Here is a 72,089-nt window from a genome sequence, read left to right as displayed (position 1 = left end):
ATAACTCCCCTCACCTGGTTGTCTAGGCCTTAATTGAAATGAAAAAACTAAAACCAGCATATACTAGGCTGTCCATGGAATGAGATTGACACCACTGGACAATAGCCTCAAAACATGGTTTAAACTAGGGTTTGTCACGTTCTGACCATAGTTCTTGTGTGTTTTGCTTGTTTTAGTGTTGGTCAGGACGTGAGCTGGGTGGGCATTCTATGTTGTGTGTCTAGTTTGTCTGTTTCTATGTTTGGCCTAATATGGTTCTCAATCAGAGGCAGATGTTTTGTGTTGTCTCTGATTGGGAATCATATATAGGTGGCTTGTTTTGTTGGGATTTTGTGGGTGGTTGTTTCCTGTCTCTGTGTTTTCTCTGCACCAGATAGGGCTGTTTCGGTTTGCCACGTTTGTTATTTGTAAGTGTTCACAGTTTTGTCTTGTTTATTAAAAAACATGTTGAACACGAGCTACGCTGCGTCTTGGTCCGATCCCTGCTACACCTCCTCTTCAGATGAAGAGGAGGAAGGCTGCCGTTACAGAACCACCCACCAATCTCGGACCAAGCAGCGTAGCAACGGGCAGCAGCGGCAGCAGCAGCAGCAGCGGCCCATTACACAGGACTCCTGGACATGGGAGGAAATTCTGGAGGGTAAGGGACCCTGGGCTAAGGTTGGAGAATATCACCGCTCTCGTGAAGAGCTGGAGGCAGCTAAAGCCGAGGAGCGGTGGTATGAGGAGGCAGCACGGAAGCGTGGCTGGAAGCCCGAGAAGAAACCCCAAAAATTTCTTGGGGGGGGCAAAAGGGGAGTGTGGCGAAGTCAGGTAGGAGACCTGCGCCAACTTCCCGGGCTTACCGTGGAAAGCGAGAGTACGGGCAGACACCGTGTTGTGCGGAAGAGCGCACGGTGTCTCCTGTACGTATGCATAGCCCGGTGCGGTACATCCCAGCTCCACGTATCGGCCGGGCTAGAGTGGGCATCGAGCCAGGTGCCATGAAGCCGGCTCAACATATCTGGTCTCCAGTACGTCTCCTCGGGCCGGTGTACATGGCACCAGCCTTACGAATGGTGTCCCCGGTTCGCCAGCACAGCCCAGTGCGGGCTATTCCACCTCACCGCACTGGCCTCGCTACGGGGAGCATTAAACCAGGTAAGGTTGGGCAGGCTCGGTGCTTAAGAGCTCCTGTATGCCTTCACGGTCCGGTATATCCGGCGCCACCTCCTCGCCCCAGCCCAGTAACACCAGTGCCTACACCACGCACCAGGCTTACTGTGCGTATCCAGAGCCCTGTACGCACTGTTCCTTCTCCCCGCACTCGCCCTGAGGTGCGTGCCCTCAGCCCGGTACCACCAGTGCCGGTACCACACACCAGGTGTATAGTGCGCCTCGAGAGTCCAGTGTGCCCTGTTCCTGCTCCCCGCACTAGCCTTGAGGTGCGTGTCTACAAACCGGTACCACCAGTTCCGGCAACACGCACCAGGCCTACTGTGCGCCTCAGCAGGTCAGAGCCGCCCGCCTGCCCAGCGCCGTCTGAGCCGCCCGCCTGCCCAGCGCCGTCTGAGCCGCCCGCCTGCCCAGCGCCGTCTGAGCCGCCCGCCTGCCCAGCGCCGTCTGAGCCGCCCGCCTGCCCAGCGCCGTCTGAGCCGCCCGCCTGCCCAGCGCCGTCTGAGCCGCCCGCCTGCCCAGCGCCGTCTGAGTGGGACAAAACAATATTTAGTCAGCCACCAATTGTGCAAGTTCTCCCACTTAAAAAGATGAGAGAGGCCTGTAATTTTCATCATAGGTACACTTCAACTATGACAGACAAAATTAGAAAAAAAAATCCAGAAAATCACATTGTAGGATTTTTAATGAATTTATTTGCAAATTATGGTGGAAAATAAGTATTTGGTCAATAACAAAAGTTTATCTCAATACTTTGTTATATACCCTTTGTTGGCAATGACAGAGGTCAAACGTTTTCTGTAAGTCTTCACAAGGTATTCACACACTGTTGCTGGTATTTTGGCCCATTCCTCCATGCAGATCTCCTCTAGAGCAGTGATGTTTTTGGGCTGTTGCTGGGCAACACGGACTTTCAACTCCCTCCAAAGATTTTCTATGGGGTTGAGATCTGGAGACTGGCTAGGCCACTCCAGGACCTTGAAATGTTTCTTACGAAGCCACTTCTTCGTTGCCCGGGTGGTGTGTTTGGGATCATTGTCATGCTGAAAGACCCAACCACATTTCATCTTCAATGCCCTTGCTGATGGAAGGAGGTTTTCACTCAAAATCTCACGATACATGGCCCCATTCATTCTTTCCTTTACACGGATCAGTCGTCCTGGTTCCTTTGCAGAAAAACAGCCCCAAAGCATGATGTTTCCACCCCCATGCTTCACAGTAGGTATGGTGTTCTTTGGATGCAACTCAGCATTCTTTGTCCTCCAAACACGACGAGTTGAGTTTTTACCAAAAAGTTCTATTTTGGTTTCATCTGACCATATGACATTCTCCCAATCTTCTTCTGGATCATCCAAATGCTCTCTAGCAAACTTCAGACGGGCCTGGACATGCACTGGCTTAAGCAGGGGGACATGTCTGGCACTGCAGGATTTGAGTCCCTGGCGGCGTAGTGTGTTACTGATGGTAGGCTTTGTTACTTTGGTCCCAGCTCTCTGCAGGTCATTCACTAGGTCCCCCCGTGTGGTTCTGGGATTTTTGCTCACCGTTCTTGTGATCATTTTGACCCCACGGGGTGAGATCTTGCGTGGAGCCCCAGATCGAGGGAGATTATCAGTGGTCTTGTATGTCTTCCATTTCCTAATAATTGCTCCCACAGTTGATTTCTTCAAACCAAGCTGCTTACCTATTGCAGATTCAGGCTTCCCAGCCTGGTGCAGGTCTACAATTTTGTTTCTGGTGTCCTTTGACAGCTCTTTGGTCTTGGCCATAGTGGAGTTTGGAGTGTGACTGTTTGAGGTTGTGGACAGGTGTCTTTTATACTGATAACAAGTTCAAACAGGTGCCATTAATACAGGTAACGAGTGGAAGACAGAGGAGCCTCTTAAAGAAGGTCTGGTCTGTGAGAGCCAGAAATCTTGCTTGTTTGTAGGTGACCAAATACTTATTTTCCACCATAATTTGCAAATAAATTCATTAAAAATCCTACAATGTGATTTTCTGGATTTTTTTTTTCTCATTTTGTCTGTCATAGTTGAAGTGTACCTATGATGAAAATTACAGGCCTCTCTCATCTTTTTAAGTGGGAGAACTTGCACAATTGGTGGCTGACTAAATACTTTTTTGCCCCACTGTATATGAAGAATATCTAAATACATATTCTCATGGAAAACTGATTGAGACCAAATGGTTGGCATGCTGATGCGCCATGAATGTTTCAATGGTAAATCATGGTGAATTTGGCCAACCATTTATGATTGAAAGGGATACATGTGAAGGGAGTGAGGAATACATTTGTGCATAAAGTAGGTTAAACTGGAGAAACGTGGTCCTCGGCCTTGATTTTGTCATCATCCCATTTCTTGCCACTGTAAGACAAGAAAGAAAACATAAAAAGGAATGTCATGTTTTTAAGCAGAAATAGAAAATAAATCATTCAATATATAATCATGAGCAAGGGTTGCACCTATTCCTTTCAAAGGGTTTTATGATTTTTGGTTGCACCTAATCTCACATTGGTCAAGCACCTTCTTCTCCTCTCAAATATAATATTTCAACTACATAAAGTACCTTGCAAAAGTATTCATACCCCTTGGATTTCTTCACATTTTATTGTGTTACAACATTGGATTGAAATTGATTTAATTTAGATTTTTTTGTTAACAAGCAACTCAAAATGGTGTACTCATTTTTTTTTTATAAAGGCATGCCTAAATTAGTTCACGAGTTACATTTGGCTTAACAAATCACATAATATTTTATATGGACTCAATAGGGGTTGACATTATTTTTTAATAACTACCCATACCTCTGTACACCATACATAGAACATCTGTAAGGTCGGGTATTGAATTTCAAGGACAGATTCAACTTCAAAGGACCAGGGAGCTTTTCGAAAGCCTCATAAAGAAGGGCAGTGATTGGGAGATGGGTAACAATAACAAATCAGACATTGCATATCTCTTTTAGCATGATCAAGTTAATAATTATGGTGTGGATTATGTATTAAACTACCTAGACACAAAGATAGTCGTCCTTCTGAACTGAGCTGCAGGACATGAATGCAACTGCTCAGAGGTGTTACCATGAGGCCATTGGTGATTTAACAGTTACAGGCTGTCATGGTAGAAAAACTGAGGATGGATCAACATCATTGTAGTAACGCCACAATAATGACTTAAATTACAGTGAAAAGAAGAATACAAATATACAGAATAAAAAGAAAATATAATCATGCATCTTGTATGCAACAAGGCACTGAAGTTAATACTGAAACAAACTGCAAAGGAATATACTTTCTAGCCTAAATGCAGACTCACAGCTGTAATCACTGTCAAAGGCATTTCCAAGGGGTATGACTACTTTTGCAAGGCACTATAACGTCCAATAGCAAGGTACAGCCAAAACCATTGTATTTGGAGAGTGAAGCTAAAATGTGAAATTTGGATCCATACTCCAGAATTTAGTATTTTAAATAAAAGGTTTCATGTACTATAACTTTAATACACTTTAAGTGAATTTGTCCAAATACTTATGGCTTCTTCAATTTTGGGCTTCTTCAAATACTTATTTCCCTCATTAAAATGCAAATCATTTTATAACATTTTTGACGTGTTTTTCTGGATTTTTTTGTTGTTCTGTCTCTCACTGTTCAAATAAACCTACCATTAAAATTATAGACTGATCATTTCTTTGTCAGTGGGCAAACGTAGAAAATCAGCAGGGGATCAAATACTTTTTTCCCTCACTGTATGGTGTTGAGTGTTCAGTATATCCTCAATACATATGGTGTTGAGTGTTCAGTATATCCTCAATACATATGGTGTTGAGTGTACAGTATATCATCAATACATATGGTGTTGAGTGTACAGTATATCCTCAATACATTCTAGGAGATTAATTGAAGTAAACATACCAATCCAGAGCATGGCTTCCACCTCACTTTCTGCTCCTGACCCTTTATTATGAAACAAATAGAAATGTCTGTTTTATTTTAAAGCTGCACCATGCAGAAATCGCTCTGCAATGTCATGGTAGCTAATATCAGCTGTTTGAAGCTGTTGTACAAAACCAAAGTAAAAGACTCAACAACAAAACTTAAGAACGGGAAGCATAGAAATAGCGCACACTGTAGAACAGATCCACCGCTTCTTAGACTTGCTTTCAAGTAGAATGATGATCTGTAACTAACATTTCTATGTGAATTTGGTCAGGCCACCCAAAAAGTTACATATTGCCACTTTAACTACAAGGTCTATGCACTGCAAGTTACCGACAATTGGTGTTGCACTAGGATTAGCCTGTAAATACAGTCACAGGAATGTCAATGTTCTGCAGATTTACCTCCTTTGAAGTTCTATTGGCAAGAATCTTGAGAAAAAGGAAAATCGTTTGCACTGGACACTCAAACAATAAATCCATGTATTTATTTAATCACCACCCACCAGAACATGAATAGTGTTAGCGGGCCAGTCATTTGCATTATTAAGTTTACATCTATGCCTAGCCTTAGACCACACTCTTAGAAATGGTTATTTGGCTGTCACCATAGGAGAACCCTTTTTGGTTCCGGGTAGAACCCTTTTGGTTCCATGTAGAACCCTTGGGTGGCGGCCGCGGTGGCGGCTCTGGTGCGGGACGTGGACCCTCGCCGCCGACCTCAGACTGGAGACCCTTGCAGCGGGCACCGAATAGACGGGAGACTCCGGCAGCGCCGGAGTGAAGGGCGACTCCGACAGCTCCTGACAGACGGGCGGCTCCGGCAGCTCAGGACAGACGGGCGGCTCCGGCAGCTCAGGACAGACGGGCGGCTCCGGCAGCTCAGGACAGACGGGCGGCTCCGGCAGCTCAGGACAGACGGGCGGCTCCGGCAGCTCAGGACAGACGGGCGGCTCCGGCTGCTCCGGACAGGAGGGCGGCTCCGGCTGCTCCGGACAGGAGGGCGACTCCGGCTGCTCCGGACAGGAGGGCGACTCCGGCTGCTCCGGACAGGAGGGCGACTCCGGCTGCTCCGGACAGGAGGGCGTCGCTGGAGGCCCCGGACTGACGTCCTTCGTTGGAGGCCTCATGCCATGGATCCTCACTGGAGGCTTCGTGTCATGGATCATCACTGGAGGCTTCTTGCCATAGATTATCACTGGAGGCTTCGTGCCATGGATTATCACTGGAGGCTTCGTGCCATGGATTATCACTGGAGCCTTCTTGCCATGGATCATCACTGGAGGCTTCGTGCCATGGATCATCACTGGAGGCTTCGTGCCATGGATCATCACTGGAGGCTTCGTGCCATGGATCATCACTGGAGGCTTCGTGCCATGGATTATCACTGGAGGCTTCTTGCCATGGATCATCACTGGATTGGAGAGACACACAGGAGGCCTGGCTCTGGGAGAAGGCACAGGACTCACCAGGCTGGGGAGACATGCAGGAGAGTTAGTGCTTAGCACAGGCACAGAACTCACCAGGCTGGGGAGACATGCAGGAGGCCTTGTCCTTGGCCGAGGCACCGGATGCACTGGACCGTGGAGGCGCACTGGGGGTCTCGAGCGCAGAGCTAGCACCACTCGTCCTGGCTGGATCCCCCCTGTAGCCCGGCAAGTGCGGGGAGTTGGAACAGGCCGCACTGGGCTGTGCTGGCGAACCGGAGACACCGTGCGTAGGGCTGGTGCAGTATACCCCGGGCCGAGGTGACGCACTGGAGACCAGATGCGCTGAGCCGGCATCATCCCTCCTGACTCAATGCCCACTCTAGCCCGGCCGATTCGAGGAGCTGCGATATAGCACACCGGGCTATGCGTGCGCACTGGGGACACCTTGCGCTTCTCCGCATAACACGGTGCCTGCCCAGTCACTCTCTCGCCACGGTAGGCATGGGGAGTTGGCTCAGGTCTCCTACCTGAGTCCGCCAATCAACCCGTGTGGCCCCCCCCAAAAAAATTGTGGGGCTGCTCTCGTGCCCGTTACCTCGCGCCAATTCCTCGTAGTGGCGCCGCTCCGCTCTAGCTGCCTCCAGCTCCTCTTTCGGACGGCGATACTCCCCCGGCTGTGCCCAGGGTCCTTTGCCGTCCAAAATTTCCTCCCATGTCCAGGACTCAATGTCCCTCTGCTCCTGGTTACCACGCTGCTTGGTCCTTTTTTGGTGGGTGATTCTGTAACGGCTTTCGTCCTCTTCGTCTGAGGAGTAGGAAATATCGGACCAATGTGCAGCGTGGTAAGTGTCCATAATTAGATTTTTAATAAATCAAAATGAACACAGAACAAAATAACAAAACACGAACAAACAACCGAAAGAGTTCCGTATGGTGAAACACAGAAAATAGGAAACAATCACCCACAACACACAATGGAAAACAGGCTACCTAAATATGGCTCCCAATCAGAGACAACGATAAACAGCTGCCTCTGATTGGGAACCACACCAGGCCAAACACCTAGAAATATAACCCACAGAACAAAACATAGAATAACAACATAGAATGCCCACCCCAACTCACGCCCTGACCAAACTAAAATAAAGACATAAAAAAGGAACATAAAAAGGTCAGAATGTGACAACCACAGCTAAGGGCTGATCTCTGCATGACGCAATGCGGAGTGCCTGGACACAGCCCTTAGCCGTGGTATATTGACCATATACCACAAACCCCCGAGGTGCCTTGTTGCTATTATAAACTGTTTACCAATGTAATTAGAGCAGTAAAAATAAATGTTTTGTAACACGGTCTGATATACCAAGGCTTTCAGACCATCAGCATTCAGGGCTGGAACCACCCAGTTTATAAATACACTTCAACACAGGATATGTAAAAAGAATGTGTTGAAATGTTGCTTGCCTGAACTAACTCCTCTACTTTAATAATAACAATAATTCTGCATGAAACATACAGCTTTACAATTGTAGAAACTAACAAACAATCAATAATCTAACTAAACAACAGCAGACTAAACAAAAGGAAGAAAAAAATGAAACAAAATTATTTGGCACAAACTTTGTCCTGATCTTGTCCACATTCTGATTGTGCCCACATTTTTAGAAATGCGTCTACACATGGTCTTATCTGTCCACTGTGTCCGCATTGTGAACAGATTTACTGGTCCTGCCTTGTATGCTAATTCTTCGACAGATATTCTTTCAAAATAATACTTAATTCTTTTAAGACACATATATTCCATAAATCAATGGTGCCACCTGTCAATTATTTTAGATTATTTAGGCAGGATGATTTAAATGGTTTCACTGTCACCTCCAGACGTGGTCAGGAAGATCTGATCACAATGCTTCTTTTAATCGTCTACACCTGTCTGAAAATGTGGGCACAATCAGGCTGTGGACAAGATCAGGACATATAATGCATGTTAGAACCAGGTGTAAACGGGGCTAGATAGAGGTAAGAAGGGCTCAAGGAAAGGGTGTGATGTGTGAGTATGTGAGTGAGGTGAGTGAGCGAGCAGGTGTTGCGCATATGTGTGAGTGTGTGTGAGAATATGTGAAACATCAGAGGTGTGTGTGGGAATGGTGGAGGGGGAGGTAAGGGTAGGCCATGGTGAAGAGATGGGTTTTTAGGCCGGACTGAAAGATGATGATGGACTCAAGGGTCACAGATGGCTGGGGGGAGGGAGTTCCAGAGCCTAGGAGCAACCCTGGAGAAGGCCCTGTCACTGAAACTCTGCAGCTTGGACCTGGGGATGACAAGGTGGCCAACTGTGGTTGAGCGGAGAGAGCATGAGGGCTGGTAGGAGAGAAGAAGGTCAGAGAGGTAAGGGGTAGCAAGGTGGGGGAGAGCTTTTTAGGTCAGGAGGATCTTGTAATTAATGCGGTGGGAGAAAGGGAGCCAGTGGAGTTCACAGAGGATGGAGGTGATATGTTGCCAGGATTTAGTGTGGTTAGAAGATGGGCTGCTGAGTTTTGAACCATTTGGAGCTTATCGAGGGAGTCTGTGTCAGTGCCGGGGAGTAGTGAGTTGAAATAGTCGATAAAGGAGAGGGAGGGGCTGACTTTGGCGAATTTGCCTAAGTGGAATAATTTGTTTTTTTACAGTCTGACGGATATGGTGGTTGAGGGATAGGGTCTTAAGGTAGACAAACATGCATATTTCTATCCAAATACCTTTCACGATTGATTCATACAACCTTTGGATTTCTGCCATTGAGATCTGATTCATCATACCACTGTGAGGACACAGCGCAGTTGACGACTGCTCTCCTCTTGCTGAGGAGTAGCAGGGGGTGCACTCCAACCTTGTGGAACCTATGTACCTGGAATCGTTAATGACAAAATAACTTCCAGAAACACAACAAATATCAGTCAAATAATGACATTTAGATTTACAGTCTAAAATGACACAATGAGACAACAAATAAGTGCATAGGGCCTATCATTTCCCTAAGCTAGAAATGCAGAACTCTTTTTAGAGGAAAACATAAAAGCTTACCAGCTTGTTTGCTGCATTAACCAAGGTTGCATATCTTCCATGTTTCATTGTCTTATTTACCCATTCGGTCCTCATAAGAGCCAGTTTCATCATAGCGCTTGATGGTTTTTGCGACTGCACTTGAAGAAACTTTCAAAGTTCTTGAAATGTTCCGGATTGACTGACCTTCATGTCTTAAAGAAATTATGGACTGTCGTTTCTCTTTGCTTATTTGAGCTGTCGTTGCCAAAATACAGACTTGGTCTTTTACCAAATAGGGCTATATTCTGTATACCATCCCTACCTTGTCACAACACAACGGATTGGCTCAAATGCATTAAGAAGGAAAGAAATTCCACAAATTAACTTTTAATAAGGCACAACTGTTAATTGAAGCGCATTCCAGGTGACTACTTCATGAAGCTGGTTGAGGGAATGCCAAGAGTGTGCAAAGCTGTCATCAAGGCAAAGGGTGGCTACTTTGAAGAATCTCAAATATAACAGATGCCATTTCTGCCCTAATGAGTAAGTTCTGTTGATTTTGAATTGAACAATATACTAACACAACTCGACAACAGACAATTCATGGCTCCAATAGTGTCAACTGACAGTAATTCAACCAGTGGCGGTCGGTGGCGTTTAAGATGAGGGACAATAAAAAATGTTCATGAGCATTAGCTTATTTCTATTATATCATGTTGCAACACAGTCTCACATTCAATTTGTGCATATATGTACATAATGCATTTCAACATATTTCGTGTGTTTTTGTGTGGCTTAATTTGTGCGAATAGACACATTTAACCAGTAGGCTACATGTAACAGTATAACTTTAAACCGTCCCCTCGCCCCGACACGGGCGCGAACCAGGGACCTTCTGCACACATCAACAACTGACACCCACGAAGCGTCGTTACCCATCGCTCCACAAAAGCCGCGGCCCTTGCAGAGCAAGGGGCAACACTACTAATAGGTTTCAGAGCAAGTGACGTAACTGATTGAAACGCTACTAGCGCGTACCCGCTAACTAGCTAGCCATTTCACATCCGTTACACTCACCCCCCTTTCAACCTCCTCCTTTTCCGCAGCAACCAGTGATCCGGGCCAACAGCATCAATGTAACAGTTTAACTTTATACCGTCCCCTCGCCCCGACACGGGCGCGAACCAGGGACCCTCTGCACACATCAACAACTGACACCCACGAAGCGTCGTTACCCATCGCTCCACAAAAGCCGTGGCCCTTGCAGAGCAAGGGGCAACACTACTAATAGGTTTCAGAGCAAGTGACGTAACTGATTGAAACGCTACTAGCGCGTACCCGCTAACTAGCTAGCCATTTCACATCCGTTACACTCACCCCCCTTTCAACCTCCTCCTTTTCCGCAGCAACCAGTGATCCGGGCCAACAGCATCAATGTAACAGTTTAACTTTATACCGTCCCCTCGCCCCGACACGGGCGCGAACCAGGGACCCTCTGCACACATCAACAACTGACACCCACGAAGCGTCGTTACCCATCGCTCCACAAAAGCCGTGGCCCTTGCAGAGCAAGGGGCAACACTACTAATAGGTTTCAGAGCAAGTGACGTAACTGATTGAAACGCTACTAGCGCGTACCCGCTAACTAGCTAGCCATTTCACATCCGTTACATACACACAAGCCTTTGCAACAACCATAGACACGATAGCCTGTATTTTATTTGTTATTCTTTATGGATAATTCAACGTTATGAATATACAGAAATGTTGTCTTTGTTTAACCATGTTTTCAAATGTGTAGTTGTATGCCTATATGTACTGTTTTAGACTTGATTAACAGAATTGTTGAGAAAAGACACATTTACGTGCAACTTAATTTGTGGGAAAATTGTTTTATTAGTGCCAATGCTGTTTTCTATGCTTGATTTCACTTAATATTTTGGGATACTGGTGCACTTGTAATCAGAAAGGCCATTTTTTCATGTAGGCAACGATTTTCTTCATAACCCATTTCATATTTCGTGGAGCCTAAATTACACAATTTTCTTCAGAATGCATTTATTACATGTTAAACATGTTAATGTAAAATAATGAATTATGGTCATGTCAATCATGTTATATACTTAGAATACTGTTGACGACTGCTCTCCTCTTGCTGAGGAGTAGCAGGGGGTGCACTCCAACCTTGTGGAACCTATGTACCTGGAATCGTTAATGACAAAATAACTTCCAGAAACACAACAAATATCAGTCAAATAATGACATTTAGATTTACAGTCTAAAATGACACAATGAGACAACAACAAATAAGTGCATAGGGCCTATCATTTCCCTAAGCTAGAAATGCAGAACTCTTTTTAGAGGAAAACATAAAAGCTTACCAGCTTGTTTGCTGCATTAACCAAGGTTGCATATCTTCCATGTTTCATTGTCTTATTTGCTCATTCATCTGTAGCCTTCATTTTTTGGTCCTCTAACTTGACCTCTAACTTGACCTTTTAGCTGGATTGTTGTACCACAGAACTTGCACTTCTTTGATGCTCCTCCTATTGATGTGTTACAATTAGGACACAGCTTTCGGCTGGAGCCAGGAGCCATTCTGCATGAAAGGTGGATATGAAAGTGTCAGAAAGAATAGCCCTATACACATAGCTTTGACTGATGGAATGCACCAGGGAGGTCCACTCTGGCATGGGGTTTGAATGGACAAGGAGAACTACAGATTGTGAGATAACAATAGCAATTAATAAAGACAGTTTGGCCAACTAAGGAGCTGACGTTGAGTTCACATTAAACATCAAGCCCTGACCCTTCTCAAACCCACTAAAGAAGTGCTATGTGTGTGTTTGAAAGTGACATGGGTTTCAATGACTCAATCATATGGGTCAATATGACCTCGCCTGGTAGTAAAACTAAGCCTGAGGCTTTAACATTACCCCACATGCCACACTGCAAGTATTGTGTCATATTAACTGTTGACTACTATTATAACGTAGATATAGGCTACCTGCCATAGCCTCGGGTGCATAGTGCAATGAGTGTCGTTAGTTGACAGATGAAACAGTACCTGGGCCACCTGGATTTGGTTACTTATTTTAAGCTACAATTTTTGAATAATCTCCTCCAGTTGGTTTGCATTTTTAAACTACAACCTGGTTTGGTTTTTGAAAACACAAGAAATGGGAAGAAAGCTGAATTAAAAGAGAAAAAGTTTCCAATTACTTAAAATGCAGCCAGAGGATAGATCAAGAGATCTGTATCAAGAGGATGGATAGAAAGAGAGAGAGAGATAGAGAGACTAAAGGTGTCAGCCGTAGGTCTGAATAGAAGGGTGGTAGGTGTGAAGGGTCTTTATTTGGAGCTGCAAAGTAGAGAAAACAACAAGTTTAGAATTGTATTTCACCGCTGTATATGTAGGATACTTATTTTAATAAAACATTTTAACTGAGCATTAAGATGTACTTAATTTGTAAGTGGATTACACTACAAAAACTACAGGTGGTGTACAAAAATGTAAAGAATGTGAATGATGGATAACAAGATGACCATTGGATTGGACACATTCACTGTGGATGGGAGCATTGCTGTCTGGTGGTCCCAATTCATCCATTGTTTGGAATTGTTTTCTCCACAAGATCTAAAACTGTCTTTGGAAAGGCTTTGCAACGACAAATTGAACTAGCTCAATTAGGCAGGGGTGTCAAACTCATTCCACAGAGGGCCGAGTGTCAGCGGGTTTTTGGTCTTTCATTTCAATCAACACCTGGACAACCTAACCAGGTGAGGGGAGTTCCTTAGTCATTTGTGACCTTCATTTATCAATCAAGGGTGGAGCAAAAACCTGCAGACACTCAGACCTCCCATGGTAGGAGTTGACACATGTGGATAAAAGTAATTAACCACTCAAACTAGTTTAATCAGGTGTGTAGATGTTGCCCAGAACAAAACCATGCGTCCACCAAGAAACTCCATAGACTGTAGCCCTAGCTCGCTGCTAGCTAAAGCTAGCTAGCTAGCTGAAACTTTTGAGTAGGCCTATAGCTAAGATTTTCATTGAAAACCTTGACAGATCAGTGAAAATGCATAGTGGTTTGAGAAATGTCGTAAAAAAAAAATATAAATCTCCATAACATTACATACTAGCGATTACAACCACATTGTTTTATTGCATACTTCACCTACCGTGAAAGAGAATGATCGCTTGGGAGGATCGGGTACGTTCCATGTTGCCTTCTTTGTTGAAGTCATGATGCGCATTTGTGGTGTAGGTCAACATACAGACTTTGCACAGAATAAGAATATACATTCAAACTGCCTGGAAAAGCGTTTATTCGTTTAATTTAACTTGATATTCTTATATAAGCCAAACAACGCAGAAAGTAACCTCCCCTGCAGCCAACTGTGTTGACGAGGTGGAACGTGCTCTGCATTACATTGGGTTGAAGTTGCCTATGTACAGTGGTGATCTTGGGTCAGTTTTCCATTATTGTCTCGTATGACTTCGGAAGAGAAAGCAACATCAGCCGCATGGGTTTTGATCGGCCAACATATGTTTTCTGACTGCAATGAGCGCAACAACACCCACAAATATGAAGTGAAATCAAGTATAGGAAACAGTATTTGCCATTGGATGTAGGCTAAACATTGGAACCGCGCCAATATTATTTTGTAGACATGACTTATTAGTCTTAAAGCAAACAAACATTTGTTAATGTTATATTTTAGTTTATTATTACTTTATTTACTGTAGTTTCTTAATTCTATAGTTATATTGTTTGTTCTATAGAACCTTAATAATAATCACCATACTTACTTCACAAACAATAATTATACTAGTTGACTGAACGGACACATAAGATACTAACACTCACTCCTCGGTGGTCGTGAATGGGTATGGGGCTGGACACTAGGGAACTGACATTTCTGACTTGCTAACTGGTTGAACGCGTTACAGTATTCTAATTATATAACATGATTGACATGACCAGAATTCATTATTTTACATGAACATGTTTAACATGTAATAAATGCATTCTGAAGAAAATTGTGTAATTTAGGCTCCACGAAATATGAAATGGGTTATGAAGAAAATCGTTGCCTACATGAAAAAATGGCCTTTCTGATTACAAGTGCACCAGTATCCCAAAATATTAAGTGAAATCAAGCATAGAAAACAGCATTGGCACTAATAAAACAATTTTCCCACAAATTAAGTTGCACGTAAATGTGTCTTTTCTCAACAATTCTGTTAATCAAGTCTAAAACAGTACATATAGGCATACAACTACACATTTGAAAACACATTTCAAGAACTTTGAAAGTTTCTTCAAGTGCAGTCGCAAAAACCATCAAGCGCTATGATGAAACTGGCTCTCACGAGGACCGCCACAGGAAAGGAAGACCTAGAGTTAACTCTGCTGCAGAGGATAAGTTCATTAGAGTTACCAGCCTCTGAAATTGCAGGCCAAATAAATGCTTCAAATCAAATTTATTTATATAGCCCTTCTTACATCAGCTGATATCTCAAAGTGCTGTACAAAAACCCAGCCTAAAACCCCAAACAGCAAGCAATGCAGGTGTAGAAGCACGGTGGCTAGGAAAAACTCCCTAGAAAGGCCAAAACCTAGGAAGAAACCTAGAGGGGTGGCCAGTCCTCTTCTGGCTGTGCCGGGTGGAGATTATAACAGAACATGGCCAAGATGTTCAAATGTTCATAAATGACCAGCATGGTCAAATAATAATAATCACAGTAGTTGTCGAGGGTGCAGCAAGTGAGCACCTCAGGAGTAAATGTTAGTTGGCTTTTCATAGCCGATCATTAAGAGTATCTCTACCGCTCCTGCGGTATCTAGAGAGTTGAAAACAGCAGGTCTGGGACAGGTAGCACGTCCGGTGAACAGGTCAGGGTTCCATAGCCGCAGGCAGAACAGTTGAAACTGGAGCAGCAGCACGGCCAGGTGGACTGGGGACAGCAAGGAGTCATCATGCCAGGTAGTCCTGAGTCATGGTCCTAGGGCTCAGGTCCTCCGAGAGAAAGAGAGAATTAGAGAGAGCATACTTAAATTCACACAGAACAAGACAGCAGAAGTACTCCAGATATAACAGGCTGACCCTAGCCCCCCGACACATAAACTACTGCAGCATAAATACTGGAGGCTGAGACAGGAGGGGTCAGGAGACCCTGTGGCCCCATCCGATGATACCCCCGGACAGGGCCAAACAGGCAGGATATAACCCCACCCACTTTGCCAAAGCACAGCCCCCACACCACTAGAGGGATATCTTCAACCACCAACTTACCATCCTGAGACAAGGCTGAGTATAGCCCACAAAGATCTCTGCCACGGCACAACCCAAGGGGGGGCGCCAACCCAGACAGGAAGATCACGTCAGTGACTCAACCCGCTCAAGTGACGCACCCCTCCTAGGGATGGCATGGAAGAGCACCAGTAAGCCAGTGACTCAGCCCCTGTAATAGGGTTAGAGGCAGAGAATCCCAGTGGAGAGAGGGGAACCGGCCAGGCAGAGACAGCAAGGGCGGTTCGTTGCTCCAGAGCCTTTCCGTTCACCTTCACACTCCTGGGCCAGACTACACTCAATTATATGACCCACTGAAGAGATGAGTCTTCAGTAAAGACTTAAAGGTTGAGATCGAGTCTGCGTCTCTCACATGGGTAGGCAGACCATTCCATAAAAATGGAGCTCTATAGGAGAAAGCCCTGCCTCCAGCTGTTTGCTTAGAAATTCTAGGGACAATTAGGAGGCCTGCGTCTTGTGACCGTAGCGTACGTGTAGGTATGTACGGCAGGACCAAATCGGAAAGATAGGTAGGAGCAAGCCCATGTAATGCTTTGTAGGTTAGCAGTAAAACCTTGAAATCAGCCCTTGCCTTAACAGGAAGCCAGTGTAGGGAGGCATTTTTTGGTTCTAGTCAGGATTCTAGCAGCCGTATTTAGCACTAACTGAAGTTTATTTAGTGCTTTATCCGGGTAGCCGGATAGTAGAGCATTGCAGTAGTCCAACCTAGAAGTAACAAAAGTATGGATTCATTTTTCTGCATCATTTTTGGACAGAACGTTTCTGATTTTTTACATAGATGGAAAAAAGCTGTCCTTGAAACAGTCTTGATATGTTCATCAAAAGAGAGATCAGGGTCCAGAGTAACGCCGAGGTCCTTCACAGTTTTATTTGAGACGACTGTACAACCATCAAGATTAATTGTCAGATTCAACAGAAGATCTCTTTGTTTCTTGGGACCTAGAACAAGCATCTCTGTTTTGTTCTAGTTTAAAAGTAGAAAGTTCGCAGCCATCCACTTCCTTATGTCTGAAACACAGGCTTCTAGCGAGGGCAATTTTGGGGCTTCATCATGTTTCATTGAAATGTACAGCTGTGTGTCATCCGCATAGCAGTGAAAGTTAACATTATATTTTCGAATGACATCCCCAAGAGGTAAAATATATAGTGTAAACAATAGTGGTCCTAAAACGGAACCTTGAGGAACACCGAAATTTACAGTTGATTTGTCAGAGGACAAACCATTCACAGAGACAAACTGATATCTTTCCGACAGATAAGATCTAAACCAGGCCAGAACTTGTCCGTGTAGACCAATTTGGGCTTCCAATCTCTCCAAAAGAATGTGGTGATCGATGGTATCAAAAGCAGCACTAAGGTCTAGGAGCACGAGGACAGATGCAGAGCCTCGGTCTGACGCCATTAAAAGGTCATTTACCGGGCCTCCCGGGTGGTGCAGTGGTCTAGAGCACTGCATCGCAGTGCTAGCTGCGCCACCAGAGTCTCTGGGTTCGCGCCCAGGCTCTGTCGCAGCTGGCCGCGACCGGGAGGTCCGTGGGGCGACGCACAATTGGCTTAGCGTCGTCCGGGTTAGGGAGGGTTTGGCCGGTAGGGATATCCTTGTCTCATCGCGCTCCAGCGACTCCTGTGGCGGGCCGGGCGCAGTGCGCGCTAACCGAGGGGGGCGGGTGCACGGTGTTTCCTCCGACACATTGGTGCGGCTGGCTTCCGGGTTGGAGGCGCGCTGTGTTAAGAAGCAGTGCGGCTTGGTTGGGTTGTGCTTCGGAGGACGCATGTGTTACGGATACAAGTGTTCTTTGTGTATCCTGTGTGTATTTCTTTTCTCTCCTTCTCCCCTACTCACAGGTGACAATAATCATTCCCCAATCAGTCATCAATCAGTCGCTAATCGGAAGACACCTGCTCCTTTTCCCTTACCCAATCACAGTCCCTTTCCCTTGGTTTAAAACCCCTGTCAGTTGTTGTCTCCCCAGCTCAATCTCTTTGTAACATGCCTTCTGTCTGTAGATCGCTGGTGTGTTTTGCAGCTACATGTCTTTGTCCCCACCTGTGAGTATTGTTTTGGTTATGGTGTTTGAGTGTTTGTTTGATGGTGGGAAAAGGGGGTAACCAGACAAGTTGCCCTTGGGCTACACTACCCGTAGTTAAACATTGTTAAAAACACTAGTTAGAACTGGGCGGACCACCCCCTGTATTTTTGGTTGGTTAGTTAGCTGTTTGTGAAGTAGGCTAGTCTAGCTTAGGGGTGTTTTTGAATTATTATTCTTTCATTCCTTGGGTCCCGCTCAGCCCCTTTTCCTGCTTCCCCCCCCCATTTACCGTGTGTTTATAAATAAACATTTAGTGTTTGACGGTAATTAAGTTGTCTGTGTTATTTGTTCTCACTGTTACGTTTTCACTACTATAATTTGCATGAGTTGTGTTACGGGTCCCATTACCATTCCCCCCTAGACTGTTGGGCCAAAGGGATTCGTAACATAAGTGGGGGCTCATCCGGGATCTGTCATTACTGACACCCATACCGCTTGTGCAGATTGTTTTAGTGGTCTAGTTCAGTGTTGAACGTTATAGCTTAAGTAGAATTGGTGTTTGCTATTTGTTGGCTCTGTGTAGTATTTAAAAATGGCTACATTTGATTTGAAGTCCTTTTTGGCTAACCCTTCGTGGGAGGTTTTTGATAGGTGTCGTAGAATTGATTTAATGACCTTGGCTGACCATTATTCAGTATTGATTCCACAGAATGTAGTTAAAGCGGAGGTTAAACAATTAGTGTTGAATGTTTTGTTGGAAGAACAGGTGATTGTATTACCGCTGCCTGAGCCTACTACCCCTGTAGGGGATGTTGCTGCTCCTCTAAACCCAGTGGTGTCTGAGGGCGAGGCTAAAGCTCCAGCCACATTGCCCCGTTTTGATCCACTCTCCCCACAGTCAACTGGTGATACCAGGAGGGATGGCCGGTCAATACAGTTCCAACTGGAGGCGGAAGAGAGAGCCCAAATTAGGCGAGAGACTCTCCAGTTGGAGATGTGTAAAATTGAGGCAGAACAGCGGCAGATGGAGTTAAAAATGGAGATGTGTAAAATTGAGGCAGAAAAAGAACGAGAACAGCGGCAGATGGAGTTAAAAATGCGCCAGATGGAACTGGAGGCAGAGACAGCGAGGCTAGCCTTCGTTCCTGCAGTGACTGTTAGTGAGCCGTCCTCACCAACTAGAGATCCCAACACTTTTGACATTAGTAGGCAGATTGCCTTAGTACCTTTGTTCAGAGAGTCAGAGGTTGACTCCTATTTTTGTGTATTTGAACGTATAGCCGTAGCCTTGAAATGGCCTAAAGAGGTATGGTGCCTATTACTTCAGTGTAAATTAACTGGTAAAGCCCAAGAGGTTTTGTCAGCGCTACCTCTTGAAGACAGTTTAAATTATGAAGTGGTCAAAGCTACTGTTCTTCGCGCCTATGAGCTTGTGCCTGAGGCATACCGACAGAGATTTAGGTCTCATAAGAAGTCTTCTAGTAAGACTTATGTGGAATTTGCTAGAGAGAAGGGAAATCTGTTTGATAAATGGCATGCGGCTAGCAAGGTAACTGATTTTAACTCTCTCCGAGAGTTAATTTTGTTGGAAGAGTTTAAAAATTTCTTACCTGAACGCATTGTAGTGTACCTAAACGAACAGAAAGTATCCTCCCTGTCAGAAGCGTCTGTGTTGGCAGACGAGTTTGTGTTGACGCACAAGAGTGTGTTTTCGGCTCATACTGAGAGTAGAGTTACAGAATTGCCTACTTATAGCCCTAGTCGGCCAGCAGTATATCAAGCACGCCAGAAAAATGAGCGTCCCTGTTTCTATTGTCATAAGGTGGGACATATGATTAATGATTGCTTCCTGCTAAAACGTAAACAAGGGATGCCTCTTCGTGCCAAGCCACCAACAGGTGTTGGTCTAATTCGTACGGTTGTGAGGTCTGAAACGAAACAGGTGCCTAAGGGTAAATGTATTTTGAAAGACCCAGTTCCCGACCGTAGTTATGAACCGTTCATTTTCGAGGGGTTTGTGTCCCTAGCGAATGACGAAGCGTCTCAGCGTCCGGTTAAAATCCTTAGAGATACTGGTGCGGCGCAGTCGTTTATATTGTCTGATGTGTTGCCCTTATCCGACGATACATACTGTGGTTCCAGTGTGTTAGTTCAGGGTATAGAAATGGGTTTTGTCCCAGTGCCATTGCACTTTGTGAAAGTACACTCTGAGTTAATCAGTGGAATATTCAGAGTGGGGGTACGTCCTATGTTGCCAGTAAAAGGTGTGACCTTTATAATGGGTAACGATATTGCCGGAGGAAAGGTAGTACCCGTATTGGAAGTATTGGATAAAAGTGACCACTCTCTCTCCAATGAGCTGGCACAGAGTTATCCACATGTGTTCCCTGCTTGTGCTGTCACTCGTGCTCAGGCACGACAAGAGAGTGACGTGATAGATTTGTCGAACACTGTTCTGTTCAAAGAGGATGATCAAGAGGATGGGTTGTGTGCTACCTCTGGGAAGCTGATCACCTCTGACAAACAGCCCAGGAAAGAAGCGAAGAATGTTGAACTTATTGCTGATGCAATACAGTTACCAGTCACTCGTGAGCAGCTGGTTGCTAACCAAAAGGTTGACACCAAGCTTGCTAAATGTTTTTCTAGTGTTGTCTCATTGGAAGAGGTAAAGAAGAAAAACGTGGCTTACTTCATTGATGGTAATCTCCTCATGCGTAAATGGACATCCCATGATGACGCGGGCGGAGATTGGAATGCTGTTTACCAAATAGTGATTCCTACAGCCTTTCGACAAAATGTGTTATCCCTTGCTCATGATCACCAGTGGTCTGGTCATTTAGGAATCACAAAAACTTATGATCGGATTCTTCGCCATTTCTTTTGGCCAGGTTTAAAACAAGATGTGGCTCAGTACTGTCGTACATGCCACACATGTCAGATAACAGGAAAACCAAATCAGGTTATTCCTCCCGCTCCTCTTTGTCCAATACCTGTCATAGGTGAACCATTCGAACATGTGGTGGTTGATTGTGTTGGACCGTTACCGAAGACAAAATCGGGTAACCAGTTTCTGTTGACAATTATGTGTATGGCAACAAGATACCCCGAGGCCATTCCTCTGCGAAGGATTACAGCCCCGGTAGTGAGTAAAGCCTTAATTAAATTCTTCACGACATTCGGATTACCTAAGGTGGTACAAAGTGATCAAGGTACCAATTTCCTGTCCAAGCTTTTCAAGCAGGTGTTAAAATCCTTGTCAATTACGCACCATGTGTCAAGCGCCTATCACCCAGAGTCTCAGGGTGCGCTTGAACGTTGGCATCAGACATTGAAGTCTATGCTACGTAAATATTGTTTGGAATCTGAGAAAGATTGGGATGAGGGAGTTCCTCTAGTTTTGTTTGCTGCTCGTGAAACTGTACAGGAGTCCCTAGGTTTCAGCCCGGCTGAACTAGTGTTTGGTCACACAGTGAGAGGACCAATGAAAGTTCTTAAAGAACAGTTTTTGTCCCAAGAGTTGTGTACAGGAGATGAAAATGTGTTGGACTACGTTAGTCGCTTTCGGGAGCGCCTACACCAAGCCTGTGCTCTTGCAAAGGAAGCTCTGTCTTCCTCCCAAAGGAGCATGAAAAGACACTATGATAAAGAGGCTGTTTCTCGTCCACTACAGCCAGGTGACCAAGTACTGGTGTTATTGCCTGTTCCAGGATCTTCACTGTCAGCTCGTTTCTCTGGTCCTTATTTCATTGAGAAGAAATTAAGTGAAACTGATTATGTGCTTCAAACGCCTGATAGAAAACGCCAATCTCGTGTGTGCCACATTAACATGTTAAAAGCATACCACACCCGACCCATCACCCAAGTGGATAGTTCAAAAACAGAGGAAGGTGCGGCTGTCTCCGCTGCTTCTACTGCTATGATAGTGAACTGTCATGTTGATAATGTTGAGGGAGATGGATTAGAGTTGCGCAATACTCAGCAGCAGTGCGTTAGATTGCCCAACTCAGAAATGCTGTTGTCTATCCAGTCAGGTCTGGTTCATTTAACGGACGGACAGGCCGACGATGTTGTGAGGCTACTACACAGTTTTCCATGTCTCTTTAATGACGTTCCTACTCGCACAAACGTGTTGGAACATGACATTAATGTTGGAAATGCTACACCTATCAAGCAACACCCCTATCGTATCAACGCTTCCAAAAGGAAGATAATGAGGGATGAAGTGACATATTTGTTGGAGAATGACCTGGCTACGCCAAGTTCAAGCCCTTGGAGTTCTCCTTGCATTCTGGTTCCTAAACCTGATGGTACGTCCAGGTTATGTACGGATTATCGAAAGGTTAATTCTGTCACAATGCCAGATTCGTTCCCGTTACCCAGACTGGACGACTGTATCGACACTATTGGAGCTGCTAAGTATGTTACTAAGTTGGACCTCTTAAAAGGTTACTGGCAGGTTCCGTTAACTTCACGTGCTTCGGAGATTTCTGCCTTTGTAACCCCAGACAACTTCCTACAGTACTCAGTCATGGCTTTTGGGATGCGAAATGCACCAGCCACTTTCCAACGACTGGTTAACTCCGTATTAGCTGGAGTACCCAACTGTAGTGCTTATCTTGATGATCTGGTGATTTATTCGTCTGAGTGGGCAGATCATGTTGACTCTCTCAGGGTAGTATGTGAACGGTTGGCAGCTGCTTCGCTAACCCTGAACTTGGCAAAGTGCGAGTTTGGAAAAGCTACTGTTACTTATCTTGGCAAAGAGGTTGGCCATGGACAGGTGCGCCCTGTTGATGCCAAGGTCTTGGCTATAACTGCATTTCCCGCACCTACCACCAGACGACAGCTACGCCGCTTTTTAGGGATGGTTGGCTACTACCGTAGTTTCTGTCAAAATTTCTCTGCGGTAGTTGCTCCATTGACCGATTTGCTCAGTCCGGCTAAATCATTTGTGTGGTCTCCGGATTGTAAAATAGCTTTTGAATCTGCGAAAGCCCTCTTGTGTAATACCCCTGTACTTGCTGCTCCGGATTTTGAAAAAACGTTTCAACTTGAGGTAGATGCTAGTGCCAGAGGTGCTGGTGCTGTTCTACTGCAGCAGGACAAGAGTGGAGTGGATCATCCAGTGTGTTATTTTTCTCGGAAGTTTAACAAATGTCAAACAAACTATGCCACAATAGAACAGGAAGCTCTTGCTTTGTTGTTGGCTCTGCAGCACTTTGAGGTGTACATTGGTTCCAGTGCCCTGCCAGTGATTGTATATACGGACCACAACCCCTTAGTGTTTCTCCACCGTATGTACAATCAGAACCAGCGCCTAATGCGTTGGGCCCTGATTGTGCAAAATTATAATTTGGAGATCCGCCACAAAAAGGGTTCAGAAAATGTATTGGCAGATGCTTTGTCACGTGTGTAAAAATAATGATGTTTGTATGTTTTGTAAATGTGTTCGCAATCCCTAGGGTTGCGCTTTTAAGGGTGGGAGTGTTACGGATACAAGTGTTCTGTGTGTATCCTGTGTGTATTTCTTTTCTCTCCTTCTCCCCTACTCACAGGTGACAATAATCATTCCCCAATCAGTCATCAATCAGTCGCTAATCGGAAGACACCTGCTCCTTTTCCCTTACCCAATCACAGTCCCTTTCCCTTGGTTTAAAACCCCTGTCAGTTGTTGTCTCCCCAGCTCAATCTCTTTGTAACATGCCTTCTGTCTGTAGATCGCTTGTGTGTTTTGCAGCTACATGTCTTTGTCCCCACCTGTGAGTATTGTTTTGGTTATGGTGTTTGAGTGTTTGTTTGATGGTGGGAAAAGGGGGTAACCAGACAAGTTGCCCTTGGGCTACACTACCCGTAGTTAAACATTGTTAAAAACACTAGTTAGAACTGGGCGGACCACCCCCTGTATTTTTGGTTAGTTAGTTAGCTGTTTGTGAAGTAGGCTAGTCTAGCTTAGGGGTGTTTTTGAATTATTATTCTTTCATTCCTTGGGTCCCGCTCAGCCCCTTTTCCTGCTTCCCCCCCCCCATTTACCGTGTGTTTATAAATAAACATTTAGTGTTTGACGGTAATTAAGTTGTCTGTGTTATTTGTTCTCACTGTTACGTTTTCACTACTATAATTTGCATGAGTTGTGTTACGGGTCCCATTACCATTCCCCCCTAGACTGTTGGGCCAAAGGGATTCGTAACACATGGCTTTCGACCTTCGTCTCTCCCGAGCCCGTATGTCAGTTGTAGTGATGAGACAAGATAGTAATTACTAGCGATTGGATACCACGAGAAAAGGGGATACATTTTAATAAAAAGAGGAAAAAAAAGGTCATTTACCACCTTCACAAGTGCAGTCTCAGTGCTATGATGGGGTCTAAAATCAGACTGAAGCATTTCGTATACATTGTTTGTCTTCAGGAAGGCAGTGAGTTGCTGCGCAACAGCTTTTTCATTTTTTTTTTGAGAGGAATGGAAGATTCGATATTGGCCGATAGTTTTTTATATTTTCTGGGTCAAGGTTTGGCTTTTTCAAGAGAGGCTTTATTACTGCCACTTTTAGTGAGTTTGGTACACATCCGGTGGATAGAGAGCCGTTTATTATGTTCAACATAGGATGGCCAAGCACAGGAAGCAGCTCTTTCAGTAGTTTAGTTGGAATAGGGTCCAGTATGCAGCTTGAAGGTTTAGAGGCCATGATTATTTTCATCATTGTGTCAAGAGATATAGTACTAAAACACTTGAGTGTCTCTCTTGATCCTAGGTCCTGGCAGAGTTGTGCAGACTCAGGACAACTGAGCTTTGGAGCAATACGCAGATTTAAAGAGTTGTCCGTAATTTGCTTTCTAATGATCATGATCTTTTTCTCAAAGGAGTTCATGAATTTATTACTGCTGAAGTGAAAGCCATCCTCACTTGGGGAATGTTACTTTTTAGTTAGCTTTGCGACAGTATCAAAAATAAATTCCGGATTGTTCTTATTTTCCTCAATTAAGTTGGAAAAATAGGATGATCGAGCAACAGTGAGGGCTCTTCGATACTGCATGGTACTGTCTTTCCAAGCTAGTCGGAAGACTTCCAGTTTAGTGTGGCGCCATTTCCGTTCCAATTTTCTGGAAGCTTGCTTCAGAGCTCGGGTATTTTCTGTATACCAGGGAGCTAGTTTCTTATGACAAATGTTTTTACCTCTTAGGGGTGCAACTGCATCTAGGGTATTGCGCCAGGTTAAATTGAGTTCCTCAGTTAGGTGGTTAACTGATTTTTGTCCTCTGACATCCTTGGGTAGGCAGAAGGAGTCTAGAAGGGCATCAAGGAATCTTTGGGTTGTCTGAGAATTTATAGCACGACTTTTGATGCTCCTTGGTTGGGGTCTGAGCAAGGCTGAGTAAGGGCTATTTGACCAAGAATGAGAGTGATGGAGTGCTGCATCAGATGACCTGGCCTCCACAATCACCCGACCTCAATTCAGTTGAGATGGTTTGGGATGCGTTGGGATGAACGCAGAGTGAACGAAAAGCAGCCAACAAGTGCTCAGCATATGTGGGAACTTCAAGACTGTTGGAAAACCATTGCAGGTGAAGCTCGTTGAGAGAATGCCAAGAGTGTGCAAAGCTGTCATTAAGGCAAAGGGTGGCTACTTTGAAGAATCTAACATATAACATGATTCCATATGTGTTACTTCATAGTTTTGATGTCTTCACTATTATTCTACAATGTAGAAAATAGTCAAAATAAAGTAAAACCCTGGAATGAGTAGGTGTCTCCAAACTTTTGACTGGTACTGTAGGGTCCATGAATTAGGCAGGTGTGAAGGTATCAATGAAAACACTCTGTGTAGATCTTGCTTGCCTACTTACCTTCCAAGACAAACCACTGAATTCAACAAAACAAGTGTGGGTTATTTTTTACGAATTGGCGTATCTTCCCAGGCCTCTCTTTCTAGTTAAAGTCGAGTGTTTTTTTGTTTGTCATTTCTAATAAAACCCTGCTGTGGCTGGTCTCCCTGTCATGTTTCTGGTTGGTTTGCATAATTAGAAGTAGATCACCGGGCAATTATGTTTTACATCTTATGGCTCTTCAATGAAGATGCTCTAATATTATTTGAGGTTATGACAGAAGTCTACTGTGCTATCCAGTGGATAAATTGGAAATCTACTTTGCAGCAACTGTTGGCACCAATGTGCACATACTTACTTGGGTAAGAGCAGTGTATAGGCCTACTAACTTCAATGACAAAGTCTACTGTACTTCTTCATGCCATAGAGAAGAGTTGTTTGTGTAGTGAGGAACCATGCTAAACATAAGTCATCAGTCATTCATTGTTATTCAGCATGACATGACAGATGTAGGCTTATTACAGTTATTTCATTTTCTATGTGGTAAATTTTCAAAACTCCAAACTGGTGACACTTGTAATGCAGCCAGTCTTACATTCAAAACCTTTCATTGTGCATTAATTTAGCTTGTAGACATCTCACCAATTGTTTCTATTCAGTGTCCCTTGATTAGGCCTATTGCCCTAAATTAATAATACTATAGGCCTAGGCTTGGTGTCAGTTCTGACTTGTCATATTGTCTATGCAATAGCTAGGTTTAGGCTACAAATCCAGAGCCAATTTTACCAATAGTGTATTGTTTAATGTTCATAAGAAGCACACACTGTCAGTTGTAATTACTATTGAATGCTATAATTTCAGCTTCAGAGCCTAATGTGTAGGCCTAAGCTGGGCTACTATTTGGGCAGCCTATCATATAGTTCGCAAAATATACCCTACTACGGCTGACGCTTAGCCTTGCTACGAAAAAAGACGACAACATATGGCAGGACTTCGAAAAACAGTCAACAACGACCAGGATCGTGGTGTTACCCAATGATGGAGGAAGATCGGAAAGGAAATCCACCAACAGGTGCGACCAAGGACGTTGTGGAACGGGTAAGGGGTGTAGCTTACCTCTGGGCAGGTGCCTAGGAGCCTTACACTGGGCGCACAACGAGCAGGAGGAAACATAAACCCCCACGTCCTTAGCCAAAGTGGGCCACCAGTACTTCCCACTCAGACAGCGCACTGTCCGACCGATGCCTGGATGACCAGAGAAGGGTGACGTGTGGGCCCAATAGATCAGCCGGTCAAGGACAGCAGACGGAACGTACAGACGCCCAGCGGGACACTGGAGGGGAGTGGGCTTTGCACATAGCGCCTGGTCAATGTCTGAGTCCAGCTCCCACACTACCGGCGCCACCAGGCAGGAGGCCGGGAGTATGGGGGTGGGATCCATGGGCCGCTCCTCTGTGTCATACAGCTGGAGCAGTGCGTCTGCCTTCACGTTCTGGGAACCTGGTCTGTAAGAAAGGGTGAAAACAAAACGGGTGAAAAATATGGCCCACCTTGCCTGGCGAGGGTTCAGTCTCCTCGCTGCCCGGATGTACTCCAGATTGCGGAGGTCAGTCCAGATGAGAAAAGGGTGTTTAATCCCCTCAAGCCAATGTCTCCACGCCTTCAGAGCCTTGACGACAGCCAACAGCTCCCGGTCCCCCACGTCATAGTTTCGCTCCGCCGGGCTGAGCTTCTTCGAGAAGAAGGCACAGGGGCGGAGCTTCGGTGGCGTATCCGAGCGCTGAGAGAGCACGGCTCCTATCCCAGCCTCGGACGCGTCCACCTCCACTATGAATGCCAAAGAGGGATCCGGATGGGCCAGCACGGGAGCCGAGGTAAACTGAGCCCTCAGGTGACCAAAAGCCCTGTCCGCCTCAGCCGACCACTGCAAATGTACCGGTCCCCCCTTCAACAGTGAGGTAATGGGAGCCGCTACCTGACCAAAACCCCGGATAAACCTTCGGTAGTAATTGGCAAACCCTAGAAACAGCTGCACCTCCTTTACCGTAGTGGGAGTCGGCCAATTACGCACGGCTGAAATGCGGTCACTCTCCATCTCCACCCCTGAGGGGGAAATGCGGTACCCTAGGAAGGAGACGGACTGTTGGAAGAACAGGCATTTCTCAGCCTTGAAGTACAGGTCATGCTCCAACAGTCGACCAAGCACCCTGCGCACCAGGGACACATGCTCGGCGCGTGTAGCGGAGTATATCAGAATGTCATCAATATACACCACTACACCCTGCCCGTGCAGGTCCCTGAAAATCTTGTCGACAAAGGCTTGGAAGACTGATGGAGCATTCATCAACCCGTACGGCATGACGAGGTATTCATAATGCCCTGAGGTAGTCCTGAACTCCGTCTTCCACTCGTCTCCCTCCGGGTACGCACCAGGTTGTAAGCGCTCCTGAGATCTAGTTTGGTGAAGAAGCGCGCCCCCGTGCATTGACTCAATCGCTGTGGCTATAAGAGGTAGCGGGTAACTGTACCTCACAGTGATCGGAATTAGGCCTCCTTCTTCGTCACAAAGAAACTCGAGGTGGCGGGTGAAGTAGAGGACCAAAGGAACCACTGACGCAGGGATTCGGAGACATATGTTTCCATAGCCGCCGTCTCCGCCTGTGACGGGATACATGTGACTCCTGGGAAGTGTGGCGTCTACCAGGAGATTTATCGCACAATCTCCCCGACGATGAGGTGGTAATTGAGTCACCCTCTTTTTGGAGAAGGCGGGAGCCAAGTCGGAATATTCGGGGGGGATGCGCACGGTGGAGACCTGGTCTGGACTTTCCACCGTAGTAGCACCAACGGAAACCCCTAAACACCTCCCGAGCACTCTCTCGACCACCCCGTGAGAGCCCTCCGTTGCCATGAAACAGTGGGGTCATGACAAGCTAACCAGGGTAGGCCTAGCACCACGGGAAACGCACGAGAGTCAATGAGGAAGAGACTGATTCTCTCCTTGTGACCACCCTGCGTCACCATGCCCAGAGGAGCGGTGGCCTCCCTAATCAACCCTGACCCTAATGGTCGACTGTCTAAGGCGTGAACTGGGAAAGGCATTGCCACTGGAACAATAGGGATCCCTAAACTATGGGTGAATGATCTGTCTATTAAATTCCCAGCCGCGCCTGAATCGACGAGCGCCTTATGCTGGGAATGCGGGGATAACTCAGGAAAAGTAACATACAAAAACATGTGTGCAACAGAAGGCTCTGGGTGAGAATGGTGCCGGCTCACCTGGGGTGAAGCGAGAGTGCCCTGCCTGCTGCCTCGACCCCCAGAGGAACCAACCCGGCACCGACCGGCAGTGTGACCTCTGCGGCCACAGATGGTGCACGAAACGGAACCTCCTCCGGTCTCCCTGAGCGCAGCACCTCCCAGCTCCATGGGCATCGGAGCGGTGGTGCTGGGGGATGGAACCGACAGACCCCGATCTGGACGTCCGCGGGTAGCCAGCAGGTTATCCAGCCGAATGGACAGGTCCACCAGCTGGTCGAAGGTGAGTGTGGTGTCCCTGCAGGCCAAATCCCGACGGACGTCCTCGCGCAAACTGCAGGGATAGTGGTCGATCAGGGCCCTGTCGTTCCATCCCGCGCCGGCGGCCAGGGTCCAAAAGTCCATCGCGAACTCCTGGGCGCTCCTCGTCCCCTGCCTCAGATGGAAGAGACGTTCACCCGCCGCTCTACCCTCGGACGGGTGGTCGAAGACTGCCCGGAAGCGGCAGGTGAAATCTTCGAAATGGTCCAGCGCCGCATCTCCTTCTCCCCACACGGCGTTGGCCCACTCCAGGGCTTACCCTGAGAGGCACGAGACAAGGGCGGACACCTTCTCACGGCCCGAAGGAGCCGGGTGGACGGTTGCCAGGTAGAGATCCAGCTGCAACAGGAAACCCTGGCAGCGTGCAGCCGTCCCATCGTACTCCCGGGGAAGGGCGAGACGAATCCCACTGGGACCTGGTGCGGGGGGGGGGGGGGGGGCGAGTAGTGGAGACCCTGGTTGTACTGGTGTAGGCGCTGGAGGAACTCTCTGTCTCTCCCAGCGGTCCATGGTTTTGGCGACGCGGTCCATGGCGGCGCCGAGATGGTGGAGCATCGCCGCGTGCTGCCGGACGCACTCCTTGACCCCTATACCAGGGGCACCTGCTCCTGCTGACTCCATCTTGTGGGTGTGAAGTTCTGTCAAACGGTGGGTGTAGCTGGTGCTTGGAAGTCAGGCGCAGGAGAGCAGAGGTGAGTGGACGAAGCACTTTACTGAGGCAATTATTTGAACAGAAAGCAACCGCGTCACAAAAACAAATGCCCAAAGAACAAGTGAGGCAGCACAAAGTACAATAACCAAGTACAAAGTACCAGCTGCCACAAAAACAAAACCCGGCGCAAACCAGCCGGAAGCGTGCCAACCTGACAATAAACAATTCCACACACAGACATGGGGGGAGCAGAGGGTTATATACACAACAAGTAATGAGGGAATGTAAACCAGGTGTTTGGGAAAACAAGACAAAACAAATGGAAAATGAAAGGTGGATCGGCGATGGCTAGAAGACCGGTGACCTCGACCGCCGAACGCCGACCGCCGCCCGAACAAGGAGAAGAACCGACTTCGGAGGAAGACGTGACATCCCCACAGTGACCGTACGTACATATCCCAACGATCTGCAACATTGAGGGCATCTTAACTGGCTTCATCACCGCTTGGTATGGCAACAGCTTGGCATCCGACCGTAAGGTGCTACACAGAGTATGGCCCAGTACATCACTGGGGCCGTGCTCCCTGCCATCAAGCTCACCTCTATACCAAGCAGTGTCAGAGGAAGGCCCTAAAAATTGTCAAAGATTCCAGCCACCGAAGTCATAGGCTGTTCTCTCTGCTACCGCATGGCAAGCGGTACCAGAGCACCAAGTCTGGAACTTAAAGGCTCCTGAACAGCTTCTACCCCAAGCCATAAAATTGCTGATTGATCACATTTTTTTGCACTGGCTCTATACACACTCACTGGACTCAACCGACAAACTCACACACTGACACTCCAACACACACACACACACACACACACACACACACACACACACACACACACACACACACACACACACACACACACACACACACACACACACACACACACACACACACACACACACACACACACTACATACACTCACACACACAAAGCACACACACATAGACACACTTTCACACTCTTTCACACTCTTCACATAATACATGTCTAGACAATAGTGACCCATCCACCTAGCTAGATGTGGCTGGGGGTGGTTACAGCCATCTATTGTATTTCATGAACATGTGTACATGTCTAGACAATAGTGACCCATCCACTTAGCTAGATGTGGCTGGGGGTGGTTATAGCATTTCCTTCACATGACCCATCAATTTAGACAAGTGTGTCTGGTAAGCGTCATCTAATAATGATAAAATATCTATACAATATTTTTATCTGGACACTTTCTGTTTTTGATATTGCTACTGTGCAAATATGCAAGTAACCATTTCTCTGTACTGTGTATGCCTTCTGTATCTTGTGCATAGGGGGAAAAAAAGTCTGATTTTATTTAATATATTCTGTGGTTACCAGAGACAGTAATGTGAAGAACAACATGACCTGCACCAAAGTCAGATTAGGAAATAGGCCAAGGACTAGATAAAGTGTTTTTTTACCTCAAGTTTTTCCTTATTGTAGGCTACTACTTTCACCACTTTTAGTCTTGAAATCTTTGTTTACTACACTACCTCACTCACCCTGTTTAGTACATGGCCTCATATGTTAATCCTTAAAGCTAGCTAGCGACTGGAACGAGCTGCAACAAACACTCAAACTGGACAGTTTTATCTCAATCTCTTCATTCAGACTCAATCAGGGACACTCTTACTGACAGCTGTGGCTGCTTTGCATGATGTATTGTTGTCTCTACCTTCTTGCTGTTTGTGCTGTTGTCTGTACCCAACAATGTTTGTACCCTGTTTTGTGCTGCTACTGAACTATGTTGTGCTGCTGCCATGTTGTGTTGTCATGTGTTGCTGCCATGCTATGTTGTCGTCTTAGGTCTATCTTTATGTAGTGTTGTGTTGTCTCTCTTGTCATGATGTGTGTTTTGTCCTATATTTTTATTGAATAAATGCTTTATTTTTAATCCCGGCCTCTATCCCAGCAGGAGGCCTTTTGCCATCATTGTAAATCATTGTAAATAATAATTTGTTCTTAACTTACTTGCTTAGTTAAATAAAGGTTAAACAAAACAATTTAAAAAATAAAGAGATGGTGGGGCTAAGGCTTAAGAGGGGGATGAACAATGCTGAATAGGTGTAAACAAAGAAGAGCTCTCCAGTAGGTGTACCAAAACTTTCAAAGGCCACTTTCTCAAAAGTGGGGTTAGAAGTTTATCAACTTTCAAAGCAAAGCTACTTTCCCATTATTCCACAACTGCAGTGTATGATATACCATTTTGTATCTATGTGTCTCTACTTTTATCCAATGTAAAAAGCACAATTTCAAATGTCGCAAAAGAAGACCAAATGGAGGTGTTCGTCACATATGCTGCTGCTACTCTGTTTATTATCTATCCTGATTGCTTTTACCCCTACCTACATGTAATTATTGCCTCAATTACTTCAACTCCCTCATACCACAGCACGAGTATTAATGTGTTACTATGAATTGTTTTATTTAGCAAATTGTTTATACTCTGCATTGTTGGGAAAGGGCTCAAAAGTAAGCATTTAATGGTAAAGTCTACACCTGTTGTATTCGGTGCATGTGACTAATACCTTTTTTATTTCATTTGAAATGCGTTAAAATACAGTCAATATAGGCCTGTTTCTTAATTACATCCCAATTTCCAACAGAAGTTCTATAAAACGTTTTTTCACTTAACCTATCTTAACAGTAGGCTATTCCTGGTATTTTCTTATTGTGTTTACGTGAGTGATAGTTCCGAGAAAGTAGGACAGTCAGATTCGCTGCACATGCTATCAAATTGCTTACAGGTAGCCTATGGAAGAGCGAATCCCGCCTGCTGCTTTGCTAAGGACATAGTGCGGAAGACAAGAGATAGCCTCAGTTCAGTACTTGAGCGCACGAAGGATCTAATATCGACTTTATTTGAGGAGGAAAATTCAAACGGAACTTTTTGGAGGTTTGAATTGAAACAATTACTTTGTATCTATTCATACGAAAATATCAAAATAACACGATAGTCTTGTCGAGTTAAAAATGACCGATTGATTTTAATTAAAAATAGCCCAAATAGACTACGGATTAATATTTGCTATTATTTCCCTAAAATGTTTGTAATTAAAATATTAGTAGACATTTTCTTTCGACAGACCACATGTACTTTTAGTCCACTTGCTAAAATAATGTCAGTGCTGTAGCCTATATGACATCTGATTTTGTCATATAGGCTACTATTTTGTAATGTAGCCTAACCCTTATTTCCCCTTCGATTAAACTAAATTGCTACATTTAAAAATAAAATATCTTCGGTATTGGCGTAGGCTGTTTGTTTATCCTTTTGATAGGCTAACATTGTCATAATACCATTCACTCCCGTTTTGGGCTCATGCGCTTAATATTTAATATGCCAAATTGTATTTATTTCAAAATAAAAAAGTAGATAAATGTTGATAGGAAAAAAATACAATAAAGTAGCCTCCATGATTAAACAAATCGGCTACAATGAAATTGTAAACGAAACGAAAAGTGTGTTAATATGTTTCAATTTGCGTTTATTTGAGCATATATTTGATTAATTCCTTATTAGCCTAAATGTAACTTCTATCATAATTATTACGTTTTAAAGCAGGCTATACATAGGCTATCAGCCTACTTTGCTTAGGGCTTCAGCGTAATAACATTATGTGAATATCACAACTGAAAAATGTAAGTTTGCATTCTTTGATCAGAGTGAGAAATGGATTTGGAAACGAAGGCTGAGTTTATGCGTGTGCTCGTCACGGGCGGATCCGGATTGCTCGGGAAGGCCATCGAGCACGTGGTGAAACAGGAAGGCGGCTGTCTTGAGGGCGAGCAGTGGACCTTCCTCTCGTCCAAAGAGGCCAACCTTGTGTAAGTGACGTCACATGAACCTCATATTCTCAGCAGAGCTGGTCTCAGGCTTGGTCATTGCAGATAAAAATGTCCTACCCTATATTTATTTTAATTTAATTTTAATTTCACATTTATTTAATTAACCAGGTAGGCAAGTTGAGAACAAGTTCTCATTTACAACTGCGACCTGGCCAAGATAAAGCAAAGCAGTTCGACACATATAACAACACAGAGTTACACATGGAGTAAAACAAACATACAGTCAATAATACAGTAGAAAAAAAAGTCTATATACAATGTGAGCAAATGAGGTGAGATAAGGGAGGTAAAGGCAATAAATAGGCCATGGTGGCAAAGTAAATACAATATAGCAATTAAAACACTGGAATGGTAGATTTGACAGTAGATGAGTGTGCAAAGTAGAAATACTGGGGTGCAAAGGAGCAAAATAAATAAAAACAGGAGGGGAAGAGGTAGTTGTTTGGGCTATTTATAGATGGGCTATGTACAGGTGCAGTAATCTGTGAGCTGCTCTGACAGCTGGTGCTTAAAGCTAGTGAGGGAGATAACTGTTTCCAGTTTCAGAGATTTTTGTAGTTCGTCCCAGTCATTGGCAGCAGAGAACTGGAAGGAGAGGCGGCCAAAGGAGGAATTGGCTTTGGGGGTGACAAGTGAGATATACTTGCTGGAGCGTGTGCTACAGGTGGGTGCTGCTATGGTGACCAGCGAGCAGAGATAAGGCGGGACTTTACCTAGCAGGGTCTTGTAGAGGACCTGGAGCCAGTGGGTTTGGCAACGAGTATGAAGCGAGGGCCAGCCAACGAGAGCGTACAGGTCACAGTGGTGGGTAGTATTTGGGGCTTTGGTGAAAAAACGGATGGCACTGTGATAGACTGCATCCAATTTGTTGAGTAGAGTGTTGGAGTCTATTTTCTAAATGACCGCCAAATTCGAGGATCGGTAAGATGGTCAGTTTTACGAGGGTATGTTTGGCAGCATGAGTGAAGGATGCTTTGTTGCGAAATAGGAAGCCAATTTTAGATTTAACTTTGGATTGGAGATGTTTTATGTGAGTCTGGAAGGAGAGTTTACAGTCTAACCAGACACCTAGGTATTTGTAGTTGTCCACATATTCTAAGTCAGAACCGTCCAGAGTAGTGATGCTGAACGGGCGGGCAGGTGCAGGCAGCGATCGGTTGAAGAGCATGCATTTAGTTTTACTTGTATTTAAGAGCAGTTGGATGCCACGGAAGGAGAGTTGTATGGCATTGAAGCTCGTCTGGAGGGTTGTTAACACAGTGTCCAAAGAAGGGCCAGAAGTATACAGAATGGTGTCGTCTGCGTAGAGGTGGATCAGAGACTCACCAGCAGCAAGAGTGACATCATTGATATATACAGAGAAGAGAGTCGGCCCAAGAATTGAACCCTGTGGCACCCCCATAGAGACTGCCAGAGGCCCGGACAACAGGCCCTCAGATTTGACACACTGAACTCTGTCGGAGAAGTAGTTGGTGAACCAGGCAAGGCAATCATTTGAGAAACCAAGGCTGTTGAGTCTGCCAATGAGGATGTGGTGATTGACAGAGTCGAAAGCCTTGGCCAGGTCAATGAATACGGCTGCACAGTATTGTTTCTTATCGATGGCGGTTAAGATATCGTTTAGAACCTTGAGCGTGGCTGAGGTGCATCCATGACCAGCTCTGAAACCAGATTGCATAGCGGAGAAGGTATGGTGGGATTCGAAATGGTGGGTGATCTGTTTGTTAACTTGGCTTTCGAAGACCTTAGAAAGGCAGGGTAGGATAGATATAGGTCTGTAGCAGTCAAGAGTGTCCCCCCCTTTGAAGAGGGGGATGACCGCAGCTTCTTTCCAATCTTTGGGAATCTCAGACGACACGAAAGAGAGGTTGAACAGGCTAGTAATAGGGGTTGCAACAGTTTCGGCAGATAATTTTAGAAAGAAAGGGTCCAGATTGTCTAGCCTGGCTGATTTGTGAACATTAGCTGACTGGATTTGGGAGAAGGAGAAATGGGAACGCTTGGGCGAGTTGCTGTGGGGGTGCAGTGCTGTTGACCGGAGTAGGGGTGGCCAGGTGGAAAGCATGGCCAGCCGTAGAAAAATGCTTATTGAAATTCTCAATTATAGTGGATTTATCGGTGGTGACAGAGTTTCCTATCCTCAGTGCAGTGGGCAGCTGGGAGGAGGTGCTCTTATTCTCCATGGACAATTATTATTCTCCATGCTCTTGGACTCCATGGGCAAGTTGGTTAGGATGATATCTATGAGGGTGCCCGTGTTTACGGCATTGGGGTTGTACCTGGTAGGTTCATTGATAATTTGTGTGAGATTGAGGGCATCAAGCTTAGATTGTAGGATGGCCGGTTCTTATGGCTGCAGGGGCAGTATTGAGTAGCTTGGATGAAAAGGTGCCCAGAGGTGCCCAGAGTAAACTGCCTGCTCCTCAGTCCCAGTTGCTAATATATGCATATTATTATTAGTATTGGATAGAAAACACTCTGAAGTTTCTAAAACTGTTTGAATGACGTCTGTGAGTATAACAGAGCTCATATGGCGGGCAAAAACCTGGGAAGAAATCCAACCAGGAAGTGGAAATCTGAGGTTTGTAGGTTTTCAACTCATCGCCTATCGAATACACAGTGGGATATGGGTCATTTTGCACTTCCTAAGGCTTCCACTAGATGTCAACAGTCTTTAGAACCTTGTCTGATGTTTCTACTGTGAATGGGGCAGAATGAGAGGGGATTGAGTAAGGTCTACCATGACCTGAACATGCGCGTTCATGTGAGAGCAAGCTCTGTTCCATCGCACTTCTGAAGACAAAGGAATTCTCCGGTTGGAACATTATTGAAGATTTATGTTAAAAACATCCTAAAGATTGATTCAATACATCGTTTGACATGTTTCTACTGACTGTTACTGTCACGGGCGTCGAATGAACTGGACCAAAGCGCAGCGTGGTGAGCGTACATATTTATTTTTATTTAGGATGACGCCGACAAAAACAATAAACAATACAAAACGACCGTGAAGCTTAAGGTGCCACAAACAAAGACAACCTCCCACAAAGACAGGTGGAAAAAAGGGATACCTAAGTATGGTTCTCAGAGACAACGATAGACAGCTGTCCCTGATTGAGAACCCTAACCGGTCAAAACATAGAAATACAAATAATAGAACTAAAGAACATGGAATAACCACCCCAAATCACACCCTGACCAAACCAAATAGAGACATAAAAAGGATCTCTAAGGTCAGGGCGTGACAGTTACACCCCCCCCCCCCCCCCCCCCCCTAAGGTGCAGACTCCGGCCGCAAAACCTGAACCTATAGGGGAGGGTCTGGATGGGCATCTATCCGCGGTGGCGGCTCAGGTGCGGGACGCAGACCCCGCTCCACCACTGGCTCACCCCACTTTGGTGGCACCTCTGGTGCAGGGACCCTCGTCGCCGACCCCGGACTGGGGACCCTTGTTGCGGGCCCTGGACTGGGGACCCTCATAGCGGGCCCCGGACTGGGCACCCTCGTTGCGGGCCCCGGACTGGGCACCCTCGTTGCGGGCCCCGGACTGGGCACCCTCGTTGCGGGCCCCGGACTGGGCACCGTCGCTGGAGGCTCTGGACTGGAGACCGTCGCTGGAGGCTCCGGACTAGAGACCATCGCTGGAGGCTCCGAACTGGAGACCGTCGCTGGAGGCTCCGGACTAGAGACCGTCGCTGGAGGCTCCGGACTGGAGACCGTCGCTGGGGGCCCCGGACTGGAGACCGTCGCTGGAGGCTCCGGACTGGAGACCGTCGCTGGAGGCTCCGAACTGGAGAACGTCGCTGGAGGCTCCGGACTGGAGACCGTCGCTGGAGGCTCCGGACTGGAGACCGTCGCTGGAGGCTCCTTGCCATGACTCCTCGCTGGAGGCTTCGTGCCATGGATTATCACTGGAGGCTTCTTGCCATGGATCATCACTGGAGGCTTCGTGCCATGGATCATCACTGAAGGCTTCTTGCCATGGATCATCACTGGAGTGAGGAGACGTATGGGCAGTCTGGTACGTGGAGCTGCCACAGGGCTCACCAGGCTGGGGAGACATACAGGAGGCTTAGTTCTGGGCACAGGCACAGGACTCACCAGGCTGGAGAGATATACAGGAGGCTTTGTCCTTGGCAGAGGCACCGGATACACTGGGCCGTGGAGGCGCACTGGAGGTCTCGAGCTTAGAGCCTGCACAACCCGTCCTGGCTGGGTGGTTATCTTCACCCTGCAAATGCGGGGCACTGGCACAGGACGCACTGGGCTGTGCAGACGTACCGGAGACACAGTGCGCAGAGCCGGCGCAGGATATACTGGGCTGAGGAGGCGCACTGGAGGTCTGGAGAGCAGGGCTGGCACAACCTGTCCTGGCTGGATGCTCACCCTAGCCCGGCAGATGCGGGGAGCTGGGATGTATCGCACCGGGCTGTGAACGCGCACTGGAGACACCGTGTGCTCCATCGCATAACACGGTGCCTGACTAGTACGACGCTCGCCACGGTAAGCACGAGGAGTTGGCTTAGGTCTCCAACCTGACTCAGCCAATCTCCTTATGTGCCCCCCCCAAAAAAATTGGGGGGCTGCCTCTCGGGCTTCCTTGCTAGCTGTGTTCCCTCGTAACGATGCCGTTCCACCTTTGCAGCCTCCAGCTCCTCCTTGGGACGACGATATTCCCCAGCCTGCCTCCAGGGTCCTTTACCGTCCAGGATTTCCTCCCAAGTCCATGATTCCCCTTACCACGCTGCTTGGTCCTTTTGTGGTGGGAAGTTCTATCACGGCCGTCGAATGAACTGGACCAAAGCGCAGCGTTGTGAGCGTACATATTCCTTTTTATTTAGAATGACGCCAACAAAAACAATAAACAATACAAAACGACCGTGAAGCTTAAGGCTATAGTGCCACAAACAAAGACAACCTCCCACAAAGACAGGTGGGAAAAAGGGATACCTAAGTATGGTTCTCAATCAGAGACAACGATAGACAGCTGTCCCTGATTGAGAACCCTACCCGGTCAAAACATAGAAATACAAATAATAGAACTAAAGAACATAGAATACCCACCCCAAATCACACCCTGACCAAACCAAATAGAGACATTAAAAGGATCTCTAAGGTCAGGGCTTGACAGTTACGGAACTTTTTTACATTTTGTCTGCTTTTAGTGAACGCGCTTCGTGACTTTGGATTTGTTTACCAAACGCGCTAACAAAAGTAGCTATTTGGACATAAATGATGGACATTACCGAACAAATCAAACATTTGTTGTGGAACTGGGATTCCTGGGAGTGAATTCTGATGAAGATCATCAAAGGTAAGTGAATATTTATAATGTTATTTCTGACTTCTGTTGACTGCACAATATGGCGGATATATTTCTGTCTTGATTGGGCTCTGAGCGCCGACCTCAGATTATTGCATGGTTTGCTTTTTCCGTAAAGCTTTTTTGAAATCTGACACAGCGGTTGCATTAAGGAGAAGTGGATCTAAAATTCCATGTATAACACTTGATCTTTGATCAATGTTTATTATGAGTATTTCTGGAAATTGATGTGGCTCTCTGCAAAATCACCGGATGTTTTAGGAACTACTGAACATAACGCGCCAATGGACACTGAGATTTTTTTATATAAATATGAACTTTACCGAACAAAACATACATGTATTGTGTAACATGAAGTCCTATGATTGTCATCTGATGAAGATCATCAAAGGTTAGTGATTAATCTTATCTCTATTTCTGCTTTTTGTGACTCCTGTCTTTGGCTGGAAAAATGGCTGTGTTTTTCTGTGATTTGGCGGTGACCTAACATAATCGTTTGTGGTGCTTTCGCTGTAAAGCCTTTTTGAAATCGGACACTGTGGTGGGATTAACAACAAGATTACCTTTAAAATGGTATAAGATACTTGTATGTTTGAGGAATTTTAATTATGAGATTTCTGTTGTTTGAATTTGGCGCCCTGCACTTTCACTGGCTGTTGTCATATCAACCCCGTTAACGGGATTGCAGCCCTAAGAAGTTTTTAAGCATGTCACAGTTTAGGTCACCTAGCAGCACGAGCTCTGAAGATAGATGGGGGGCAATCAGTTCACATATGGTATCCAGAGCACAGCTGGGGGCAGAGGGTGGTCTATAGCAGGCGGCAACGGTGAGAGACTTGTTTTTAGAGAGGTGGATTTTTAAAAGTAGAAGTTCAAATTGTTTGGGTGCAGACCTGGATAGTAGGACAGAAATCTGCAGGCTATCTCTGCAGTAGATTGCAACACCGCCCCCTTTGGCCGTTCTATCTTGTCTGAAAATGTTGTAGTTAGGGATGGAGATTTCAGAGTTATTGGTGGTCTTCCTAAGCCAGGATTCAGACACGGCTAAGACATCCGGGTTGGCAGAGTGTGCTAAAGTAGTGAATTAAACAAACTTAGGGAGGAGGCTTCTCATGTTAACATGCATGAAACCAAGGCTTTTACGGTTACAGAAGTCATCAAAAGAGAGCGCCTGGGGAATAGGAGTGGAGCTAGGCACTGCAGGGCCTGGATTTACCTCTACATCGCCAGAGGAACAGAGGAGGAGTAGGATAAGGGTACGGCTAAAAGACATGAGAATTGGACATCTAGGACGTCCGGGAACAGAGAGTAAAAGGAGCAGGTTTCTGGGGGCGATAAAATAGATTCAAGATATAGTGTACAGACAAAGGTATGGTAGGATGTGAATACAGTGGATGTAAACCTAGGCATTGAGTGATGATGAAAGAGATATTGTCTCTAGAAACATCATTGAAACCAGGTGATGTCATCGCATGTGTGGGTGGTGGAACTGAAGGGTTGGATAAGGTATAATGAGCAGGGCTAGAGGCTCTACAGTGAAATAAACCAATAAACACTAACCAGAACAGCAATGGACAAGGCATATTGACATTAAGGAGAGGCATGCTTAGCTGAGTGATCATAAGGGTCCAGTGAGTAGTGAGGTTGGTTGTGGTCACGGCGATTCAGACAGCTAGCCGAGCCATGGGTAGCAAGCTAGCAGAAGATGGAGGTCTGTTTTTAGCCACCCCATGCGTTTCCATCTGTAAATTAGTGGTTTCCGTGTGGTAGAGGGGACCAATCCAATTGTCAAAATAGTTATAGTTATAGTGGCCCAAGAAGATTGTTCGATAGACCTGTTGAGATAGCAGCCAATAAGCTCAAGACAGCTAACGATTAGCGGGCCGCAGTTAGCAGATGGGCGTTCAGGTTACGTCGCGATGGAGGGGCCAGTTGAATAACTCCCTCGGGCAGATAACGTCGTAATTCCAGTCGTGAAGGCCCGGTGGGGCTCCGCATCAGCAGTAAAACGGGTCAGGATAGGTGATTGTAGCCCAGGAGTGGCTGATGGAACTCTTCAGCTGGCTAGCCCCGGGATAATTGGTGTTTGCTCCGGAATCGACGTTAGCCAATAGTCACTCGGATAGCAGCTAGTTAGCTGCAAGATCCAGGTGTAAATGTCCAGAGCTTGCGGTAGAAATCTGGGGATACGGAGAGAAAATAGGTCCGGTATGCTCTGGTCTGAGTGGCGTTGTGCAAAACTGGCGATAGCTTTCCGAGCTAAAGGATAGCTGATGACCGCTAGCCGTGGTTAGCTGAATACTAACGTTAGCTAGTGAGCTGGCTAACTTCTGGCTAGCTTCTGTTGTGGATTTCAGATACGAGGTGAATAATACTTTTGAATAAAAAAAAATATATTATAAAAAAAAACAGATCCGCACCACACACATATACAAGAGATGCCATGATCCCATATTCTACATGCCGGAGAAACACTAGCATGTCTGTTCTACATAACATATTTCTATAGGAAATGTATATCATGTTGCACTGTATGAAACCCTGATTTTAATATATGTAAATTCCTGTTATGGCCCTTTTACGTGGTTGGATTTTGAGGTTCCAACAGGAACGAACTAGATAAAATAAGTCAAAAAAGAAGTTCACACAGAAAAATTATTCTATTCTCTGCTATTCTATTATTTTATTTTCTATTCTATCTATAGATGGATTGATGGATAGATATATAGTTTATGTTGGAACCACATTAAATGTTTAACTCATTACATTTGTGTGTGCATACTTTTGAGATTGATGTTTTTCCATTAAATGGGATGATGATGACGATGATGATGATGAATGATGGCACTTGTACAATGTTCTGCCAGAGATCTACAACAGACAAGAGCAGTGTTTCAGAAGCATCGGCCCACCCATGTCATCCACCTGGCTGCCAAGGTGGGAGGACTCTATCTTCACATGAAGGAGAACCTACACTTTCTGGTGAGCTTCATTACCTAACTACCCAGTTTCTTTCAATCACTAGGCTATATGTTTTTGTCATAAAGTGCATTTGTTAAATCATTTCTACATTTTTTACATGGAGGACCTGATTGTTAACCAAATATTGAAATATTCTGTACAAAATCCCCAATTTAGAAGATGGAACCAGCTCATCTGACATTTTGCCTGAACTGTCAAAAGGCCGGTCCGTTTCTGTGTTCAATTCCATAGAGTACTTTGTTCAGATCAATGTGTATTTATCCCATAGCTTAGTATAGTATTGAGTGAAACATAACCGATACTATTACATTTTAAGGTATGACCCAGGTGCAGACAGTGTTGAAGAAACACATTTACATTCCTCAAACAGGGGCAGGCATACAACAGGTCAAGGCAGGCAGGGGTCAATAATCCAGAGAGGGTGTAAGGTACAGGACAGCAGGCGGTCTTAGGTCAGGCAGAGGTCGGTAATCCAGAGTAGTGGGGCAAAGGTACAGGATGACAGGCAGGCTCAAGGTCAGGGCAGGCTGAACGGTCAGAACCGGGAAACTAGAAAACAGGGACAAGGAACAGGCGGGAGCAGGGAAACAAAATGCTGGTAGGTTCTACGAACAAAACTAACTGGCAAAAGACAAACAGAGAACACATGTATAAATACACAGGGGATAATGGGGAAGATGGGCGACACCTGGAGGGGGGGTGGAGACAAGCACACATACAGGTGAAACAGATCAGGGCGTGACAGTACCCGTCCCCCCTCTAGGGACGCCACCTGGCATGCTACCTGGGCGCATACATGGTTGAGCGGGGTGCCGACGTTGGAACTCAGAAATGAGGCATGGGTCCAGGATGTCCCTAGCGGAGACCCAGTACCTTTACTCCGGGCCATAACCCTCCCAGTCAACCAGGTACTGGAATCCCCTCCCCCGAGGTCGAACCTTCAGGAGACGTCTCACCATGTACGCCGGTTAGCTGTTGATGTGACGGGGAAGAGGGGTGGGCCTGGAAACAGGAGACAAAGGGCTGGTGTCCACATCCCCAACAAATGAACTAACATGGTCCAAGCACACCAAGACAGTCATGAAGAGGGCACGACAAAATCTATTCCCCCTCAGGAGACTGAAAAAATTTGGCATGGGTCCTCAGATTCTCAAAAGGTTCTACAGCTGCACCATCAAGAGCATCCTGACTGGTTGCATCACTGCCTGGTATGGCAACTGCTCGGCCTCCGACTGCAAGGTACTACAGGGGCCAAGCTTCCGGCCATCCAGAACCTCTATAACAGGCGGTGTCAGATGAAGGCCCTAAAAATTGTCAAAGACTCCAGCCACCCTAGTCATAGACTGTTCTCTCTGCTACCGCACAGCAAGCGGTACCGGAGCACCAAGTCTAGGTCCAATAGGCTTCTAAACAGCTTCTACCCCCAAGCCATAAGACTCCTGAACATCTAGTCAAATGGCTACCCAGACTATTTGCATCCCCCCCCTCTCTCCACACCACTGTCACTCTCTGTTGTCATCTATGCATAGTCACTTTAATAACTCTACCTACATGTACATACTACCTCAACTAACCGGTGCCCCCGCACATTGACTCTGTACCGGCACCCCCCTGTATTTATTGTTATTTTTTACTGCTGCTCTTTAATTACTTGTTAATTTTATCTCTTATTCTTATCCATATTTTTTTGAAACTGCACTGTTGGTTAGGGGCTCGTAAGTAAGCATTTCACTGTAAGGTCTACCTGTTGTATTCGGGCGCATGTGACTTATAAAATTTGATTTGATTTGTAAGACATGGTTTTAATACTAGACACAGGAAAGGTAGGTAGTATACGGAGGGCACGGGACAACAGAGGACAAACAGCAGAGGGGCTAATGATCTTTGGGTGGGGGGGAAAGGTTTCGGCTTCCGGGGGTGTAGCCGCGGGGCTATAGCGGCATGCCAGTGCATCTGGCTTGACCTTCTTGGATACCGATCAGTGCTGTGGAAGCAAAGTGGCCCAGGCCTTACTGAACCCATCCCTGAGATCCTGATACAGGCAATGAGTGTGGCAGGACGGGCTCCAGCCCATGATGACACCAGTAGCCCAGTCAACAGAGGATTTATGTCACTAGACCCAAGAGAATCCCAATACAACGGGAACCTGCAGAGACTGAACTTGCAGGAATTGGATTGTCTCGCTGTGGTTCCCTGACACTCGTAGGTTGATGGGGGTGGTATGGTGGTTGACCCGGCCTATAGAGCGCCCGTCCAGTGCTCTAGGGGTTGAGTGGGGAAGCCCAGCTCGGACGCCAGGATAACGTCCATAAGACTCACATCGGCCGCCGAGTCGATGAGTACCTGGAGAGACATGGACTGGTCGCCCCACAGCAGGATGGCATGGAGAGGGGAGCGAGTAAGGGGAGAAGAAAAATTATCTTTAAGAACCACCAGAGTACTCACTCCAACGAATGAGCTAGGTCTGTTGAAAGGACAGGTAGACACGATGACCGGCAGTACCGCAATACAGGCAACTCTGGGTGTCAAGAGTGAGTACGTGTTCGGCAGGAGACAGCCTAGCCCTGCCGAGCTGCATCGGCTTGGAAAGAGGTGAATCGGCAGTCTTCGGAGGCTCTTGGAGGAACTCGGGTAAGCTCGGATCCTCTCGGGGACGTAGACGCCGGGGACTTCTGGAGTTCATCAGATGCAAGGTGGGATTCTTGAGTGAGTGATTGGGAGCGCAATCAGACCTCTTCTCCCTCCTACGTTCCCGTAGCTGACCATTGATCCGGCTGGTTAAAGTGATGAGTGAGTTGAGATCCGTCGGTAGTTCCCGGGCTGCAAGCTCGTCCTTTACATTCTCCGATAATCCATGCTGGAACGTGTCGAACAGTGCTTCCGGGTTCCAGGCACCCTCCGCTGCTAGCGTGCGGAAATCCACCGCATAGTCTGCCACACTGAGGGAGTCCTGCCAAAGCTGTCTCTCTCCCGGACACCGGAGCCTCGAATCCCTCCAGACTGAAGCATACGGCCGACTGTTGTTCCCAAATGGCCGTAGCCCAGGTAAAGGCCCCCCCGGACATCAGCGTGAAGAAGTACGCTATCGTAGAGTACTCCGAGGGGAAGGAAGTAAGCTGCAGCTCCATGACGAGGGAACACTGAGCAAGAAACGCCCAACAGGTTCCCAACTCTCCATCGAAGCCCTCCGGGGGAGGTAAGCGGGGTTTCCGGGAAACCGGGGTGACGGTGCTGCTACCAGCCGGGTTACTGAGGGGCTGGGAGGCTACCATTGTGGTAGACTGCCTAGTAGACAACCCACGGAATTGCTCCTGCAATGTGTCCAATGCTAGGTCGTGATGTTCTGCCACGGCCTGGAACCCTTCTATCAGACCGCAAAGCATCTCCTCGTGCCTACCAATGGTGGCTCCTTGGGAGGAGATGGCGTTGCAGAGCTGGTCCAAGTCTGCTGGGTCAGTAATGGCCAGTTCGTACTATCATGTTTTAAGGTATGACACAGGTGCAGACAGTGTTGAAGAAACACACATGTATTCCTCAAACAGTGGCAGGCAAATGACAGGTCAAGGCAGGCAGGGGTTAATAATCCAGAGAGGGTGTAAAATACAGGACAGCAGGCGGGGTCAGGTTCAGGTCAGGCAGAGGTCGGTAATCCAGAGAAGTGGGGCAAAGGTACAGGACGACAGGCAGGCTCAGGGCAGGCAGAACGGTCAGAACCGGGAAACTAGAAAACGGGCAAGGAACAGGCAGGAGCAGGGAAACAAAATGCTGGTAGGTTTTACGAACAAAACGAACTGGCAACAGACGAACAGAGAACACAGGTATAAATCACAGGTATAAATACACAGGGGATAATGGGGAAGATGGGCGACACCTGGAGGGGGTGGAGACAAGCACACATACAGGTGAAACAGATCAAGGCGTGACAGATACATCAAACATACATACTATATGTCTAAATATTTGTGTGTACTGTATTTATGTCATATACAGTGTTTGTTTTGTGTTGTTCAGTATGTTTGTTGTCATTGCATTGCCGTGAAATGGCTTGTCTTACCTAGCTAAGTAGCTCTGGAAAAGCGAGCGTGTTAATCCATCTGTGAGGGGAGCTTATAGGGGAGCGTATAGGGGAGCGTGTTAATCCATCTGTGAGGGGAGCTTATAGGGGAGCGTGTTAATCCATCTGTGAGGGGAGCTTATAGGGGAGCGTGTTATCACAATATCCAAATGCATTCTTTGAATTAATTTGTGGGAAAACAAGTTATTGTGTAAAGCCGCAATGCTGGTTTGATTGAATTGAGACCACAGTTTGCCTTCATAGAGGGACAACCTTCGCATCAATGACAACGTGCTGCAGACGTCTCACGAAATGGGCGTCGCCAAGGTGGTGTCCTGCATGTCCAGCTGCATCTTTCCTGACAAGACCACATACCCTATCGATGAGAGCATGGTGAGTTGAACAACCAGTAAGACCATATCAATGAGAGCATGTTGTGTTTAACCTTAATACTATGGTTGCATCAAATGGCACCCTATTCCCTATATAGTGCATTACTTTTGACCAGAGCCCTAATGGCCCTGGTCAAAAGTAGGAGTTCAACAGTATAGGGTGCCATTTGGGACTCAACCTAGTATGTGCCAAGTGACAGGAACCTCTGGCCATCCAAACTGTGATTTTTAAGAAAAGCTGGTGTGTTATCACTCATGCTTTCCTCCTTCCCACAGATCCACAATGGGCCTCCACACGACTCAAACTTTGGCTACTCACATGCCAAAAGAATGATTGATATTCAGAACAGGTGAGCTAATGACTAATTTGTTACCAGGTACATTTAGCACACAGTTCAAATTCCCACTCCAGCCTCCCTAGCACCTCATTTATCACCTGATTTTCTTAGCAAAAGGTGCATTTCAGTAGCTGGTACAGGTCCCTCATTACATAGCACAACCCAGCTAGCACAAAACGTTCTGAGACCCATATGTTTCTTAGAGCTTGGTGAGAGTGTGGCTGTCCTATGGTTATTTTGCATACAACCTTCCCACAATGTTCTGGCAATGGTGCAGGATACCTAGCTAGCACATAATATTCTGAGAACCAAATGTTTCTTAGGTGGGAATTTCAGTACTTCAGCATAACATTTCCTACAGGTTTCCTAATTTTTTGAATTTAAAGTCATGTTTTCAAATAGTTTCAAGTATGTTAAGAAACAATGTTCTTCTGTGGGGATTTCAGTACTTTTGGCTTGGAAAGTTTTTTTGGTCTGGTCACAGACAGCTGATGTGTTGTGCATTGAAGTCATAGATGCATAGATGCGAGAAGGAATACAACGAGCTGTTTGAATGTGGCTATGAAAGTGAACTGTTTGCGTGTGATGAGGGGTGTATTCATTCCTCCGATTCTGTTGAAAACTTTTCTTTAACGGAAGCAAATAGAACAACGTGGATGAATGAATTTGTCCAATTAAAACTCTCTTTTGTAACTGTTGGACTAATGATTATACCCTACACTCTAAAAAGTAGGGGTTCAACAAGGGTTCTTCTAAGCTCCTTAAAGAGTTCTTCACAGAACTTATAGGGGTTACCCCACAGTTTCAACTTGAATAGCCCCTAAAGGATACTCCAGGAACCTTTTATTTTTAGAGTGTAGATCAGCTAGATGCAGGCAAGAGTGTGCAAGGCGGTATTGCATATGTCACTCTCTGTCCATGTGTGACTGTCTGTCATCTCAAATCTTTCTCTTGACCTGCGTGCACCTACGTTGTAAACTTTCATTCATAGGCTAGGTTGTAGCAACATCATGAATGGTATAGAGAAAATGTGAGTATTATGTAGTAGCTTAAACGTATCGATGTTACATTGAGCTGGGTGAATGGAATATGAATGCCACTCATCCAATATGCTGTAATAGAAATAAGGCCATACTCATAAAACATCTATTTTTGTCTTCCCTTATCTTATTATTATTATTATTTTTTTCACCTTTATTTAACCAGTTAGGCCAGTTGAGAACAAGTTCTCATTTACAACTGCGACCTGGCCAAGATAAAGCAAAGCAGTGCGACAAAAACAACACAGAGTTACACATGGAGTAAAACAAACATAGTCAATAACACAATTTTAAAAAATCTATATACAGTGTGTGCAAATGTTGTGAGATTAGGGAGGTAAGGCAATAAATAGGCCATAGTGGCAAAATAATTACAATTTACATTAACACTGGAATGATAGATGTGCAGATGATGATGTGCAAGTAGAGATACTGGGGTGTGTACTGTGTACAGCTGCAGCGATCGGTAAGCTGCTCTGACAGCTGATGCTTAAAGTTAGTGAGGGAGATATAAATCTCCAGGTTCAGTGATTTTTGAAATTCTTAAATGGCTCCAACTGTACCTTTTACTGTATGTATACTTGGAATATCGTTTCACAACAGAAAAGTAAAAGAAAAAGCCGGAGTGGATCTTTAACTGTTCTAACCATGATTGTGTGTGTGTGTGTGTGGACTTGATTGACTACAGGGGATACTTTGCACAGCATGGGCGTCGCTACACCGCCGTAATCCCCACTAACGTGTATGGTCCCTATGACAACTTTAACTTTGAAAATGGTCACGTGCTCTCGGCACTCATGCATAAGACATATGCTGCTAAAAGTAAGTAACACTCACACTACTTACACACACAGACAGACAGAGACAGACAGAGACAGACAGAGACAGACAGAGACAGACAGAGACAGACAGAGACAGACAGAGACAGACAGACAGAGACAGACAGACAGAGACAGACAGACAGAGACAGACAGACAGAGACAGACAGACAGAGACAGACAGACAGACAGACAGACAGACAGACAGACAGACAGACAGACAGACAGACAGACAGACAGACAGACAGACAGACACTTACTTACTTACTTTTTACTTACTTACTTTTTACTTACTTACTTACTTTTTACTTACTTACTTACTTTTTACTTACTTACTTACTTTTTACTTACTTACTTACTTTTTACTTACTTACTTACTTTTTACTTACTTACTTACTTTTTACTTACTTACTTACTTTTTACTTTACTTTACTTCTGCTCTCCTTCTAACAGAGGAGGGAACCCCTCTATATGTGTGGGGCTCCGGAACACCCAGGAGACAATTTATCTACTCTCTGGTATGTTTAGTGAATTACTCTGTGTGTGTGACTGTGTGTGTGCATGTCAGATGTGTGTGTGCGTTAAATCTGTGTGTGTGTTTTCTCAGGATGTAGCACGTCTGTTCCTCTGGGTGCTGCGAGAGTATGATGAGATTGACCCCATCATTCTCTCTGGTGAGTCCAACATGGTGTGTGTGTGTGATCAGTCAATGTGTGTGTGTGTACAGTATGCAACTGGACCAATCTCCTTTGACACTTGTCTCTCACAGTGGGGGAGGAGGAGGAGCTCCCCATCAAGGACGCTGTAGAGATGATTGCAGATGCCCTGGACTTCAAAGGTCAAATAGTTGTATCCTTCCATAGGGCTGTGTACGCCTGATAGGAGTTGTCCCTAGGCACAGACCTAGGATCAGCATATCCTCCCCAAATCCTAACCTTAACCATTACGAGGGAATATTCAAATTTGACCTTAGATCTGTGTCTGGAGCCAATCTAGTAGAATCCTTAGTACAACACCAGCAACCACATCTAGAGGTTCATTACACCTGTTGGACTGACAGACGTACAGTTAAAAGCCGACTTGGGTTGGCTAACCTCAATATCCATTGCGCTGTAACTATGTAATCCCCCTGTGCTTTGCCTGTCGTGACCTTTGACCTATGGTATCAGTTTGACACCAGCAAGTCAGACGGTCAGATGAAGAAGACGGCCAGCAACGCCAAGCTGCGACGCTACCTCCCTGACTTCACCTTCACGCCACTCTCTGAAGGTCAGAGGTCAAAACACTGATATTGTAACTCAATATTGTATTTGGAATTAGTTGCCTTGTACACAGACATTTACTGCATGGCATTTGATACCTATCCATATTTTGGTCATTTTATGATTATGATGAAAGTAACCTTCATGGTAATTAAACCACTCTTCCAAAATGCACAGTATCCATAGATGACTGACTGTCTCTCCACCCCTATAGGTATCAAGAAGACCTGTGATTGGTTCGTGCACAACTACGACATAGCCCGAACATGAAGACCAATGAAGATAGAGACAGTGAACTCTGATTGTTTAATGAAAAAGACTAGGGCTACGTCCCAATACTACTACTGTGCCTTCCTTCTCTTGTGTCCTTGCCTTCATCTAAACTGATAATGATCTGGGGGAGGGAATTGTACTCGGGGAGGGGTGGTCCAAAATAGGGGATTGTTGTCCAACTTTTTTTTTTTGCTTTGGGGAGGGTTGTGTGGTTTTCTATTTGTCACAGAGGGGTGTGTTTTTTTTTTACCATGGTTTACATTCGCTCTTCTGATGGTATTTTCCCTATAATCAATGGCTTGACTTACTTTTGATATTACCCTAATAAAGTTTTTAAACATTTGTGAAGGTTTAGAATGGTGTGGCTATTATTAGCTACTGCAGGCCTATTATATGAAAGGAGTGTGCCCCAGTGCTCTAACTGACAGTTGAACTTGAGGTGAGGAAGTCTGTTTCAGACCTTCTAGAGTTACTCTTATAATCTAACAATATAATGCTTATTTTTATACAAAATATTCAGATTGAAAATTAACAAAGTAGGCTCCTGTACGTCTATATCTGTATAGCAGGCGCAGTAGGCATCTGACATAAATAAATGCATATCGGTGTTGTAGCATGCCACTGGCATATCTCTATCTCTCTGGAGTTAGGCCTAAGCATCACCTACTTATATATATATATATACATACAGTACCAGTCAAAAGTTTGGGCACACCTACTCATTCAAGGGTTGTTCTCTGTTTTAGAATAATAGTGAAGACATCACAACTTTGAAATAACACATATGGAATCATGTAGTGACCAAAACATTTTAAACAAATCTAAATATATTTGAGATTTGAGATTCTTCAAAGTAGCCACCATTTGCATTGATGACAGCTTTGTGCACTCTTGGCATTATCTCAACCAGCTTCATGAGGTAGTCACCTGGAATGCATTTCAATTAGCAATGTTAAAAGTTAATTTGTGGAATTTATGTTCTTCTTAATGCATTGGAGCCAATCAGTTGTGTTGTGACAAGGTAGAGGTGGTATACAGAAGATAGCCCTATTTGGTAAAAGACCAAGTCCATATTATGGTAAGAACAGCTCAAATAAGCAAAGAGTCAGTCAATACAAAACATTTCAAAAACTTTACAAGTTTACAAGTGCAGTGACAAAAACCATCAAGCACTATGATGAAACTGGCTCTCATGAGGACCACCACAGGAAAGGAAGACCCTTACCTCTGCTGCAGAGGATAAGTTAATTAGAATTAACTGCACCTCAGATTGCAGCCCAAATAAATGCTTCACAGAGTTCAAGTAACAGACACATCTCAACATCAACTGTTCAGAGAAGATTGGGTGAATCAGGCCTTCATGTTCGAATTGCTGTAAAGAAACCACTACTAAAGGACACTGTCAGGAGTTCACCTAGGAGTCATGATAGGGGCTGTACCAAATGTTTGATGTATTATAATAATTAATTGATTATGCTTATGTTGTATTAATAGAAGGGGAGGGGCTATAAGACCCCGCCCTCCTTTCATCCAGGTCGCAGTTGTAAATGAGAACTTGTTCTCAACTAGCCTACCTGGGTAATAAAGGTTACATTAAAATAAATAAACATGTATAGGGTCCTAGACTACAGATGAACAATATATATTCATTATAGAGGTTTAGTATTGTTCCACAGTTGTTTTCTGGTCTCTCTGCCTCTTATAAAGAGACCCCTCTGAGAAATGTGTGACTGAGACAGAACTCTGCAGGGGAGTGTAGGAGATAAGAGACTAGTCAGACATTACACAATAAATCAACTTTGGAGAGTGGACATTTATTGCCTAGAACTTAGAAAACACTGGAACTATTGTATATCTCTTGCAAGTTTATATAGCTGTGTATGCATGGGCTTGGTCTGAAGAGCAGAAGGTAATGACGTATGCAGTGACAACACAAGGGCTGGACTTCGGGTTTAATAAAATAACTTGGGACCGTTTATATTTTGCAGAACTTACTCAGAAACATACGTTATGCTCCTGATGTCAACTTCTGTCTGCAATTGCATTAATAAAGGTTTTTGAATGATTTAATTAAAGATATTGTCATAATGCTAATTTCACCAATGAGTCAATGATTGACAAGGAACAAGGAAACGAACCCCAACATTTGGCGAGCTTGCCAGGAGTTAGTTTCAACCCCGAGGAGATTCCACACCATGGAGGAGGAGATTCCACACCATGGTGCCAGAGCTCTAAATTAAATAAGGTAAGCAGACACCTATCTAAGTCTGTATTTAAATGGCATTCACTGGTGTGGTTCCCCTCTAACAAGTAAGTGGCACCTCAATCACTCTAAAATATAGACATACACTTTGAATATGACATAGTCAGGTTTTAGTTTGGAGAAATTACGGCTATTGGTGAAATGCATGATGTCAATATATGATGAATGAAATTATTGTTTGAAGAGGTGATTCAGTGATAATTATCCATTAAATATTGGGAGGTAATGCAGTGATCATTACTTTTGGTTTTGAAGAGGTGATTCAGTGTTAATCATCTATTTTATTTTGGCTAGTAAAGCCGCGACTATTACTGAATACTAGTAATTTTTTATTTTTGTAGAGGTACCCAGTGAATGAGTTGAGTTGGTTATGAATAGTGGTAATTATGTGTGAAATTTACCAAGTGAATGAGTTGAGTTGTTTATGTATAGTGCGTTGTATGTTTCATTGTTTGTTTGTCTGTGGATTATGGCGGGGTTTATTGGGTAATGGCCCAATGGTGGAAAAAAAGTTAGGAGTAGGACAGAAGTTATTTGAATAAAAGGTTGACCGTATTTGTTAGTGACACTTTCCTACCATAGGACAGTATTGGAAATGTACAACCCTTAGTATACCAGTAAAACTATTACGAAGAAGTTCTGTAGAAATGTTCATAAAAAGTTATTTTGTGGAAGAAAAGGAGACACAGTTCCTGGAGGGAGTTTTCCCTCGCCACCCCAACCACTCTACAAAAAGGAACAGACTGGAAGACCCTAGACATCTGGTCAAGTTGTTTCTACAGGCTCACCACAACCATGGACTGGAAGAGGATATGGGCCCGCCAGAGACCCTCGTGACTGGACAAACACTCAATGCTGGACTTGTGGAAAGTTGGGGTATGTGAGTTCGCAGTGTGGGGGAAATGGAAGAGGTTACAACAGGGGAAAAATAAACTTTGGGCCTGGCAGAGGAAGAGAAAACTTTGCTAATGACAGAGGACAGCCATGGCCAATGGGAAATTAGAACACTGTCGTGTCTTTGGCTATGCCGGATTAAGTGATATGACATGCTGTTCTATAAAATGGAACTGGAACGAATTGCAAAAATCTCTGAAGTTGGAGACTTTTATCTCCCTCAACAACTTTAAACATCTGCTATCTGAGCAGCTAACCGATTGCTGCAGCTGTACATAGTCCATCGGTATATAGCCCACCCTATTTACCTACCTCACCCCCATACTGTGTTTATTTATTTACTTTTCTGCTCTTTTGCACACCAGTATCTCTACATGATCATCTGATGATTTATCACTCCAGTGTTAATCTGCTAAATTGTAATTATTCGCTCCTATGGCCTATTTATTGCCTACCTCCTCATGCCTTTTGCACACATTGTATATAGGTTCTCTTTTTTTTCTACTATGTTATTGACTTGTTTATTGTTTACTCCATGTGTAACTCTGTGTTGTTGTCTGTTCACACTGCTATGCTTTATCTTGGCCCGGTCGCAGTTGCAAATGAGAACTTGTTCTCAACTTGCCTACCTGGTTAAATAAAGGTGAAAAAAAAACAACAAAAAAAACAACATGTTTTCTGTAATTAATATTACCTGATTAAACTAATCATGTAAATGTAATTAACTAGAAAGTCGGGGCACAACAAAATAATGTTTATAGAGCTGTTATCTTCCGAATAAACTCTTAAAGACCTGGTAATCTTTTACATCAATAGCAGTCAATATTTAATCGTCACCTTGTTTCAGTCTCATCTGAACATCGTAGAATTCTTGGTTATCTTCACGAACCCTGGCTAACAAGTTGAATCAGCAATACAAACTTTCGTTTAATTATTTATTTACTAAATACCTAACTAATCACACAGAATTACATATACACAGAATGGATCATACATTGATTATTAATTATGTCCTACAAGAAAACGTCCCTGGGGGACGGAACCTGTATGACGGCTGGTTACACAAAGAGAGAGGGTTGGGCTTGAATGAAAGCGCGGGAGTACTGAAGAACAAAGGGAGAAGCTATGCTATCGTAAATACAGAATCTTATGCATTCTAAATAACCGCCCATTTGGAAAAGGAAAATGCAATAAATATTTACTCTGAGCTGCGCCTCAATAGGTTGGTTGTAGATGGAAGGCCGTGTTGCCCAAATGAGATCTTCCTGTCCTCGGAAGAATGTCTCTGGTGGTAAACTGGATACATTGTAGTATCGTCGTTGTGTGTTAGACTGGATCCGTCGTCCCTCCTTTCCTAGCCCACGTTTACAGCGGCGGCTGCTAACTCAACGGCTAGGAGTTATTACTTCTGTAGTGAATAAGAGTTCAAAGTTCATACCATTCGCAACCAAAGCTCACGCTGAGGTTGGCTTAGTTCTGTAGTTGACATGTTAGTCCTTTTAACGTGGGACCGTCGTCCTCACGTCCTCGGAACAGGAGGTTACATTTTCGTCAAGGGCTTTATATAGTGGTAGGAGAGAGGGCATGTTTCATAGTTTACAACTAATGTCTCTTCACATGGGCGGGCCACTGAGTGAGCAGAGCTTTACCCTTATGAAAACCCAATTCTCTCATGTGGAAGCTAAAATTCCATTTAATCTTTTCACAAATAGTTTCATATTTAAACATTTAAATTGCACAACAATTCCATGTGAATCTGATAACTATAATGTGTAGACTTTCCAGGATACAGTTTATGTCATCCTATCATTAATAAGAATGTCTAAGATGACAACCGAACTGACATCATATTCATTAAGTACCAACGCATATTTTCAACTGGTTGGATTACCGAAATATGGTTAATTTCCCCCCACCTTTTGATGTTCCCTGACTCTCTATGTTTAACAAAGGCTTTTCAAGAGTCCTTCAGTAGAGTCAAGAAAGGAAGGGAGAAAGGTATTTATGGGGGGTCATAAACCTTACCCACAGGCCAACGTCATGACAACACCAACAGTTCTTATTTCCCTCAGAATCAATAATGACGATGCCCGACTCCCCTGCTCCAGTAAGAATTCAATGATGGAAGAGAAGAGCCAATGGTTACTCTAATTGTTAAGGACATGACCTACCATTTATAATGGACACTGGAGCTCACTGTTCCTATTTAGGCAAACCTGGACAAGTTGTTGGAGCTATCTCTGTCACCAGACAGAGATACTGTCTGGTGATAATTGACAGGTTTACAAGGTGGGTGGAACCATCCCACTACCAACAGCGTTGCGCGAACAGTTGCAAAATTGCTAATTAGGGAAATCATACTCAGGTTCGGCGTGCCTGAGGTTTGTCTGCAGACAATTGGACCCATCTCATAGGAGATGAGGTTACCCAAATGGCCAAAATGATGGGTGTTGACCAGAAGTTTGTGTCCATCTATCAACCGTGGAGTAACAAGAGTTACTGAGGGCTAATACGACTATGAAAGGCTCCCTTGCCAACCTATGCCATTCCACAGGAATGGCATGGGTAGAGGGATTATCTATTGTCCTCATGAAGATGCACAGCAGCCTTAACAAAGGTATTGGGTATACACCTTGTGAAATGTTAACAAGACGACCAATGAACACCCCAGGGGTGAAACCTATGACTGACCGACAGATAGACATAACTAAGACATAGTGTGACCATTTTGAGTACATGAAGGAACTAACTTCTGTTGTAAGTTTTCTCCACTCTCACACTAGGAAAAGCAGCAGAACCAATCACCAGGTGAGGATCCAGATGATGCTCTGACCATCTGCATAGGAGACTGGGTGAAACTACGAGTCCATAAAAAAAATGGAACTAGCCAAGATGGATGGGAACCTTCCAGGTGACCATGGCAACAAAAGAGTCTGAGATCCACCGATGAGGAAGGAACAGAGGAGAAACGGGGAAGACCACAGCCAGAGGGCCGAGACCAAAGGTCAGAAGAACCAACAGAGGGTTCAGCCACAGAACCTGAAGAGTCATCAGATGTTGAGGACACCATCATACTATGGTTGTGAAACAAGAAAATCACAACCATGGAAACACACATGCAGGGTATTTATTGCTCTCCAAATCCTACCCGTTCCCTTTGTGGACGAGGATGTGAAGAATAATAAATGGGTGAAAGCAGTGACATACACAGGATTACAAGGGAAGGGAAACACATCTGGCACACGGGTCATGATTTTCCATAAACCCACCTCCACAGCCTTTCTGTGGGAAACCCAGGTAGTACCAACTGGAAAGAATGATTTTGGATGTGGATTACTCCATTTTATGTAAAGGAACAATACCAGGGCTTGACAAAGAAACAGCAATTATACTTGTCACGTCTGCTCCCGCTCTTCCCTCCCCCTGGTGCTTGAGGGCGCCAGGTTGCCCTGCATCACGCACTCCTGCCATCCATCACGCACACCTGCCTTCCCTCGTCACGCGCATCAGTGTTATTGGACTCACCTGGACTCACTTATCACCTGTTCATTTCCTCCCCTATATTTGTCAGTTCCCCAGCTCTGTTCCGCGCTGCTGCATTGTATTGTTTTTGTCTTTTGTATTAGTCTGCTGACGCTGTTCCTGTCTCGTTTTAGGTCTGTTATTTATTAAATGTTTAACTCGCCGTACCTGCTTCGTCTCTCCAGCATCAATTCATGTGACAATACTATCCTGACGTTGTCACTAGGGGGAAGGAAGCAGCATGTGGATTATCCAATAAGACAATAGGTAATAGTTCAGATGCAGCTAAAGAATTTAAGGAGGGTGGGCCCATTGAGACTAAATGGCCACGGTGGAAGAAGGTTCCTAGCATACAACCAGGTAACAATTCCCAGCCGATTAAATGCATAGGACCTCAAAAAGTACAATGGGGAGAGTATCTGACTGGTAGTGTAAAGCCCCTAAATGATAAAGGAGATGTTGTGTTGGCAGGATTAAAACCCACAATAACTCCCCCAGTTTGTATCTGCAACTCAGGGAATGTGGATGTAGGAAACACCACTAATTGCCTGTCTTACACAGGTCTAAAAACAGATACCAGTAGTTTTGATGTACTGGATTGGCAACAATTGATAACTAGGGTAAATATGTCAAACATAGGCAAAGGCATGGGGACACCTCCGGATGATCTCTGGATCTGTGGGGGTAATGGCTACATGTTCCTCCCCATGGGATGGAAAGGGTGTTGTTATCTGGGGAAAACTGAACTGACAGCAGCAACAATACCTGCTTCTGAGCTGCTGAACAGTTCACTGCAAATTAGTTTCAGATCGAATGGCAGAGCTAAAAGAGCAGTGGCTCAAAATAATGAAGCTTATGGACATGTGCTGTCTCAGGTGGAGATGGCAGCCCTAGTAATCTTTCAAGGTGCAGGAGTTGTAGTAAAGGGTAAGGGGATTAACAATTTGATATACTCCATGCAGGCCCTTACTAATTTGATAGTACAGGATTTTACTCATTTGTCACTAAATGTGCAGAATTTGAAGGCAGTAGTGACCAGAGATGAAATGGCACATATTGGCTAAAGACAGAGGGGCCTACAGGTCCCTGACTCCTCTGACAACATGACAGCTATAATTAATGACCTGGCTAAATTAGGAGGTACTATGGGAAAAGCTGTCAACACCATCTTTGACCAAATTGGACACTGGTTTAATGGGTCTATTTGGAAACGTGCTGGGTAAAGTAATGATGTTCCTGTCTGCCATGAATGTTCCACTTCTGGTAGGACTACTGTGTTTTGCTGTTGCTTTATGTAAAATAAAGTGCTTGGCTAAAAAGACTGATGAACATTTGGGGATTATGGGACACATGTATGTTGGGGTGATCACAAGAAGGGAGCAAACTTACCTAATGTGGTAGAGGGAAGATATGGGAGGTACTAGATAGAGCTTGTCATGTATATATGTGGGTCAACTGAGAGAAGAGTATAGTGATAGGAGAAACTATGCTAAAGGGCATTTTAGTGTGTTAGACTTACAGTAACAGATGACAGGTGTAAACCTTTCCAGGATAGAGGAAGGCATGGGAGCACCTTTTGAATGGCTGTGGGTATGCAGTGACAAGGGGTATCTCACTTTACCTCCTGGATGGGGGGGGGGGGGGGGGGGGGGGGGGGTGTTGTTATTTGGGGAGAACAGAAATGTATATGTTAAGAATTCCGGTCAATTCCGGACTGAAAAATCTGTTTTTGACAAAATTGGTGACTGGTTTAATGCTACATTTGGAAATGTGATGGGAGAAGTTATGTTGACTTTGTTTTCATTGTTTACTTCTATACTTGAAGGAGGTTTGGTGATTTTGGTTACTGTTTATATTTGTAAGAAAAGGACTGTAACTGCTCTTGAACATGCTGGAATGATGATTCATTGAAGAGCATTAATATGTATGGCATCGCTGTTCAGTGTTCTGCTTCTAAATATGCAAACCAACCAGAAACATAACAGGAGACCAGCCACGGCATCAGCAGGGTTTTTATTAGAAATGACAAACAAACAAAACATTTGAAATTCTAAATTAGAAAAAGATGCCTGGGGAGATGCCTGGATACAAAATCGTCAGCAGGCAAGATCTACACAGAATGTTTTCATTGATACCTTCACATCTGCCTAATTCATGGATAAACCTATATGTCTTGTAAGAGTAAGTTGTTTGACCTGAAAGGAATGCCACAGGTACTCTTGACTTCAAACCATTTCTAGAGACAGATATTGAAGCTAGTTTACGCTGCATCTCAAATCACAGTTGCATAACACTTTCCTTTGTACCTTATTCGCTGCTCTGGCCAGTCCTATTGGTCTGGAACTTCTTCAGCAGGTCCTTGGTGGTCATGGGCTTCCGGATCAGGTAGCGGCGCACCGCATCCTCCGTCAGCTGAATGTCACTGTGGAGAGGGAGGATGGAGAGTGGGACAAAAAAACAGGGGGAGGGTGTGTGGTGGAAAGGGGGAGGGAATGAGACAAGAAGAGTATCACCCTCTCACAGGTGATGAAGAGGGTAGAGAAAAAGAGGGTGATGGAGAGGAGGGTAGAGAAAAAGAGGGTGATGGAGAGGAGGGTAGAGAAAAAGAGGGAGATGGAGAGGAGGGTAGAGAAAGAGGGTGATGGAGAGGAGGGTAGAGAAAGAGGGTGATGGAGAGGAGGGTAGAGAAAGAGGGTGATGGAGAGGAGGGTAGAGAAAGAGGGTGATGGAGAGGAGGGTAGAAAAAGAGGGTGATGGAGGGTAGAGAAAGAGGGTGATGGAGGGTAGAGAAAGAGGGTGATGGAGGGTAGAGAAAGAGGGTGATGGAGGGTAGAGAAAAAGAGGGTGATGGAGAGGAGGGTAGAGAAAAAGAGGGTGATGGAGAGGAGGGTAGAGAAAAAGAGGGTGATGGAGAGGAGGGTAGAGAAAAAGAGGGTGATGGAGAGGAGGGTAGAGAAAGAGGGTGATAGAGAGGAGGGTAGAGAAAGAGGGTGATGGAGAGGAGGGTAGAGAAAGAGGGTGATGGAGAGGAGGGTAGAGAAAAAGAGGGTGATGGAGAAGAGGGTAGAGAAAGAGGGTGATGGAGAGGAGAGTAGAGAAAGAGGGTGATGGAGAGGAGGGTAGAAAAAGAGGGTGATGGAGAGGAGGGTAGAGAAAGAGGGTGATGGAGAGGAGGGTAGAGAAAGAGGGTGATGGAGAGGAGGGTAGAGAAAGAGGGTGATGGAGAGGAGGGTAGAGAAAGAGGGTGATGGAGAGGGTAGAGAAAGAGGGTGATGGAGAGGAGGGTAGAGAAAGAGGGTGATGGAGAGGAGGGTAGAGAAAGAGGGTGATGGAGAGGAGGGTAGAGAAAGAGGGTAATGGAGAGGAGGGTAGAGAAAGAGGGTGATGGAGAGGAGGGTAGAGAAAGAGGGTGATGAGAGGAGGGTAGAGAAAGAGGGTGATGGAGAGGAGGGTAGAGAAAAAGAAGGTGATGGAGAGGAGGGTAGAGAAAGAGGGTGATGGAGAGGAGGGTAGAGAAAGAGGGTGATGGAGAGGAGGGTAGAGAAAGAGGGTGATGGAGAGGAGGGTAGAGAAAGAGGGTGATGGAGAGGAGGGTAGAAAAAGAGGGTGCAGCCTGCATGATCTGACCTCTTTTTACCCTGAGTTCCCAGTTGTCTTGAAAGCACCATGCAGGTACCATCAGTCCAGTAAAATAAAAAAGCTAATTATTTCAATTTATGATCAGCTGTGCCTCGGAAGTGCTACACCAACTGAGCTATTTTGTTATCAAAGCTCAAGTGTTTAAATATAATATGGTCTGAGAATGACAATATTGGCAGGCCAGGCATATAGCCAATATGCTGTGAAAATGTAGGCCGTAAGGCTTACTGCACAAACCTCATTTCTGCAGAACTGATCTTATTACGCTAATTACGCTAATAAACATGACATTTAAGTAATGTTAAAAATAAATAAAAATAATAATAAATCGGAGCGGTAGTTCGTGGCTTGCTTTTTTACTGCGAAAGTGATCTTTACTCAGAAAAGGTTGGTGACCCCTGCTATAGATAATCTGTCCGGCAGAGAGAGCAAACTGTCAAACAGCTGGTTGTTGCTTGAAGCAGAAAGTAGTTCAAAGTGTTGGTTAAATATTTGCTATGCGCAATTCATTCATGGAATAGTCTACCTTGAAAACATGACATTTTCTCTAGGCTATTTTGTCCTTGAAAAGCAATTGGAGTTATGGTAGCCGATTTATAAGTTCTACTGCTCCAATATAATAATTCTGTAATTTCAATTCTGATCAGTTTTTAATGAGAGATGTAGGCTCTTTTGTTTGTTTAACGCCATTTCAATTGAAGGATGTTGTGCTTGCGGTTATCATAAGCAAGACAACATTGAATAATGGCTTCAACTTGGTTTTCCACACAAATTGTTCCATTACAAAGGGAACCCGGTTAATGGTTGCTTTCTCATTTTAAAACAGGATACAATAACCCCTCTATAACTCTTCAACATCTCAAATGTCGAGACTGACTACTAGCTACCACATGGACTTCATGTGTTTGTGTCGGTAGCTGTGTCTTTCTCCAATAGCGTGCACTGGCTTCCAACAAGGCGTGCATATTAATTGTGTGAATTGTTTTCCGTTGTTAATCAATGTATTACCAACTGAAACAATGTGTTTCTCCTGTCTTGAATGAAGGTCATATTTTGCCATCGCCCAAAATAAATGTGATTTCTGACTAGAGACTAGGCTCTCAAACTTTCGTGTTGTGAAACCCTCCCTGTGTTCTCCATCCAGTCAAAGACAGTACAAAGGATATGTTTAAACGGCTTCTCCAGCAGAAATCCCCAATCACACTTGTAGGCGATGTTGGCTAGCTAAACTCATGCGTAGGAACACGTTGTCGGGTCTAACGGTCATCTCGCGCCGAACTGCACATGTGCAGGCCGTCCAATCTTTATACACATTTGGGTGTATAAGGTAGTCGTCGTGAATTTGTTAGATTACTTGTTAGATATTACTGCAGTCGGAACTAGAAGCACAAGCATTTCACTGGCATTAAATATATGAAAACGTGTCAGTTTGTCACTTCCACGAGGTTGGAGTAATAACATGTTCAACTACTTAAGTCATTGGCTCGAATCTAGCTTGGGCCTTTACATTTTTCTTCTCAAACCCTGACCTGGTCAGTTTGGTCTGTTTTGCAAGCATTCCTGGAAGTCTCTGGATTTAGCTTCAAACACACCGACAGCGTAATTGCATTTCAGTACACCAGAATTACATTAATTTCCAATGAAACACTGCGTTTGCCTTTTTAATTGAACCTTTATTTAACTAGACAATTCAGTTAACTTCTTATGGCTGCAGCCCGGCGTCGGTACACTTATGACAACAGCCACTTCAAGTGCAGGGCGCGAAATTCAAAAGATATTTTTTTTTAAAATATTTTACTTTCACACATTAACAAGTCCAATACAGCAAATGAAAGGTACACATCTTGTGAATCCAGCCAACATGTCCGATTTTTAAAATGTTTTACAGCGAAAACAGCACGTATATTTATGTTAGCTCACCACCAAATACAAAAAAGGACAGACATTTTTCACAGCACAGGTAGCATGCACAAAGCCAACCTAACTAACCAAGAACCAACCAAACTAACCAACAAACAACTTCATCAGATGACAGTCTTATAACATGTTATACAATAAATCTATGTTTTGTTAGAAAAATGTGCATATTTCAGGTATAAATCATAGTTTACATTGCAGCTACAATCAGAAATTGCACCGAAAGCAGCCATAATAATTACAGACACCAACGTCAAATACCTAATTACTCATCATAAAACATTTCTGAAAAATACATAGTGTACAGCAAATGAAAGACAGGCATCTTGTGATTCCAGCCAATATTTCCGATTTATTAAGTGTTTTACAGCGAAAACACAATATAGCGTTATATTAGCTTACCACAATAGCCAAAAATACAAGCCATTTCCCAGCAGTAAAAGTTAGCGATCGTGACAAACCAGTAAAAGATATATAATTTTTGACTAACCTTGATATTCTTCATCAGATGACAGTCCTATAACATCAGGTTATACATACACTTATGTTTTGTTCGAAAATGTGCATATTTAGAGCTGAAATCAGTGGTTATACAATGTGCTAACGTAGCTACTATTTCCCACAACGTCCGGATATTTTTCTGACACTTTTTCTGACACACATATTCTGACCAAATAGCTATTCATAAACATAACTAAAAAATACATGTTGTATAGGAAATGATAGATCCATTAGTTCTTAATGAAATCGCAGTGTTAGAATTCTAAAAAATAACTTCATTACGACATCCAGCTTCGGTATAGCTAGAGTACCCAAAAGTTGGGCGCCGACGACTAATTCACATGTACGACAGATATATGAAATAGCATCATAAAATGTTTCTTACTTTTGCTGATCTTTCATCAGAATGTTGGACAAGGGGTCCTTTGTCGGGAACAATCGTTGTTTGGATTTAGAACGGCCACTTTCCCTCTCGATTTAGCAAGCACACTAGCCAAGTGGCATGAATCTCTCCATCGTCAACAAAGTCAGAGAACGGAACACGGCAAAACTCCCGAAAAAAATTCAATAATCTGATTAAACTATATTGAAAAAACATACTTTACGATGATATGGTCACATGTATCAAATAAAATCAAAGCCGGAGATAGTAGTCGCCTATAACGGCAGCTAAACAGAAGACAAATCCAGGTACCTTCTCGCGCTCTCCAGAAAACCGGAAATGGGGGACACGTCATACAAAGAGCTTGTATTCCACTTCAGACCAAGATAAACACTCAATTTCTTCTCTCACCGCCTCTTGACATCCAGGGGAAGGTCTATGAAGTGCATGTATACTAATACGTATCATGCCCATATATAGGCAGGAAGTAGAACAGAGCCTCGATTTCAGACTTTCCACTTCCTGGTCAGGAAGTTTGTGCCAAATGAGTTCTGTTTGACTCACAGATATAATTCAAACGGTTTTAGAAACTAGAGAGTGTTTTCTATCCAATAGTAATAATAATATGCATATTGTACGAGCAAGAATTGAGTACGAGGCCGTTTGAAATGGGCACCTTTTATCTGGCTACTCAATACTGCCCCTGCAGCCCAAACAGGTTAAGAACAAATTCTTATTTACAATGACGGCCTACACCGGCCAAACCCAGACGACACTAAACCAACTGTGCCCTGTCCTATGGGACTCCCAATCACAGCCAGTTGTGATACAGCCTGGATTCGAACTGTAGTGATGCCTCTAGCACTGAGATGCAGTGTCTTGCAGAGGCAGTGCGTTCGGTGTGGTGCATATGTTAGATTTATCAAATGAACGTAAACGTCAAACTATATGGTAGATGGCTTGACAGAAATGGTAGCAGAAGGTGAATGTTATACTTGTGTTACATACAGATCCCGATGATACTGCGTAATATTTTGCGCAATGACGCTGTCGGTGTTCGAAGCGTTAGAAATTATGTGGTCCAGTAGCGGAACGAGATTGCATGAAGATGACCTATAACGTAATGACGGAATTGCATGAAGAAGATTTATAGTGTAATGAAATTTGTTCATGATGTAAACGGGCTTCGTGCACACCGGTTGCTTTACACTGTATGTGTTCCGGGAAGAAGTCAATTTTTTAATTGGGAGGCAATCTACACCGCTGCAACTCTTCTGCTGGACTAGGTTGCAGTGTTGGATTTTTTTTCCAATTTGTGCGTTTTGCAGTACAAATAGTAAACGACCGAAGAAGTTGCTAATTTGTAGCGTGATTATTTTTGTTGTGATGGGGAGCAAGACTATGCCCGATGTCTTGCCAGCATTTTCAGGGATGCAGATGTGCTTCGCAATTCCACTAGCTAGTTAGAGTCAGTGTATACTTCCTCAAATTGTTCTTTACACTGACGGCCTACCCCGGCCAAATCTGTACAACTGGGAGTCCCAATCACGGCTGGATGTGATACAGCCTGGAATCGAACCAGGGACTGTAGTGTGACGCCTCTTGCACTGAGATGCAGTGCCTTAGACCGCTGCGCCACTCGGGGGCCACACTATGATTATACAGCTATTAATTTCATAAAGTTAGAGTTAGTCGTTTTAGTAATGTGTGCATTGACACTGACCTCCATCTGTTGATGCCGAGGTTGGCGGAACCAGCAAACCACGGATCCAAAATATAAACACATCGCACAGTGTCCGTGCCATTTAGCGCTTCCTGTAAAACCGGATTATCGTGTAACCGCAGTCCCTTATGAAACCAATGCACTGAATTCACAACCATGATTCCAAGCTAGTCCATAGTAATACCAAAAATAACAAATTTAATCAAGATAAATCCTAAAATGTCTTCATTTTACGATGTAACAGACACGCTTTGAGCCATGTCAACAACAACAAGAAATGTGGAACGGACGGATCCAAAGCACGACTACGTAACCACTTTCTTCTTCTCTCTTCCCCCATTGGTCAAAGAGTGACCGTTTAGCTCAGCGTCAATTGGTTGCTTCGCACGTGTTATATCAGAACGCCACGTTTTCTGAAAGTGGACCCTTCTTATTAAAGCTCAATGCGTGGAACACAGATAGAAGGATCGTTAGATATAAATGTTCAATTCTAATTGTTTTTTGTTGATGTTGTTTTTGGTCTTCTTACTTTTGTTTATTTCACTTGCTTTGGCAATGTAAACACATGTTTCCCATGGCAATAAAGTCCATTTGAATGGAATATAACAGAGGAAGATGTGAAGCGAAAGGGATAACTGGGCCCAACACCTGTCTTCTCCAGCAGGTGGCGTTATTTTTACTCACAAAGCGATGAGTTTTTGTATAGAGGTCAATGAGCGTGTCGAATTTGGTTAACAAAAACAATGATGGCTTATTTGTTCAATGCAATGCTTACGTTGTTACGATTGTACTGATATAAGTAGGACACGTGACATCCCGGCAACTTTGAAAAAACAACAACTTTATATTGGACTTGTTCCTGTTGTTCAAACTCGCATCTGCCCTCTAATTGGCTAGAATGGTCCCACCTGATCTTCCCTCCTCCGACTGCCTTCAATTTTCAAAGACATTTATTTTCATGGTTAGAGAGGCCACTTGAGTATCTATCTGATCAATAATGGATAATCTGTGGTTATAACAAGGAGGGTTAGTTATACAAAATATTTGAGTGGAACCTATGCTGTAATGTAGTTAGTAGATTGATTGACTGTTTTCCCTTAAACTGATTTAGGATCAGCGCCCTCTGTCTCATGTCTCATATGTTAGAAGTGAGTGTAAGCCATCATCTAGCTCAGGGGTGTCAAACTCATTTCGCATCGTGGGCCACATACGGCCTAGGGAGATGTCAAGTGGGCCGGACCATTAAAATTATACCATACTCTGCTATAAATAACCAAAATATCATGTCTTTCCTTTGTTTTGGTGTAAAGAAGCACAAGAACATTAGGAAAATATTGAAATTTAATGAACTATCCTTTTACAAAACATTTCATGAAACACCTCATATTTCCTTAGACAAATGTGCAATTTACAATTTACTGGCAAAAGCTTGTCGCTTCTCGGGACATACAAGTTCAGCCGCCTTCATCATGCATCGTTTAACAAAGTCACCGTCGGAATACGGCTTCGATGCTAATGCTATTTCGCTAGCAATTAGGTAGCTGGCTTTTACCGCTGCTTCACTGACTTCTCGGCTCTGGATGAAAGTTGACTGCTGTTTCCTCAGACCCGCCAGCAATTCGTTAATCTTATCTCTTCTCAGTTGTCCTTGCAAGCCGTCATATTTTTCGCTGTGATGAGTCTCGTAGTGGCGTCGAATATTATATTCCTTCAATACCGAAACTTGTTGCAAACACACCAAGCACGAAGGTTTTCCGTGCATCTCTGTAAATAAATAGGACGTGGTCCTAACAACGTCGTAACAAGCAGCAGATGGCGCATTGATACCGTCTGCTGTTTTCAGTCTGTCTCAGTGATGCGGCTTGTCTTCTACTCTGATGGAAAGAGTGCGCCCCTTAGCGGATAATCCATGAATTGCAGCGAATTAAAAATATTAATTCCATGTCTTTTATGCATTTTTTCCACTTTCAAATTATCCTGCGGGCCTGATCGAACCTCCTTGGGGGCCGGTTCCGGCCCGCGGGCCGTATGTTTGACACCCCTGATCTAGCTGCTCTTGGACCAGTTATTATGAAAACAATTTATAGTACTCATATTTCGTCATTTGATCACAGTCCTGTGGTAAAGTTGCAGGGTTATAGATCAACAATAAGCAATGGAAGCAACTGAAGGTATCCACCGATGTACTCTTAAAGGTTACGATTCATGTGTCTGCTTAGTGATCTATGCATTGACCATTGACCTTGAGTATTTAGACCAAAAATGAACTGAACCAGAGAAGGACGGCCTGAACCTAGCGGATAGTCTGAATCTGTCCTCCATGAACGCAGCACAAAAGTTTTCAATATGAAGTCAATACTACCTTCTAGTGGTGGGTTTTATTAATTGCAGAACGTTTCAATACAGAAAGATTTCATCTCAGATGTACTAGTGCATTCGTTTTTTATTTCTGACCTCACAAACTAATGGGAGTTTTCTTTTCAGCCTTGGGAAAATATAATTTTTAAATATCAGTCTGTCCTCGTATAAGGCACAAAGTATGTAATCATGTGGAGAATGGAACCCCACAAAATAACCACCCTCATCTATGACCAAAATGAGAAAATACAATGTTGAGGTGTTATTCAGATCACATCAAGAGAGAGTATGATGGAGACATTTACAAATACAGTATTTTGATTTCAGGTGTGAGATGCTTTAACCACCAGGTGGTGTGTGTATCCAAGTTATGGAAGAGAACAGCTTGTTGATATGTTCTCAATTCAATTCAAGGGCTTTATTGGCATGGGAAACATGTTAACATTGCCAAAGCAAATTTTGTAGATAATAAACAAAAGTGAAATAAACAATAAAAATGAACAGTAAACATAACACTGACAGAAGTTCCAAAATAATTAAGACGTTTCAAATGTCATATTATGGGATCTCTCTCTCTCTCTCTCTCTCTCTCTCTCTCTCTCTCTCTCTCTCTCTCTCTCTCTCTCTCTCTCTCTCTCTCTCTCTCACTCTCACTCTCTCTGTGTGATGGTTGGGCAGAGCTTCACACAGAAAGATCTAACAGAGGTAGCAGCATTGAGGTGCTGGTCTAACTTCAAATCCTGTTTATCTGCAGCATGCCAATGCAAGGGAAAGATATGGCTTATGATTTATCATCAGGATTGATAGAATGAAAAATACTGGCTTATTTTAGCCCCATAAGAAACGTGTGCATTCATGATCTACTGATGTACGAACACACACATCTATCACAAATAGGAATCTGTAGAAAAGTTGTTTTTTACTGGTCTGGAGATGAAATCGACCAGTCATTCTCCACCACTGTAAATTACATTTATATTCAGTGAAGTACAGTAGGCCTAACACATCCTTTAGGTGGTGCTATAACCATTTATTATGATGGGCCCCCTAGGCACCCTTATTGGAGCCTCTGATGAGTATAGTCCCTGAGGAAAACATTGTATTATGAACAATGAAACCAGAGCATGCTGGTTATCATCACTGTTTAAATCAGCAGTGTCATGACGTTGGCCTAGGGGTAGGTTTATGACAGTCATAAATACCTCTTTCCCCCCTTTTCCCTCTCCCTACTATAACTGATGTGACATAAGAAAACCCCTTGGTTAACATAGAGATTCTGGGAACATCAGAAGTGGGGGGAAATGAACTATATTCTGGTAATCCGACCAACTGAACATATGCGGTGGTACTTAAGGTATATTATGTCAGTTCGGTTGCCCTCTGACACATTCTCATCAATGATAGAATGACATAAACTCTAATGTGGAAAGTCTAAACGTCAGAGGTATTGGATTCACATGGAATTGTTGTTTAATTCAAATGTTTGAATATGAAATTATTTGTGAAGAGATTAAATGTAATTTTAGCTTCCAAATGAGAGATTTGGATTTTCATAAATTTGGGCTTCTGCTCAACTAGGGGCCCGCCCCTGTGAAGAGACACGGGTTATAAACTTTTCAGACACACCCCTCTCCCTCCACTATAAAAGCCATTGACAAAAATATAACTTCCTGTTCCGGGACGCTAGGATGACGATCCTGTGTCAGAATGGTTCAGATAATAACTACAGAACTAAGCCAACAGCAGCATGGACTTTGATTGTGAATGGTATGAACTTTGAACTCGTATTCACTACAGAAGGGATATCTCCTAGCCGTTGAGTTAGCAACAGTTGCTACAAACGCAGGTTAGGAAGGACAGTCCGAGTATCCCGTCTACTACACACAACGTTACTCCAACGTATCCAGTAAGGCACCAGAGACATTCTTCAAAGGACAGAGGACTCGGGTTGGCGACACGGTCCATCTACCACCAACCTACTGAAGCGCAGCTCAGAGTAAATATTTATTGCATTTTCCTTCTTCAAATGGGCGGTAATTTAGAATGCATAAGATACTGTATTTACGATAGCACAGCTTCGCCTCTGTTCCAGTCTCCCGCTCTTTCACTAAAATCCCGCCCCTTTTCTTTGTGTAACAAGCTGTCATATCTATTCCGCCCGCTAGGGACGTTTTTCTGTATGACGGCACTTTGTAATCAAGTTATGATTTAATTGTATATGTGTGATTCTGTGTGATTGGTTAGGTATTTAGTAAATAAATAATTAAACCCAATTTTGTATTGCTGATTCAACTTGTTAGCCAGGATTCTTACAGATAATCAAGGATTTACAACTTTCAGATGAGACTGAATAAACTGACGATTAATGTGACTGCTATGGATGTAAAATATTACTAAATCTTTAAGAGTTTATTCGGAAGATAACAGCTCTATAAATATTCTTTCGTGGTGTCCCTCTCTAGTTGATTAATATTTACATGATTAGTTCAATCAGGTAATATTAATTACGGATAAATTATTTTATAGAATAGCATGTCATAGCAATTAATCTGGCATAGTCAAAGACACGACAACAGCTTGATGTGAAAAGGATGCCACAAACTATCAATCAAATTTATTAGGCATTGAGTTGAGTTTAGGTTTTCAATTTTTGTTTATCTTTGAAGTACATTGCATTTGTGTGTATTTTTATGAGTTGCAGGACGACCTCAGGTCTCTGTGCATGCAGGAAGATTTCAGATGACCTTGTCTTGTATTTCAAACTTTACCACTTTATTTTTTTCTTCTAACTATTTCAACTCTCTGAGATGATGACATCTCTTCAATAATTGTGTTAATCCTTCAATTTCGGTAATCCTTTTTTAATGCATTGGGGCCGTATCAAGAGTGAACAGAAAGTACAGTATCTTTCAATGCATGCGAACACTATTAGTCCTCTAATCTCTCTAAAATTGGCCAAGTGGAGAATGAATTGTATACAGTAACAACCTCAGTCTCTGCTATGTAAATCTCGTTTTAATACCAAAAAATAATTTCTAAAAATCACATCTTGAACCGTAGGATGTTATAGAATTTTGACTGTGCCATTTTCCTACACTTCTAACTGGGAGACATTTAAGGGATATTGATCATAGTTCGTCGTTATATTCCTCCCACCTCTTCCTCCTACTTGAACTAATAATATATTCCACAGTGGAATATGATAAATAGCTTGTCTTATAAAGATAGGAGATCAGGCAGTCTTCTTATTTCTGTAACAGTTATTTTAATCAGAGCAGCTAATCGCTCTGTGATTTAAACTTGATTTCACAGAAGCTGGAGCTGATGACATTTGGAATTTTATCTGAGATGTGATAACATTATCTAATGGTAAATTTAACACCTCTGAACGCCTCAATGAAAGGCACAGTTTATGGTACCCTTGGGGTTACCTTTGGGCTGCCTGGTATGACAAGATAATCATATTTATTAGATAAAATGTGTGTCTAAGAATTCAGTAACATTCAGCAAATGGTGCATTTGGGTAGTCTTCTTTAATGTAAAAAATCTGTATGGGTGGAATATTGCAAGCCTTTGCCTGCATTAAGCATGTTTTGATTGTTGCTTTTGTGAGACAATCTACTGTAGATTAAAGAGTAGGATCTCTGCAGGAAAATCACTGTTGAAAATCACGTATTATATATTATAAACTGGGTGGTTCGAGCCCATAATACTGATTGGCTGTATACCACGGGTATGACAAAATATTTATCTTTACTCTTTTAATTTAGTTGGTAACCAGTTTATAATAGCAATAAGGCACCTCAGTGGTTTGTGGTATATGGCCAATATGCCACGGCTAAGGTCTGTATCCAGGCACTCCGCATTGCATCGTGCTTAAGAACAGCCCTTAGCCGTGGTATATTGGCCATATACCACACCCCCCCAGTCCTTATTGCTTAATTAAATTATGCATAATGTGATTTAATAACAGATACAGTTTTGTGATTCATTAAAGAACACTATGATAGAAGATTGACCTTGAATTTCACACCTTAAAGAATCCTATGAATACTTCCAGAACTACTTGAAGGACATTTTAAGTTTTCCGAATCTTATGAATACTTCCGGAACTACCTACATGTTACTTTAAGTTGCCTCCAATTCACCTCCTCCCAGGACCACCTCCTTGTGGGAGAACAGGTGTTAATGTGTACATTAAGCTAGAGTTATGGTTGAGGGTTAGGGTTGAACTGGGATGTGGATATGAAGCTAGGGTTAGGGTTGTGGTTGTGGTTGAGACTAGGGTTGAACAGGGATGTGGATATGAAGCTAGGGTTAAGGGTTGTGGTTGTGGTTGAGACTAGGGTTGAACCAGGATGTGGATATGAAGCTAGGGTTAAGGGTTGTGGTTGAGACTAGGGTTGAACAGGGATGTGGATATGAAGCTAGGGTTAAGGGTTGTGGTTGAGACTAGGGTTGAACAGGGATGTGGATATGAAGCTAGGGTTAAGGGTTGTGGTTGAGACTAGGGTTGAACCAGGATGTGGATATGAAGCTAGGG

The 72,089-nt window shown here is 44.3% G+C and overlaps 1 protein-coding gene across 1 annotated transcript; it reads left to right on the top strand.

Moving 5' to 3' along the window:
- The first annotated feature begins 33,688 nt into the window (after nt 1-33,688).
- On the top strand, nt 33,689-50,344 carry LOC120066719 (GDP-L-fucose synthase-like). Its single transcript, XM_039018181.1, has 10 exons — nt 33,689-33,843; nt 42,056-42,170; nt 46,489-46,617; nt 46,893-46,966; nt 48,683-48,816; nt 49,266-49,330; nt 49,420-49,486; nt 49,582-49,661; nt 49,982-50,081; nt 50,289-50,344. The coding sequence occupies exons 1-10, from the start codon at nt 33,689-33,691 to the stop codon at nt 50,342-50,344; spliced, it is 975 nt and encodes a 324-aa protein (XP_038874109.1).
- The last annotated feature ends 21,745 nt before the right edge of the window (nt 50,345-72,089 follow it).

Source organism: Salvelinus namaycush, chromosome 21 (assembly GCF_016432855.1).
Source record: "Salvelinus namaycush isolate Seneca chromosome 21, SaNama_1.0, whole genome shotgun sequence".
In the NCBI taxonomy this organism is placed as follows: Eukaryota; Metazoa; Chordata; class Actinopteri; order Salmoniformes; family Salmonidae; genus Salvelinus; species Salvelinus namaycush.
Note: the sequence above shows the minus strand (reverse complement) of the source record. Positions and strands in the feature narration are given on the sequence as shown.

Coding starts and splice junctions, on each gene's coding strand:
- LOC120066719 (XM_039018181.1), top strand. CDS start 33,689: ATGGATTTGGAAACGAAGGCTGAGTTTATGCGTGTGCTCGTCACGGGC. Junction 49,331..49,419: donor GACAATTTATCTACTCTCTG/GTATGTTTAGTG, acceptor GTGTTTTCTCAG/GATGTAGCACGTCTGTTCCT. Junction 50,082..50,288: donor CTTCACGCCACTCTCTGAAG/GTCAGAGGTCAA, acceptor CCACCCCTATAG/GTATCAAGAAGACCTGTGAT.